The sequence below is a fragment of the Prunus persica genome, chromosome G1, assembly GCF_000346465.2.
Source record: "Prunus persica cultivar Lovell chromosome G1, Prunus_persica_NCBIv2, whole genome shotgun sequence".
Classification (NCBI taxonomy): domain Eukaryota; kingdom Viridiplantae; phylum Streptophyta; class Magnoliopsida; order Rosales; family Rosaceae; genus Prunus; species Prunus persica.
Genome location: NC_034009.1, coordinates 21,903,922 through 21,972,466, shown reverse-complemented (window position 1 = coordinate 21,972,466; position 68,545 = coordinate 21,903,922). Strand labels below are relative to the sequence as shown.

At 39.5% G+C, this 68,545-nt stretch overlaps 1 protein-coding gene and 1 pseudogene across 1 annotated transcript; one reads left to right on the top strand and one right to left on the bottom strand.

Moving 5' to 3' along the window:
* Positions 23,822-24,339, top strand: LOC109946802 (annotated as a pseudogene).
* On the bottom strand, positions 26,432-28,195 carry LOC109946614 (zinc finger MYM-type protein 1-like). Its single transcript, XM_020554980.1, has 2 exons — positions 26,580-28,195; positions 26,432-26,502 (listed from the first exon to the last, which is right to left on the bottom strand). Exons 1-2 carry the CDS (start codon positions 28,127-28,129, stop codon positions 26,499-26,501), a joined length of 1,554 nt encoding a protein of 517 aa, XP_020410569.1. The 5' UTR covers positions 28,130-28,195; the 3' UTR covers positions 26,432-26,498.

Here is a 68,545-nt window from a genome sequence, read left to right as displayed (position 1 = left end):
CTTCGTACGAACCTGAATTGTCTAATTTCATGGACCGATTGAAATCGGATTGAGTCCAAAGATTGGGGAACATCATAATGTTGTGGGCGAAGTCATTTAGTTGAGAGTTAAGTGAAATCCACTTGCTATAACTATGCAATACACCAACCACCCCGTTTGAGAACGCACTTCGAACGAACATGAATAGTCCAATTTTATGGAACAATCGATATCGGATTGAGTCCAAAGGTTGGGGAGCATCATAATCTTGTGGGTGAAGTCATTTGGTTGAGTTTTGTATGAAATCCCCTCACTGTAACAACGCAATACACCAACCACTCCATTAGAGAACGAACTTCGTACGAACATGAATAGTCCAATTTCATGGACCAATTGATATCGGATTGAGTCCAAAACTTGGGGGAACTTCATAATATTGTGGGAGGAGTCATTTGGTGAGTTTTGAGTGAAATCTGACGGCCAAAACTATGTAATACACCAAACACTCCATTTCAAAACGGACTTCGTATGAACCTGAATTGTCCAACTTCATGGACCAATCGATATCGGATTGAGTCCAAAGCTTGGAGAACACCATAATGTTGTGGGAGGAGTTATTTGGTTGAGTTTTGTGTGAAATCCACTCGCTATAACTCTGCAACACACCAACCACTCCATTAGAGAATGAACTTCGTATGAACATGTACAGACCAATTTAATAGACCAATCGATATCGGATTGACTCCAAAATCTAGGGAACATAATAATGTTGTGGGTGGAGTCATTTGGTGAGTTTTGATTGAAATCCAATGGCTAAAACTATGCAACCCACCAACCATTCCATTAGACAACAAACTTCGTACGAACATGAATCGTCCAATTTCATGGACCAATCAATATCGGATTAAGTCCAAAACTTAGGGGACAACATAATGTTGTGGGATGAGTCATTTGGTGAGTTTTGAGTGAAATCCAACGGCTAAAACTATGCAACATGCCAACCACTCCATTTCAGAATAAACTTCGTACGAACCTGAATTGTCCAATTTCATGGACCAATTGATATCCGATTGAGTCCAAAACTTCGGGAACATGATAATGTTGTGGGAGGAGTCATTTGGTGAGTTTTGAGTGAAATCCAATCGCTTTAATTATGCAATACATTAACCACTCCATTAGAGAACGAACTTCGTACGAACATGAATAGTCCAATTTCATGGACCAATCGATATCGGATTGGGTCCAAAACTTGGGGAACATCACAATGTTGTGGGACGAGACATTTGGTGAGTTTTGAGTGAAATTCAATGGTTAAAACTATTCAATACACCAACTACTCCATTTCAGAATGAACTTCGTACGAACCTAAATTGTCCAATTTCATGGACCAATCGAAATCGGATTGCGTCCAAAGCTTGAGGAACATCATAATGTTGTGGGACGTGTCATTTGGAGAGTTTTCAGTTAAGTCCAATCACTATAACTATGCAATACACCAACCACTCCATTAGAGAACAAACTTCGTACAAACATGAATCGTCCAATTTCATAGAACAATCAAATATCGGATTGAGTCCAAAACTTGGGGAACATGTTGTGGGAGGAGTCATTTGGTGAGTTTTGAGAGAAATACACTTGCTAAAACTATGCAATACATCAACCACTCCATTAGAGAACGAACTTCGTACGAACATGAATAGTCCAATTTCACGGAAGAATCGATATCGGATTGAGTCCAAAACTTGGGGAATATCATAATGTTGTGGGAGGAGTCATTTGGTGAGTTTTGAGTGAAATCCAATGGCCATAACTATGCAATACACCAACCACTCCATTTCAGAACGGACTTCGTACGAACCTGAGTTGTCCAATTTCATGGACGAATCGATATCGGATTGAGTCCAAAGCTTGGGGAACATCATAATGTTGTGGGAGGAGTCATTTGGTGAGTTTTTAGTGAAATGTAATGGCTAAAACTATGCAATAAACCAACCACTCCATTTCAAAACGGACTTTGTACGAACCTGAATTGTCCATTTTCATTGGCAATCGATATCAGATTGAGTGCAAAACGTGGCGAACATCATAATGTTGTAGGAGGAGTCATTTGTTGAGTTTTGAGTGAAATGCAACGGGTAAAACTATGTAATACACCAACCACTCCATTTCATAACTTACTTCGTACGAACCTGAATTGTCCAATTTCAGGGACCAATCGATATCGTATTGAGTCCAAAGCTTGGGAACATCATAATTTTGTGGGAGGAGTTATTTGGCTGAGTTTTGAGTGCAATCCACTCGCTATAACTCTGCAATACACCAACCACTCCATTAGAGAATGAAATTCATATGAACATGAATAGTCCAGCTTTATGGACCAATCGATATCGGATTGTGTCCAAAACTTGGGGAACAACATAATGTTGTGGGAGGACTCATTTGGTGAGTTTTGAGTGAAATCCAATGGCTAAAACTATGCAATACACTAACCACTCCATTTTAGAACGAACTTCGTACGAACTTGAATTGTCCAATTTCATGAACCAATCGATATCAGATTGAGTCCCAAACTTGGGGAACATCATAATGCTGTGGGAGGAGTCATTTGGTGAGTTTTGAGTGAAATCCAATCACTAAAACTATGCAATAAACCAACAACTCCATTTCAAAACGGACTTCGTACGAACATGAATAGTCCAATTTCATGGACCAATCGATATCGGATTCTGTCCAAAAGTTGGGGAACATCATAATGTGGGAGAGGTCATTTGGTGTGTTTTGAGTGAAATATTATGGCTAAAACTATGCAATATAGTAACTACTCCATTTCAGAACGAACTTTGTACGAAATTGAATTGTCCAATTTCATGGACCAATCAATATTAGATTTCACTCAAAACTCACCAAACGGTTCCTCCCACCATAGTATGATGTTGCCTAAGTTTTAGACTCAACCCGATATCGATTGATACATGAAATCGAACAATTTAGGTTCGTACGGAGTTCATTCTGAAATGGGGTGGTTGGTGTATTTCATAGTTTTGGCAATTGGATTTCACTCAAAACTCACCAAATGACTCCTCCCAAAATATTATGATGTTCCCCAAGTTTTGGACTCAATCCGATATTGATTGGTCCAAGAAATTGGACAATTCAGGTTCGTACGAAGTTTGTTATGAAATGGGGTGGTTGGTGTATCGTATAGCTGTAGAGATTGTGTTGCACTCAAAATCCACCAAATGACTCCATCCATAATATTATGGGGTTTCCAAGTTTTGGACTCAATCGTATATCGATTTGTCCATGAAATTGGACAATTCAGGTCCGTACGAAGTTTATTCTGCAATGGACTGGTTGGTGTATTGTATAGTTCTAGAGATTGGATTAAACTCAAAACCCACCAAATGACTCCTCCCACAATATTATATGATGTTCCCCAAGTTTTGGACTCAATCCGATATCGATTGATTGATGAAATCGGACAATTCAGGTTCGTACGAAGTTTAATCTAAGATGGAGTGGTTGTTGTACTGTATAGTTCTAGAGATTGGATTTCACCCAAAACCCACCAAATGACTCCTCCCACAATATTATGATTTTACCCAAGTTTTGGACCCAATCGTATATTGATTGGTCTATGAAATCAGACAATTCAGGTTCGAACGAAGTTCGCTATGAAATGGAGTGGTTGGTGTACTGCAAAGTTTTGGCAATCGAATTTCACTCAAAACTTACCAAATGACTCCTCCCACAACATTAAAATGTTCCCAAAGTTTTGGACTCAATCCGATATTGATTGGTCATTGAAATTGGACAATTCAGGTTCGTGCGAAGTTCGTTATGAAATGGAGTGGTTACTGTATTGTATAGTTCTAGAGATTGGATTTCACTCATAACCTACCAAATGACACCTCCCACAATATTATGATGTTCCCCAAGTTTTGCACTCAATCCAATATTGATTGGTCCATGAAATCGAACAATTCAGTTTCGAACGAAGTTCGTTTCGAAATGGAGTGGTTGGTGTATTGCATATTTTTGGCAGTTAGATTTTGCTCAAAACTCACCAAATGACTCCTCCCACCATATTATGATCTTCCCCAAGTTTTGGACCCACTCCGATATCGATTGGTCCATGAAATTGCACAATTCAGGTTTGAACGAAGTTCGTTATGAAATGTAGTGGTTGGTGTGTGGTATGGTTCTAGAGATTGGATTTCACTCAAAAATCACCAAATGACTTCTCCCACCATATTATGTTGTTCCCCAAGTTTCGGACTCAATCCGATATCGATTGGTCCATGAAATTGAACAATTCAGGTTCGTAAGAAGTTCGTTATAAAATGGAGTGGTTGTTGTATTGCATAGTTTTAGCCGTTGGATTTCACTCAAAACTCACCAAATAAGTCCTCCCACCATATTATGATGTTCCTCAAGGTTTGGACTCAATCCGATATCAATTGGTCCATGAAACTGGACAATTCAGGTTCGTACGAAGTCCGTTTTGAAACGGAGTGGTTTGTGTATTGCATAGTTTTGGCAATTCAATTTTACTTAAAACCGACCAAATGACTCCTCCCACAATATTATGATGTTCCCCAAGTTTTGGACTCAATCCGATATCGATTGGTCTATGAAATTGGACTATACATGTTCATAAGAAGCTTGTTCTCTAATGGAGTGGTTGGTGTGTTTCATAGTTTTTTCTATTATCTTTCACTCAAAACCCATCAAATGAATCCTCCCACCATTTAATGTTGTTACCCAAGTTTTGGACTTAATCCGATCTCAATTGGTCCATGAAATTAGACAATTCAGGATCGTATGAAGTTCGTTATGAAATCGAGTGGTTGGTGTATTGCATAGTTCTAGAGATTGGACTTCCCTCAAACGTCTCCTCCCACTGTATTATGATGTTCCCCAAGTTTTGGACTCAATCCGATATTGATTGGTTCGTGAAATTGGACAATTCAGGTTCGTACGAAGTTCGTTCTGAAATGGAGTTGTTGGTGTATTGCATAGTTTTAGCCATTGGATTTCACTCAAAACTCACCAAATGACTCATCCCACCATGTTAAGATGTTCCTTAAGCATTGGACACAATCCGATATTGATTGGTCCATGAAATCAGGCAATTCAAGTTCTGACGAAGTTACTTATGAATATGAGTGGTTAGTGGATTGCATAGTTCTGAAAATTGGATTTCACTGAAAACCTACAAAATGACTCCTCCCACTATATTATGTTGTTCCCCAAGTTTTGGACAGAATCTGTTATCGATTGGTCCATGAAATTAGACAATTCAGGTTCGTGCGAAGTTCGTTTTAAAATGGAGTGGTTGGTGTATTGCATAGTTTTAGCCATTGGATTTCACTCAAAACTCACCAAATGACTCGTCCCACCATATTATGATGTTCCTCAAGTTTTGGACTCAATCCGATGTCAATTGGTCTATGAAACCAGACAATACAGTTTCGTACGAAGTCCGTTCTGAAACGGAGTGGTTGGTGTATTGCATAGTTTCGATTTTACTTGATGTTCCCCAAGTTTTGGACTCAATTCAATATCGATTGGTCTATGAAATTGGACTATTCATGTTTGTACGAAGTTTGTTCTCTAATGGAGTGGTTGGTGTGTTTCATAGTTTTTGCTATTAGCTTTCACTCAAAACCCACCAAATGAATCCTCCCACTATATTATGATGTTCCCCAAGTCTTGGACTCAATCCGATATCGATTGGTCCATGAAGTTGGACAATTCAGGTTCATACGAAGTTCGTTACAAAATGGAGTTTTTGGTGTATTGCATAGTTTTAGCCGTTGGATTTCACTCAAAAGTCACCAAATGACTCCTCCCACCATATTACGATGTTCCCCAAGTTTTGGACTCAATTTGACATCGATCGGTCTATGAAATTAGACAATTCCGGTTCCTACGAAGTTCGTTATGAAATGGAGTGGTTCGTGTATTGCATAGTTTTAGCCTTTGGATTTCACTCAAAACTCACCAAATGACTCTTCCCACCATGTTATAATGTTCCTCAAGGATTGGACACAATCTGATATCGATTGGTCCATGAAATCAGACAATTCAGGTTCTGACGAAGTCACTTCTAAAATGGAGTGGATGGTGTATTGCATAGTTCTAGAGTTTCGATTTCACTCAAAACCCACCAAATGACTCCTCCCACCATATTATGATGTTCCCCAAGTTTTGGACAAAATCCGATATCGATTGGTATATGAAATTGGACTATTCATGTTCGTACGAAGTTTGTTCTCTAATGGAGTGGGTGGTGTATTGCATCGTTTTCACCATTGGATTTCACTCAAAAGTCACCAAATGACTCCTCCCACCACATTAAGTTGTTCTCCAAGTTTTGGACTCAATCCGATATCGATTGGTCCATAAAATTGGACAATTCAGGATCAGGGTAAGTTCGTAACGAAATGGAGTGGTCGGTGTATAGCGTAGTTTTGGCCATTGGATTTCATCCAAAAGTCACCAAATGACTCCTCCCACTATATTATGCTGTTGCCCAAGTTTTGGACTCAATTCGATATCGATTGGTCTATGAAATTGGACATTTCAGGTTCATACAAAGTTCATTACGCATTGGAGTGGTTGGTGTATTGCATAGTTTTAGCCACTGGATTTCATTCAAAAGTCACCAATTGGCTCCTTCCACCATATTATGATGTTCCCCAAGTTTTGGATTCAATCCGATATTGATTGGTCCATCAAAATTGGACAATTTAGGTTCGCACGAAGTTCATTCTGAAATAGAGTGGTTGGTGTATTGCATAGTTTTAGCCAAAGGATTTCACTCAAAAGTCACCAAATTACTCCTCCTACCGTATTATGATGTTCTCTAAGTTTTGGACTCAATCCGATATCGATTGGTCCATGAAATTGGACAATTCACGTTCGTACGAAGTTCATTATGAAATGGAGTGGTTGGTGTACTGCAAAGTTGCAGAGATTGGATTTCACTCAAAACTCACGAAATGACTCCTCCAACCATATTATGTTGTTCCCCAAGTTTTGGACTCAATCGAATGTCGACTGGTCCACGAAATTGGACAACTCAGGTTCGTACGAAGTTTGTTATGAAATTGAGTGGTTGGTGTATTGCATAGTTGTAGAGATTGGATTTCATTGAAAACTCACCAAACGACTCCTCCCACCATATTATGATGTTCCCCAAGTTTTGGACTCAATCCGATATCGATTGGTCCATTAAATTTGACAATTTAGGTTCATACGAAATTCGTTCTGAAATGGAGTGGTTGGTGTATTGCATAGTTCTAGAGATTAGATTTCATTCAAAACCCACCAAATGACTCCTCCCACCATATAATGATGTTCCCCAAGCTTTGGACTCAATCCGGTATCGATTGGTCCACGAAATTGGACAATTCACGTTCGTACAAAGTTCGTTATGAAATGGAGTGGTTGGTGTACTGCAAAGTTACAGAGATTGGATTTCACTCAAAACCCACCAAATGACTCCTCCCACCATATTATGTTGTTCCCAAGTTTTGGACTCAATCAAATAACGGTTGGTCCATGAAATTGGACAATTCAGGGTCGTACGAAGTTTGTTCTGAAATGGAGTGGTTGGTGTATTGCATAGTTTTAACCATTGAATTTCACTCAAAAGTCACCAAATGACTCCTCCCACCATATTATGATGTTCCCCAAGTTTTGGACTCAATCCGATATAGATTGGTCCATGAAATTGGTCCATTCAGGTTCGTACGAAGTTCGTTATGAAATGGAGTGGTTGGTGTATTGCATAGTTCTAGAGATTGGATTTCACTCAAAATCCAACAAATGACTCCTCCCACCATCTTATGTTTTCCCCAAGTTTTGTTCTCAATCCGATATCGACAGGTCCATGAAATTGGATAGTTCAGGTTCGTACAAAGTTCGTTATGAAATGGAGTTGTTGGTGTATTGTATTGTTATAGAGATTAGATTTCACTCAAAACCCACCAAGTGAATCCTCCCACCATGAAATTGGACAATTCAGGTTTGTACGAAGTTCGTTATGAAATGGAGTGGTCGATTTATTGCATAGTTTTAGCCAGTGGATTTCACTCAAAAGTCACCAAATGACTCCTCCCACCTTATCATGATGTTCCTCAAGTTCTGGACTTAATCCGATATCGATTGGTCCCTGACATTGGACAATTCAGGTTCGTATGAAGTTCGTTCTGAAATGGGGTGGTTGGTGTATTGCATAGTTTTAGCCATTGGATTTCACTCAAAAGTCACCAAATGACTCCTCCCACCATATTACGACGTTCCCCAAGTTTTGGACTCAATCCGATATCGATTGGTCCATGAATTGGACAATTCAAGTTCGTACGAAGTTCGTTATGAAATGGAGTGGTAGGAGTATTGCATAGTTGTAGCCATTGGATTTCACTTCCACTAACTGACTCCTCCCACGATATTATGATGTTCCCCAAGTTTTGGACTCAATCCGATGTCGATTGGTCCAGGAAATTGGACAATTCAGGTTCGTACGATGTTCATTTTGAAATGGAGTGGTTGGTGTATTGCAAAGTTTTAGCCATTGGATTTCACTCAAAAGTCACCAACTGACTCCTCCCGCCATATTATGATGTTCCCAAGTTTTGGACTCAATCCGATATCTGTTGGTCCATGAAATTGGACAATTTAGGTTCGTACGAAGTTCATTATGAAATGGAGTGGTTGGTGCATTGCATAGTTTTAGAGATCGGATTTCACTCAATACCCACCTAATGAATCTTCCCACCATATTATGATGTTCCCCAAGTTTTGGACTCAATCTGATATCGATTGGTCCATGAATTTGGGCAATTCAGGTTCGTACGAAGTACGTTATGAAATGGAGTGGTTGGTGTATTGCATAGTTGTAGAGATTGGATTTCACTCAAAACCCAACAAATGACTCCTCCCACCATATTGTGATGTTCCCCAAGTTTTGGACTCAATTCGATATCGATTGGTCCATGAAATTGGACAATTTAGGTTCGTACGAAGTTCGTTCTCTAATGGAGTGGTTGGTGTATTGTATAGTTCTAGAGATTTTATTTCACTCAAAACCCACCAAATGACTCCTCCAACCATGTTATGATGTTCCCCAGGTTTTGGACTCAATCCGGTATCGATTGGCCCATGAAATTGGATAATTCAGGTTCGTACAATGTTCGTTCTGAAATGGAGTGGTTGGTGTATTGCACAGTTGTAGGGATTCGATTTCACTCAAAACCCGCCAACGGACTTCTCCCACCATATTATGTTGTTCCCCAAGTTTTGGACTCAATCCGATGTCGATTGGTCCACGAAATTGGACAATTCAGGTTCCTACGGAGTTCGTTTTGAAATAGAGTGGTTGGTGTATTGCATAGTTTTAGTGGTTGGATTTCATTCAAAACTCACTAAATGACTCCACCCATCAATTTTGATGTTCCCCGAGTTTTGTACTCAATCCCAAATCAATTGGTCCATGCAATTGGAAAATTCAGGTTCGTACGAAGTTCGTTATGAAATGCAGTGGTTGTTGTATTGCATAGTTCTAGAGATTGGATTTCACTCAAAACCCCCCAAATGACTCCTCCGACCATATTGTGGTGTTCCCCAAGTTTTGGACTCAATCCGATATCGATTGGTCCATGAAATTGGACAATTCAGGTTCGTACGAAGTGCGTTATGAAATGGAGTGGTTGGTGTATTGCATAGTTTTAGCCATTGGATTTCATTCAAAACTCACCAAATGACATCACCCATCATAATATGATGTTCCCCATGTTTTGGCTTCAATTTGATATCGATTGGTCCATCAAATTGGACAATTCAGGTTCGTACGAAATGCGTTATGAAATGGAGTGGTTGGTGTATTGCATAGTTCTAGAGATTGGATTTCACTCAAAACCCACCAAATGACTCCTCCCACCATATTGTGATGTTCCCCAAGTTTTGGACTCAATCCTATATCGATTGGTCCATGAAATTGGACAATTTAGGTTCATACGAAGTTCGTTCTGAAATGGAGTGGTTTGTGTATTGCGTAGTTCTAAAGATTGGATTTCGCTCAAAACCCACCAATGACTCCTCCCATCATATTATGATGTTCCCCAAGTTTTGGACTCAATCCGATATCGATTGGTGCATCAAATTGGACAATTCAGGTTCGTATAAAGTTCGTTTTGAAATGGAGTGGTTTGTGTATTTCAAAGTTTTAGCCATTGGATTTCAATCAAAAGTCACCAAATGACTTCATCCACCATATTATGATGTTCCCCAAGTTTTGGACTCAATCCGATATCCATTGGTCCATGAAATTGGACAATTCAGGTTCATACGAAGTTCGTTATGAAATGGAGTGGGTGGTGTATTGCATAGTTTTATCTATTGGATTTCTCTCAACATTCACCAAATGACTCCACCTATCATATTGTGATGTTCCCCAAGTTTTGTACTCAATCCGATATCGATTGGTCCATGAAATTGAACAATTCACATTCGTACGAAGTTCGTTATGAAATGGAGTGGCAGTTGTATTGCGTTGTTGTAGCCATTGGATTTCACTCAAAACCCACCAAATGATAGCTATCATCATATTATGGTGTTCCTCAAGTTTTTGACTCAATCCGATATCGATTGGTCCATGAAATTTGACAATTCAGGTTCGTACAAAGTTAGTTATGAAATGGGGTGGTTGGTGTATTGCATAGTTTAGCCATTGGATTTCGCTCAAAAGTCTCCAAAATGACTCCTCCCACCATATTATGATGTTCCCCAAGTTTTGGACTCAATATGATATCGATTGGTCCATGAAATAGGATAATTCAGGTTCGTAGGAAGTTCGTTCTGAAATGAAGTGGTTAGTGTATTGAATAGTTCTAGAGATTGGACTTCACTCATAACCATCAAATTGGACAATTCAGGTTCGTACGAAGTTCGTTACGAAATGGAGTGGGTGGTGTATTGCATAGTTTTAGCCATTGGATTTCATTCAAAATTCACTAAATGAGTCCACCCGTCAAATTATGATCTTCCCCAAGTTTTGTACTCAATCCGAAATCGATTGGTCCCTAAAATTTGACAATTCAGGTTCGTACAAAATTCGTTCTGAAATGGAGTGGTCGGTGTATTGCATAGTTGTAGAGATTGGATTTCACTCCAAACCCACCAAATGACTCCTCGCACCATATTATGATATTCCCCAAGTTCTGGACTCAATCCGATATCGATTGGTCCATGAAATTGGACAATTTAGGTTCGTACGAAGTTCGTTCTGAAATAGAGTGGTTGGTGTATTGCATAGTTCTAGTGATTAGATTTCACTCAAAACCCACCAAATGACTCCCCCTTCCATATGATGATATTCCCCAAGTTTTGGACTCAAACCGATATCGATTGGTCCATGAAATTGGACAGTTCAGGTTCGTACGAAGTTCGTTATGAAATGGAGTGGCTGGTGTATTGCATAGTTCTAGAGACTGGATTTCACTCAAAACCCACTAAATGACACCTCCCACCATATTTTGATGTTCCCCAGGTTTTGGCCTCAATCCGATATCGATTGGTCCATGAAATTGGGCAATTTAAGTTCGTATGGAGTTCGTTCTGAAATGGAGTGGTTGGTGTGTTGCATAGTTCTAGAGATTAGATTTCACCCAAAGCCCACCAAATGACTCCTCCCACCATATTATGATTTTCCCCAAGTTTTGGACTTAATCCGATGGTCTATGAAATTGGACAATTCACGTTCGTACGAAGTTCGTTATGAAATGCAGTGGGTGGTGTATTGCATAGTTTTAGCCATTGGACTTCATTTAAAACTCACCAAATGACTCCAACCCATCGTATTTTGATGTTAACCAGTTTTGGACTCAATCCGATATCGATTGGTCATGAAATTGGACAATTCACGTTCGTACGAAGTTCGTTCAGAAATGGAGTGGTTGGTGTATTGCATAGTTCTAGAGATTGGATTTCACTCCAAATCTACCAAATGACTCCTCCCACCATATTATGGTGTTCCCCAAGTTTTAGACTCAATCCGAGATGGATTGGTCCATGAAATTGGACAACTCATGTTCGTACGAAGTTCGTTATGAAATGGAGTGGTTGGTGTATTGCATAGTTGTAGCCATTGGATTTCACTCAGAACCCACCGAATGACTCCTCCCATCATATTATGATGTTCCCTAAGTTTTGGACTCAATCCGATAACGAGTGGTCCATGAAATTGGACAATTCAAGGTTTTACGAAGTTCGTTATGAAATGGAGTGGTTGGTGTGTTGCATAGTTTTAGCCATTGGATTTCACTCAAAAGTCAACAAATGACTCCTCTCACCATGTTATGATGTTCCCAAAGTTTTGGACTAAGTCCGATAACGATTGGTCCATGAAATTTTACAATTCAGGTTAGTACGAAGTTCGTTATGGAATGGAGTGGGTGGTGTATTGAATAGTTTTAGCCATTGTTCGTACGAAGTTCGTTATTCAAAACTCACCAAACGACTGCAACCCATCATATTATGATGTTCCACAAGTTTTGGACTCAATCCGATATCGATTGGTCCATGAAATTGGACAATTTGGGTTCGCACGTAGTTCGTTCTAAAATGGAGTGGTTGGTGTATTGCATAGTTCTAGAGATTAGATTTCACTCAAAACCCACCAAATGACTCCTCTTAACACATTATGATGTTCCCCAAGATTTGGACTCCATCCGATATCGATTGGTCCATGAAATTGGACAACTCAGGTTCGTACGAATTTCGTTATGAAATGGAGTTCGTGGTGTATTGCATAGTTTTTGCCATTGAATTTCATTTAAAACTCACCAAACGACTCCAACCCATCATATTATGATGTTCACCAAGTTTTGGACGCAATCCGAGATCGATATGTCCTTGAAATTGGACAATTCAGTTCGTACGAAGTTCATTATGAAATGGATTGGTTGGTGTATTGCATAGTTGTGGAGATTGGATTTCACTCAAAACCCACCAAATGACTCCTCCCTTCATATTATAATGTTCCCCAAGTTTTGGACTCAATCCAATATCGATTGGTCCATGAAATTGGACAATTTAGGTTCGTACGAAGTTCGTTCTGAAGTGGAGCAGTTGGTGTATTGCATAGTTCTAGAGATTGGATTTCACCCAAAACCCACCAAATGACTCCTCCCACCATATTATGATGTTCCCCATGTTTTGGCCTCAATCCGATATGGATTGGTCCATGAACTTGGACAATATAGGTTCGTACGAAGTTCGTTCTGAAATAGAGTGGTTGGTGTATTGCATAGTTCTAGAAATTGGATTTCACTGAAAACCCACCAAATGACTTCTCCCATAATATTATGGTGTTCCCTAAGTTTTGGACTCAATCTGATATCGATTGGTCCATGAAATTAGACAATTCAGGTTCGTACGAAGTTCGTTATGAAATGGAGTGGTTGGTGTATTGCATAGTTATAGCCATCGGATTTCACTCAGAACCCACCAAATGACTCATCCCGTCATATTATGATGTTCCCCAAGTGTTGGACTCAATCCGATAAACGATTGGTCCATGAAATTGGACAATTCAGGGTTTTACGAAGTTCGTTATGAAATGGAGTGGTTGGTGTATTGCATAGTTGTAGCCATTGAATTTCACTCAAAACCCACCGAATGACTCCTCCCATCATATTATGATGTTCCCCAAGTTTTGGACTCAATCCGATAACGATTGGCCCATGAAATTGGACAATTCAGGGTTTTACGAAGTTCCTTATGAAATGTAGTGGTTGGTGTATTGCATAGTTTTAGCTATTGGATTTCACTCAAAACCCACCAAATGACTCCTCCCCTAATATTATAATGTTCCCCAAGTTTTGGACTCAATCTGATATCAATTGGTCCATGAAATTGGACAATTTAGGTTCGTACGAAGTTCGTTCTGAAGTGGAGAGGTTGGTGTATTGCCTAGTTCTAGAGATTGCATTTCACCCAAAACCCACAAAATGACTCCTCCCACCATATTATGATGTTCCCCATGTTTTGGCCTCAATCCGATATGGATTGGTCCATGAAATTGGACAATATAGGTTCATACGAAGTTCGTTCTGAAATAGAGTGGTTGGTGTATTGCATAGTTCTAGAAATTGGATTTCACTCAAAACCCACCAAATGACTTCTCCTATCATATTATGGTGTTCCCTAAGTTTTGGACTGAATCCGATATCGATTGGTCCATGAAATTGGACAATTTAGGTTCGTACGAAGTTCGTTATGAAATAGAGTGGTTGTTGTATTGCATAGTTGTAGAGATTGGATTTCACTCAAAAAGCACCAAATGATTCCTCCCACCATATTATGATGTTCCCCAAGTTTTGGACTCAATCAGATATCGATTGGTCCATGAAATTGGACGATTTAGGTTCGTAAGAAGTTCGTTATGAAATGGCGTGCTTGGTGTATTGCATAGTTCTAGCGATTGGATTTCACTCAAAACCCACCAAATGACTCCTCCCACCATATTATGATGTTCCCAAGTTTTGGACTCAATCTGATATCGGTTGGTCCATGAAATTGGACAATTTAGGTTCGTACGAAGTTCATTATGAAATGGAGTGGTTGGTGCATTGCATAGTTCTAGGGATTGGATTTCACTCAAAACCCACCTAATGACTCCTCCCACCATATTATGATGTTCCCCAAGTTTTGGACTCAATCCGATATCGATTGCCCCATGAAATTGGACAATTCAGGATCGTACGAAGTTCGTTATGAAATGGAGTGGTTGATGTCTTGCATAGTTCTAGAGATTGGATTTCACTCAAAGCCCACCAAATGACTCCTCCCACCACATTATGATGTTCCCAAGTTTTGGACTCAATCTGATATCGGTTGGTCCAATTTCTGATATCGGTTGGTCCATGAAATTGGAGAATTTAGGTTCATACGAAGTTCATTATGAAATGGAGTGGTTGGTGAATTGCATAGTTCTAGAGATTTGATTTCACTCAATACCCACCTAATGACTCCTTCCACCATATTATGATGTGCCCAAGTTTTGGACTCAATCTGATATCAGTTGGTCCAATTTCTGATATCGGTTGGTCCATGAAATTGGAGAATTTAGGTTCATACGAAGTTCATTATGAAATGGAGTGGTTGGTGAATTGCATAGTTCTAGAGATTCGATTTCACTCAATACCCACCTAATGACTCCTCCCACCATATTATGATGGTCCCCAAGTTTTGGACTCAATCCTATATCGATTGGTCCATGAAATTGGACAATTCAGGTTCGTTCGAAGTTCGTTATGAAATGGAGTAGTTGGTGTATTGCATAGTTTCAGCCATTGCATTTCACTCAAAAGTCACCAAATGACTCCTCCAAGCATATTATGATGTTCCCAAAGTTTTGGACTCAATCCGATATCGATTGGTCCATGAAATTGGACAATTCAAGTTCGTACGAAGTTCGTTATGAAATGGAGTGGTTGGTGTATTTTATAGTTTTAGCCATTGGATATAACAACCCAAACCTTAATTAATATTTAACTATTAAACTATTAAGAGGAAAGGACACTTTTGTCCTTAGAATATTCTAGTAAAGTAAAAGTTGACTTTTTGACAGAGAAGGAATTTGACTATTCCGCTTGCATCGTTGCGTAGAGCCCGACGAAATGAGTCCGTAGACACGGAGTGGACTCAAATCGGAGTTGCAACGAAAAAGTTACGATCAAAAGAAGTTCTGTGGCACAATCGTAAATTTTTCGAAGTTCAGAAGTTTTAAACCCAGATTTCTTCTTCCTCTTATGAATGTTTCGAACAGCCATTTTCAGACAACCATTTCTCCTCCGTCTGGCCACCAAATCGAGCGCCACAACTTGCAAACTCTTTGCCTCTCTCTCCTCTTCCCATACATACTCATATCCAGCCTTGATTCCAAGTGAATCAACAGAAAATCGAGCCAAAATTGAGCCCGAAAACGGGCAGCTTCGAGCCTAGAAATTTCGAGGTATTTTCCGGCGGATTCTAGCTGCCCTAGCTCAGGTAATTGCACCCAAACTACTCTCCTACCTTCCCTTTGTGTTATTCCTTGAAAACACAACGTGAATCCATTCCAATTTCTTTGATTTTAAAACTAAATTTTTTTAGATTTTTCAAGAGACAGGAAGCATCTTTCGAGGGCTTTAAAGTTTGAATTGATCGTCGAGCCAAGGTATAAAGTTACTCCCCTTGATGTGCTTAATCCGTAGGTGTGATTATTGGCCAGCTGTTTGGAGTTTTCCGATCGCCGAAAAATTGCTCAATGCACCCGCCGGCGGTGGCGAAGTGTACCAGCGCGTCACCGGGGTATCAATGTTAGGTTTTTGTCCTAGAATGATTCTCGTGTTGTCACAAGCGCGTAGGAATTCTCGGATCTTAATTTGGATAACGTTTGAACCTCGAACGGATCTCGCATCTTGTATGATTTCCGGGTTCAATGGTTTTGAACCATTGATCGTGCGATTGTGACCAAACCAACCGTCTGTTTGAGACCAGACTCATGGGACTTGTGTCCTAGGTTTAAAGGAACGTTAATGCGGGCATAGGAGTAACTTTAATTGGATGCACGCACTTTTAGGAGCCAGGGATCAGGGTTTTATTTACATATTTATATCGAGCAGTTTTATTAATATATATATTATTATGGTAATTGAATCAGGCACCCGGGCACCAGTTGACCCGCATGAGGGACCTCCAAAAGGTCCAGCGAGCTCGGACCAACTATGAGTGGACTCTTTGTTTTCATAAAATGAATTTATGCTATTCAGTTACAGTATTTGATCTTGAATAAGTTTTATTCAAAGATTAGTGTTTTATTAGTTGATATATGCTTTTAAATGTTTCGAATTCACATGCTACCGAGTGAGATATCCGTTACGTATATAGGAAAAGGAAATTTTAGCTAAATAACAGGTAAATGGCAGCAAAGTTCTAGATTTAACAGAAATTCAGTTATTTATCATATTTTTCAGAGATTTTAGATTTTCTTAAGCCACCTTAGGTACCCAGTTATAGAAACAGGTTGCCTTCGGATATGACGATGTCCACGGACATCCAGGTTGCCTTTAGTTTTGTCAGCGCGCTTGACATTTGCCTCACGAGCTTCGGGGACGCCGGGACCGTGGGAGCCAGGAATGCTGATTAGGCTGACTACGGTCCCCTGAACCCTACCAGTTTACGGCTTGGGTTGACTTTGTGTCACCGAGACCTGCCAGGGGAATTGACGGATTATCAGGAATTGACAGAATTTAAGGGGTACACCTAGGTGGTAGTTTTAAACTGATTTCAGTGCTTGTAAGAGTTTAAAGATGATATGAGTACGCTTGACATATATTTATATATATGAGTGCATGGATTTCAGTATGTATATGATTTAAAGAATGAATTAGTTTTGTATAACTGTTTTTACAGTAGGGTTCGTGTATTCTTATGCTATTTTTCTTAAAACCTTGTTTTTGGGTCCACTCACCTTTTAAATGTTTTGCGCCCCCAGGCTGTAGACGTGCATCTGAAAGCCACCACAGGGCAGTTTCCACTTCCTGCATCTCTTCAGCTTAGTGTAGGGTCCTTGACCCTCCAAATGTTCTTCTTGTAAATTAACCTGTATAGATGCTCTGATATTGCCCCTGGGCTCGAACTTTACTGTTGATTGTATATATATACGCATGCTGGAAGTTGGGTTGTGTATATATGCTTGTTTTGACAGGTGTAATTTTGGGGATTGAACAAATTACAGGGGAGACTCTGCCGAATTTTCGGTAGAAGTCAAGGCTAAAATGAAATTAAGTTTGTAACCAGAAGGGCAACCAGGTCATTTGTGCTCGGCACCCGCCAGGTGTCGATCACGAACAGGGTTCGGCTCGAATTCCAAAGGAGAATTTAGGTCGGGTCCTATCAACTTGGTATCAGAGCATTAGGTTTAACTTCCTGTAGACTCCGCACTTTGTGCTTTCCAATTTTACTGAACAATTGTTTCTTGTGACAGTGAGCATGGGCCCTAAACGTGGTGGCTTCCGTAGAGGGACCAAACAGTCGTCCCGAGTTAGGGGACAGAACATCCTTCCTGAGCAAGAGGAATTTCCTATTCCTGCACTGGTACCAGAATCGGTAGAGCAGTCTTTTGTTGGAGGCCCATCAGGGGCCTTACCTGCCATGCCCACTATGCCAGGAGATCCTAATTTTCAGCAGACTTTGGAGTTGTTGACTTAGGCTCTATCCAGGACTGGGCAGTCCAGAGATCCCTCTCTGGGCTATGCTGACCAAGCTCAGAGGATTGGGGCCACATATTTTGATGGTGATGGCGACCCAGCATTGGTTGAAGAGTGGATGGAGAGGATGGAGCGGATCATGAAGGTGATGACCGTTCCACAGAACCGTAGGGTAACTCTGGCCACTTTCTTTTTGATCAGGAATACTAGACATTGGTGGGAGTTTGTTAAAAGGAGATATCGGGATTCGTCAGCCATCACATGGAAAGTATTTCGAGCTGCATTTGACTGTCAGTACTACCCATAGGCCTACCAGAATTTGAAAATGAAGCAATTTTTGCAGCTGGAACAGGGGACAATGACCGTACTTGAGTATGAGAAAAAGTTCAATGAACTGTCTAAGTACTGTGTTCCACTAGTCGACGATGAGAATAAGAAATGTCAGTTGTTTACTAGAGGGTTGAAGGCCTCCATTAGAGATATTGTGATTAGCCAGCGGTTGAATAATTTTGGGGTTTTGGTGATGTCTGCTTCGCTGATAGAGAGCAGCCAGATGATGGTCAGAGCGCGGGGTGGACCTCGGAGGAGACAGTTTGATATGGGTGGTCCTAGTCAGGGGTCATCCAAGAAAGGCAGTTACAGCTCTGGGTCATCTAGTGGCCGCAGTTATGGAGGTTTTCGACCTAGAGTCAGTTCTAGTGGAGGTTCCAACCAGAGTGGCAGTTCTGGGAAACGCTTCGGGGGTAGTACAGCTAGAGGTTCTGGGAGACAGCTACAGTCAGCTTCTGGTAAGAGGAGGAATCCTCAGTGTGCTGAGTTTGGTAGGTATCATACTGGGACTTGCCGACAGGGCACTACTGGATGTTTCTATTGTGGTCATCATAAGTCCATAAATATACTCATTTATATACTCTTTTTACTTAGGTTTTGTAAGAGAATTAAATTTAAAAAGGCTTATTACTTTACTTTTCTGATTTTCAGCTTTTCTGCGCTCTTAGAAGATTTTTAAGGGAAAATAAACTTTTCGGAGGAATTTTAGCATAAGACCAATTGGAGATGAAAGCTAACATCTTGAAGTTCAATCTAGGATTTTTCTAGAATTTTCTACCAAGCCAATTGGTACAGTATTACAAGTAAAGTTAGCCCACGTGCAGACAGGACAGTTTTGTACATGTTACGTGAATGTGAAGAAACGGAAGCCTTCCCGAATTTTCCAAGTTACGTACTATATATGGTTGGAAAGATAAGACATTTATCTTTCTAAAATATATTTTTAATGCTTTTTCTACAAGGCTGAAGATCCCCAAATCGTGTGAATATTAGGCTGAGCTATATTTCCCAGTGGAGTTAGGAATTGTGATTTTTACTTTCCTATTTGGATTCCTTGTTTACCAAGACTTCTTGGACGACTTTTCAGTTAATTTTTGGGTTTAGAACTCTGATATAAGTGATATAAAAGACGAGCCAAGGCCTGATACAAAGGATTCACGTCCTAAAGAGATCAACCGCGCAAGAGGAGAAAGCTGCCAACGAGTTCTTTTTTTTCCTTCTTTCTTTTAATTTTCAGTTCTTGTATATTTATTTTTGAGTTCATCCAAGACCATGAGTAACTAATTTCTTGTTAGTTAGGGCTTAATCTTGAAGCCCTAAACATGATTTCAATTTTATAAACAAGTTTAATGGATTTTTAGTTTCTACAAGCGTGATGATTTCGGTTTCTCTATGTTATGTGAATTTTGATATTTTGTTTCTTTGAGTAGCTAACTTAGAAGCATGTATTGGAATTAAATTGTTGTAGAACATAGGTCAATTGCCATATTGAATGTGTTCTTATTTGCAACGAATAATTGGGTTAAGAACTAGTTATGAAAAATCGATTCTTGAATTCCTAATAACAAATGCCATGTTTTAGGGTTTTTGTGACACTCATATTCTCTTTTATTCTAATGGATTCTTGATTGTTAATTTGAGTAAATGCCATCTAGATTTCAATTAAGAAATACACGTATTGATGTAAATGCCATACACTTTACATACACTTAAGAGAGAATCATACAACTCGAGTCAAATGCCATGATCTTGTTGTGAGTGTCGTCATCATATGCTTGCTAGAAATTGATTATCTATTGTTGTTTATGGATTGATTGATTGTTTGGAGGTGGATAGTAAGTCCTAGCTATTGTTCTTGATTGATTTTAAACCAATTTCTCTTAAACTCTAATTTAAATTCTGTTTTGTTTTCTTTTCCTTATTTTGTTTTATTCACAAAATCAAATCAAAACCCCCTTGGTATTGGTGTGTGTTTGGAAGTCCTTTGTTTTGATTTTCATTGCGTGACATTGATAAACATCTCTTTAGATCACAATCTCCGTGGGATCGACCTTTGCTTGCTTACTATACTATCATTTGATTTGTGCACTTGCAAGGTTTTAATATTGTTGTTAAAAATTACCAACAGGTCAGTCTGGACATTTTCTGAGGCAGTGCCCGATATTGCTTTAGGGTGGAGAGGCTATAGTCGCATCGCCTCAGGAGATAGGCACTCAGGGCAGATCACAGGGGACATCACAGTTCCTAGGGGCCTCTTCCAGCGGTGGGGCCCAAACCAGTGTAGCCAGCCTAGGTGGTAGTCAGCAGAAGGGACGGGGTGGACATTTCAGACCCACAGGCAGAGTGTACAATATGTCCCAGCAGGAAGCACAGGCATCACTAGACGTGTTCACAGGTATTTTACCAGTTTTTGGAATCCCTGCTAGAGTTTTGATTGACCCTGGGGCTACGCACTCATTTGTCACACCTAATTTTGCCCACAATGCTAATGTAAGACTTTCAGCCCTACGGAACGAACTGGCGATCTCTGTACCTACAGGAGAGATTTTTCAAGTAGGTACGGTGTATCGAGATAGTACAGTGCTAGTGGGAGATGTATTTCTGGAAGCAGATTTGATTCCTTTGGGACTGGTTGACTTGGATGTCATTTTAAGCATGGATTGGTTGGCCAAGCATCATGCCTCAGTAGATTGTTTCAGGAAAAAGGTTGTATTCTGTAGTCTCAGATGACCTGAAGTGACTTTTTATGGCAAGCGCAGAGTGCTTCCATCTTGCCTCATTTCAGCTATGATGGCAAAATGGTTGCTCAGAAAAGGGTGCTCAGGATATTTAGCACATGTGATTGATACCAGAGATCATGGGCAGAGATTGGAAGATATTCTAGTGGTACAGGAATTTCCGGATGTATTCCCCGAGGATCTTCCTGGGTTACCTCCTCACAGGGAGATCGAGTTCACCATTGAGCTCGTTCTAGGAACGAATCCTATATCTCAAGCACCATGCAGAATGGCACTAGCGGAGTTGAAGGAATTAAAGATTCAGTTGCAGGAGCTAGTAGATAAGGGCTTCATCCGACCTAGTTTTTCCCCTTGGGGTGCTCCAGTGCTGTTTGTTAAGAAGAAGGATGGCACCATGAGGTTATGCATTGACTACAGGCAGCTGAACAAGGTCACGGTGTGGAATAAGTATCCTTTGCCCCGTATTGATGATTTATTTGACCAGCTGAAGGGTGCCAAGGTATTCTCTAAGATCAATTTGAGATCTAGGTATCATCAATTACATATTAGAGAAGAGGATGTGCCTAAGACAACTTTTCGAACGAGGTATAGGCAGTATGAGTTCCTAGTGATGCCATTTGGGTTGACCAATGCGCCAGCTGCGTTTATGGATCTCATGAACAGGTTGTTCCGACGTTACTTGGATCGCTTTATGATTGTATTCATAGACGACATTCTGGTGTATTCTAAGAGTCAGAAGGCACACATGAAGCATATTGTGCTAAAGACTTTGAGGAGGAGGCAGTTGTATGCCAAATTCAGCAAGTGTCAGTTCTGGTTAGACAGAGTTAGTTTCTTGGGACATGTGATCTCTGCAGAGGGTATATATGTAGATCCCCAGAAGATTAAGGTAGTAGTGAACTGGTCACGACCTACCAGTGTTACTGAGGTACGGAGTTTCCTTGGGTTAGCCGGGTATAATCGTCGCTTTGTAGAAGGTTTTTCTGCCATAGCGGCGCCTCTCACTCATTTGATAAGAAAAGGAGTTAAGTTTGAATGGTTAGATGAGTGTGAGAAGAGCTTTAATGAACTCAAGACTAGGTTAACCACCGCTCCGGTTTTGGCACTTCCAGATGATAGTGGGAATTTCGTTATCTACAGTGATGCATTCCAACACGGACTTGGTTGTGTGCTAATGCAGCATGGTCGGGTGATTGCTTATGCTTCTAGGCAACTAAATAAGCATGAGTTGAATTATCCTGTTTATGATTTGGAATTAGCTGCAGTGGTTTTTGCCTTGAAGATTTGGAGACATTATCTCTATGGAGAAACATGTCAGATTTTTACGGATCACAAGAGTTTAAAGTATTTATTCACCCAGAAGGAACTGAATTTGAGGCAAAGAGATGGCTAGAGTTGATTAAAGATTATGATTGTACCATCGAGCATCACCCGGGAAGAGCTAATGTTGTGGCTGATGCACTCAGCAGGAAATCCTCCGGATCTGTAGCTTATCTTCGAGGTAGGTATGTGCCATTAATAGTAGAAATGAGGAAGCTCAGAGTTGAACTAGGTGTGGATAAGCAGGGAGCACTCTTAGCTACTCTCCATGTGAGACCAGTGCTAGTGGAACGAATACTCACCGCTCAATCACAGGATCCTTTGATTTGCACGCTACGAGCAGAGGTGGAGAATGGTGACAGAACTGACTGTTCAGTAAGAAATGATGGAGCTTTAATGGTGGGTACCAGGTTATATGTCCCTAATGATGAAGCTTTAAAGAGGGAAATTCTTGAGGAGGCCCATGGTTCAGCTTTTGCAATGCACCCTGGAAGTACTAAGATGTATCATACTTTGAGAGAGCACTACTGGTGGCCTTTTATGAAGAAAAAAATAGCAGAATATGTTAAGAAGTGCTTAATTTGTCAGCAAGTGAAAGCTGAACGGCATAAACCATCAGGGTTGTTACAACCACTTCCGATTCCGGAATGGAAGTGGGAACATCTTACTATGGATTTCGTATTCAAGCTTCCCCGAATACAGAATAAGCATGATGGAGTTTGGGTAATCGTGGATCGACTCACCAAATCCGCCCACTTTTTACCGGTGAGAGCAAACTATACACTAAATAAGTTGGCCAAGATCTTCATAGATGAGATAGTGAGACTTCATGGGGTGCCAGTATCTATTATTTCAGATAGAGATCCACGGTTTACCTCCCATTTTTGGACGAAGTTAAATGAAGCTTTTGGAACCTAGTTGTGGTTTAGTACTGCATTTCACCCCTAGACAGATGGTCAGTCTGAGAGGATAATTCAGACTTTAGAAGATATGTTGAGAGCTTGTGCACTACAGTTTCAGGGTGACTAGGATGAGAAGTTGCCACTTATGGAGTTTGCCTATAATAACAGTTATCAGGCGAGTATCAAGATGTCTCCATTTGATGCCTTATATGGGAAACAGTGTAGAACTCCATTTTATTGAGATGAAGTAGGTGAGCACAGATTGGAAGTGTCAGATGATGTTGAACGGATGAAGGAACAAGTGAAAATAATTAGAGAACGACTCAAGGCAGCGCAGGACCAACAAAAGAGCTATGCAGACAATAGAAGGAAAAACCTCCAGTTTGAGGTTGGTGATTGGGTATTTCTGAAGTTATTGCCTTGGAAGGGCGTAATGAGATTTGGGAGGCGAGGAAAACTAAGTCCTCGCTATATTGAGCCATATGAGATCGTGGAGCGTGTGGGCCCAGTAGCTTACAGGCTTGCTTTGCCTTCAGATCTTTCCCGGTTGCACGATGTATTCCATGTCTTGATGCTCCGGAAGTACATTTCTGATCCTTCCTATGTTTTGGAAGAACAACCAATAGAATTACAAGAAGATTTGACTTATATAGAGCAACCGGTCCAGATTTTGGATTGAAGACGCAAGTATTGCGTTCGAGTGAGATCCCACTTGTGAAGGTCTTGTGGAGAAGTCATAATGTTGAAGAGGCCACATAGGAACCCAAGGACCAAATGCGGGAACAGTACCCTTACCTCTTCGAGTGACAGGTACGTAAATTTCGAGGACGAAATTTTTATAAGGGGGGTAGATTGTAATAACCCAAACCTTCATTAATATTTAACTATTAAACTCTTAAGAGGAAATGACACTTTTGCCCTTAGAATATTCTAGTAAAGGAAAAGTTGACTTTTTGACCAAGAAAGAATTTGACTATTCCACTTGCATCGTTGCGTAGAGTGCGACGAAACGAGTCCGTAGACACGGAGTGGACTCAAATCGGAGTTGTAACGAAGAAGTTACGATCAAAAGAAGTTCAGTGGCACAATCGTAAATGTTTTGAAGTTCAGAATTTTTAAACCCAGATTTCTTCTTCCTCTCATGAATGTTTCGAATAGCCATTTTCAGACAACTATTTCTCCTCCGTCTGGCCACCAAATCGAGTGCCACAACTTGTAAATTCTTCGCCTCTCTCTCCTCTTCCCATACATGCTCATATCCAGCCTTGATTCCAAGCGAATCAACCAGAAAATCAAGCCAAAATTGAGCCCAAAAACGGGCAGCTTCGAACCCAGAAATTTCAAGGTATTTTCCGGCGGATTCCAGCCGCCATAGCTCAGGTAATTGCACCCAAACTACTCTCCTACCTTTCCTTTGTGTTATTCCTTGAAAACACAACGTGAATCCATTCCAATTTCTTTGATTTTGAAACTAAATTTTTTTAGGTTTTTCAAGAGACAGAAAGCTTCATTCGAGGGCTTTAAAGTTTGAATTGATCGTCGAGCCAAGGTATAAAGTTACTCCCCTTGATGTGCTTAATCCGTAGGTGTGATTATTGGCCGGCGGTTTGGAGTTTTCCGATCGCGGGAAAATTGCTCAATGCACCCGCCGGCGGTGGCAGCGCGTCACCAGGGTGTCAATGTTAGGTTTTTGTCCTAGAATGATCCTCATGTTGTCACGAGCGCGTAGGAATTCGCGGATCTTAATTTGGATAACGTTTGGACCTCGAACGGATCTCGCATCTTGTGTGATTTCCGGGTTCAATGGTTTTAAACCATTGATCTTGCGATTGTGACCAAACCAACCGTCCGTTTGAGACCAGACTCATGGGACTTGTTTCCTAGGTTTAAAGGAACGTTAAAGTGGGCACATGAGTAACTTTAATTGGATGCACGCACTTCTAGGAGCCGGGGGTTAAGGTTTTATTTACATATTTATATCGAGCAGTTTTATTAATATATATATCTATATATATATATATTATTATGGTAATTGAATCAGGCACCCGGGCACCAGTTAACCCGCAGGAGGGACCTCCAAAAGGTCCAGCGAGCTCGGACTAGCTGTGAGTGGACTTTTTGTTTTCATAATAAATGAATTTATGCTATTCAGTTACAGTATTTGATATTGAATAAGTTTTATTCAAAGATTAGTGTTTTATTAGTTGATATATGCTTTTAAATGTTTCGAATTCACATGCTACCAGTGGCGGATCCAGGATTATGTAGCCAAGGGGGCTTAGTGTAAAAAGTCTGAAATTTTTCTACAAAGAAAATAATGCTAAAAAGATAGAAAGATAGTACTTCCATTCATAATTCATAACAAAACCAATAATACAAGTTACAATTGTCCACGACGAGTTTTCATATTCTGAAAACGTTGCATTATAATTTCGTTATCAATACAAGCAAAAACATCTCTCTCAATGTAAACAATCAAGCTATCATTCAACCATTGATCTCCCATTCTATTGCGAAGTGGATTTTTAATAATATTCATAGCGGAAAATGCCCTCTCCACTGATGCAGTTGCAACCGGTAAAACCAAAGCCAACGTAAGAAGCAAATACACAAAAGGAAATATTTCATGCATTCCTTTCTCCACCATTTTTTCCGCAAGACTATTTATCCCTTCCAATTGAGAAAAATCACTACTTGAACGCATATGATGAACATAAACACCAAGTTGATCTTCAAGCATCAATAAGTCTCTATCCGAAAAATCATAAGGATAAAATTGAGCAAGACGAACTAGCTTTCATTTGTCAAAAGCCACAAAGTTATTTTTTGGACTCAAGCATGCCAAACAAGTAAGTAACTCAGTACTTACCTCGTTGAAGCGATCATTTAACTCCGCCAGTTGCCCATCAATTACATGAATAAAGATCTCCACACGATAACGATGATAATTTGTCTTCATTGGAGCATTACGTCGTGATCTCCCTGGAATTACATATTCCTCATCCATGGTAGGAACTATAATATCATGTTTGTAAAAAAATGAGGATGCTTGCTCAACCAATTCTTCAAACTCATTATCCCTCATCAACTGCAGGTTTTCCTTGCATGTTTTCACTAAATTCATTGCACTCACAATGTCTTGATCTTTCTTTTGCAATGCTAGAGACAAAGTGTTTGTTATTCCCAATATAGCTTTCATTACAAATAAGTGAAACACAAACTCAAAAGATTGTATTTCTCTCCATAACTTATAGGCTTCACCCGAACTATCATTAGGATTATCATCAACAATCATTTGAAGCACATTCACCACAGATGGGAACATAGAAATGATACTAATCAACGTACCATAATGTGAGTTCCATCGTGTATCGCCGGCACGTTTGAGAGTCCTTTCTTGATTTAAGCCCCGCCCCGTTATAAGACAATCATCTTCAAAAGCTCTCACAAGCTCTTCTTGGTATTGTGCTCTAAGTGCATCGCGACGCTTACAAGATGCTCCAACAACATTAACCAAACTATTAGCCGTTGTGAAAAAAGAGTTGACATCAATGTTTTTCTTTGCTACCGCAACAAGAGCTAGTTGAAGTTGATGAGCAAAGCAATGAACATAAAATGCACAAGGTTGTTCTCTCAAAATCTTTGTCTTAAGGCCATTGAACTCACCTCTCATATTGCTAGCTCCATCATAACCTTGTCCTCGTAGCTTGGAAAAGCTCAAATTCGCGGAAGAAAAGAATTCATCAATTGCTTCCTTTAGTGCACTTGAAGTAGTGTCGGTTACATGTTGAACCCCCACAAACCTTTCAATTATTTGTCCTTTGTCATTCACATAACGCAACACCATCGCCATTTGCTCCTTTATTGAAACATCACGTGCTTCATCCACCATTATTGAAAAATATCTATCTTTTACATCACTCAAGATAAGATCAATGGTTTCTTTGGCACAAGAATTGACAAGATCTTTTTGAATTGAAGGAGCTATTAACTTTAAATTTCCCGGAGCATTTTCCAACACAACGGCCTTAACTTTTTCATCATGATCCGCAAGAAATTGCAAGAGCTCTAAATAATTCCCTTTATTACTTGATTGTGCACTTTCATCATGACCACGAAAAGAAAGCCCTTGCCGCAACAAATACCTAGTGCACTTAAGTGATGCATTCAAGCAAGTGCGATAAGCCGTGCGAGCTTGGCTTGTTTGCTTGATCACAATTGTTTCAATGTGTGTAGTTTGATGCATCAAATTGTAAGCAACTTCTCTAGCTTGGTTGTGAACACTACCAACCGGTCCAATATGAAGGTTAAATCTTTCTTTCGCCTTCTTCCAATTATTGAAGCCTACCCCAGTGAATGCATCACCACCCACTTGATCAAAATTAGATTTGAAGAGATAACAATGAAGACAAAACGCAGCATCTTTAGCAATACTATATTCCAACCAATCATGATCATCAAACCAATGAGCAATGAAGCGTCTATTAATTCCTGATTGATTAGTTTGTGGGAATTTATAACTTCTAGGTTGACAAGGTCCCTTTTGTAGATATGCTCTTCGGATCTCATCCCGAATATTAGGACTATAATCCGCCATTCGAGTTCTTAGTCCAGGGTCTGCTTGAAGATTAGCTAAGATCTCATCTACTTCAATTGGTCTTGCATTTGAACTACCTGGATTACACAGAGAAGAACTATCCGTAGATAATTTTCTTTTAAAGAATCGTTCCATAAATCTACAAATCAATTAATTCAATCAATCATTAATTTTTATCCAAATTATCATATGAATATTAAAATTTCAATAACCCACTCTCAATATTCAATATACTCCCTAAACCCATATAAATCAATATTCAATATACCAAATTATCATATCAAATAGCAATCAATATTTAATATACCCAATCAATTCATATTATCAACCAAACATAAACTCAATCAATCTACATTAATATGATTATCACTATGATTCATATCCATAAATTTAATTACATAAAAAAAAATATATCAATATGAATCATATCCACAAATTTCAAGCATAAACTCAATCAATCAATATGATTCATATCCATAAATTTCATTACATATAAAAAAAAATCAATATCAACAATATATATTATCACTATAATTATTAATTTCAGATTTTCCATGCTTACTTACTTGTAGTTTAAAAAATGCGCGGCGGACGGCGGTAGAAGGTGGTGGTGATCGGCACTGGGCCACCGGTGAAGAGTTGATGGAGGAGGTTGTCCAAGGTTGGGAGGTTAGGGTTTGAGAGGATGGGAAGAGAGGGGCTGCTGTGGAATTGGGAATGAAGGAGAAAATGAATCTGTGCAGAGTGCTATGCGTGTGTGTGCTGTTCTGTTTTTTTTTTTTTTTTTTTTTTAAACCTGGCCCAAAACGACGTCGTTTTGAGGCCAGGTCAATTAAAAAAAATTTTGACTGAGCCTTGACCAAACGACGTCGTTTGGCAAGGCAGGTTTTAAAAAAAATTACGCGCAGCGCAGCTGCACAGGGCATTTCACTGGGGCATTTCGTCGAGCACATTGTGTGCATACAAAGGGGCTTCCAGGTGCTGTCCAAGGGGGCTTCCATGGACTCCCTTGCCAAATTGCCAGCCTTCCAAGGGGTCGTCCGACCCCTCTTGTCCTAACGTAGATCCGCCCCTGCATGCTACCGAGTGAGATATCCGTTACGGATATAGGAAAAGGAAATTTTAGCTAAATAACAGGTAAATGGCAGCAAAGTTCTAGATTTAACAGAAATTCAGTTATTTATCATATTTTTCAGAGATTTTAGATTTTCTTAAGCCACCTTAGGTACCCAGTTATTGAAACAGGTTGCCTTTGGATATGACGATGTCCACGGACATCCAGGTTGCCTTCAGTTTTGTCAGCGCGCTTGACATTTGCCTCACGAGTTTCAGGGACGCCGGGACCGTGGGAGCCAGGAATGCTGATCAGGCTGACTACGGTCCCCTGAATCCTACCAGTTTGCGGCTTGGTTTGACTTTGTGTCACCGAGACCTGCCAGGGGAATTGACGGATTATCAGGAATTGACAGAATTTAAGGGGTACACCTAGGTGATAGTTTTAAACTGATTTCAGTGCTTTTAAGAGTTTAAAGATGATATAAGTATGCTTGACATATATTTATATATATAAGTGCATGGATTTCAGTATGTATACGATTAAAAGAATGAATTAGTTTTGTATAACTGTTTTTACAGTGGGGCTCTGATGCTATTTTTCTTAAAATTTTGTTTTTGGGTCCACTCAACTTTTAAATGTTTTGCGCCCCCAGGCCGTAGACGTGCATCTGAAAGCCACCACAGGGCAGTTTCCACTTCTTGCATCTCTTCAGCTTAGTGTAGGGTCCTTGACCCTCCAAATGTTCATCTTGAAAATTAACTTGTATAGATGCTCTGATATTGCCCCTAGGCTCGTACTTTATTGTTGATTGTATATATATATATATATATACGCATGCTGGAAGTTGGGTTGTGTATATATGCTTGTTTTGAAAAGTGTAATTTTGGGGATTGAACAAATTACAGGGGAGACTCGACCAAATTTTAGGTACAAGTCAAGGCTAAAATGAAATTAAGTTTGTAACCAGAAGGGCAACCAGGTCATTTGTGCTCGGCACATACCAGGTGTCGATCACAAACAAGGTTCCGCTCAGATTCCAAAGGGGAATTTGGGTAGGGTTCTGCCATTGGATTTCACTCAGAACCCACCAAATGACTCCTCCCATCATATTATGATATTCCCCAAGTTTTGGACTCAATTTGATATCGATTCGTCCATGAAATTGGACAATTCAGGTCCGTACGAAGTTCGTTATGAAATGGAGTGGTTGGTGTATTGCATAGTTGTAGGGATTGGATTTCACTTAAAACCCACCAAATGACTCTTCCCACCATATTATGATGTTCCCCAAGTTTTGGACTCAATTCGATATCGATTGGTCCATGACAATGGACAATTTAGGTTCGTACGAAGTTCGTTCTGAAATGCAGCGGTTGGTGTATTGCATAGTTCTAGAGATTGGATTTCACTCAAAACCCACCAAATGACTCCTGCCATCATATTATGATGTTCCCCAAGTTTTGGACTCAATCCGATATCGATTGGTCCATGAAATTGGACAAGTCAGGTTCGTACGAAGTTCGTTATGAAATGGAGTGGTTGCTGTATTGCAAAGTTGTAGGGATTGGATTTCACTTAAAACCCACCAAATGACTCCTCCCACCATATTATGATGTTCCCCAAGTTTTGGACTCAATTCGATATGGATTGGTCCATGACAATGGACAATTTAGGTTCGTACGAAGTTCGTTCTGAAATGCAGCGGTTGGTGTATTGCATAGTTCTAGAGATTGGATTTCACTCAAAACCCACCAAATGACTCCTCCCATCATATTATGATGTTCCCCAAGTTTTGGACTCAATCCGATATCGATTGGTCCATGAAATTGGAGAAGTCAGGTTCGTACGAAGTGCGTTATGAAATAGAGTGGTTTGTGTATTTAAAAGTTTTAGCCATTGGATTTCACTCAAAAGTCACCAAATGACTCCTCCCACCATATTATGTTGTTCCCCAAGTGTTGGACTCAATCCGATATGGATTGGTCCATGAAATTGGACAATTCAAGTTCGTACGAAGTTCGTTATGAAATGGAGTGGGTGGTGTATTGCATAGTTTTAGCCATTGAATTTCATTCAAAATTCACCAAATGACTCCACCCATCATATTATGATGTCCCCCAAGTTTTGTACTAAATCCCATATCGATTGGTCCATGAAATTGGACAATTCAGGCTCGTACGAAGTTCGTTCTGAAATGGAGTGGTTTGTGTATTTCAAAGTTTGAGCCACTGGATTTCACTCAAAAGTCACCAAATGACTCCTCCCACCATATTATGATGTTCCCCAAGTTTTGGACTCAATTCGATATGATTTGTCCATGACAATGGACAATTTAGGTTCGTACGAAGTTCGTTCTGAAATGCAGCGGTTGGTGTATTGCATAGTTCTAGAGATTGGATTTCACTCAAAACCCACCAAATGACTCCTCCCACAATATTATGATGTTCCCCAAGTTTTGGACTTAATCCGATATCGATTGGTCCATGAAATTGGACAATTTAGGTCTGTACGAAGTTCGTTATGAAATGGAGTGGGTGGTGTATTGCATAGTTTTAGCCATTGGATTTCATTCAAAATTCAGCAAATGACTCCACCCAACATATTATGATGTCCCCCAAGTTTTGTACTAAATCCCATATCGATTGGTCCATGAAATTGGACAATTCAGGTTCGTACGAAGTTCATTATGAAATGGAGTGGTTGCTGTATTGCATAGTTGTAGGGATTGGATATCACTCAAAACCCACCAAATGACTTCTCCCACCATATTATGATGTTCCCCAAGTTTTGGAATCAATTCGATATCGATTGCTCCATGACATTGGACAATTTAGGTTCGCACGAAGTTCGTTCTGAAATGCAGCGGTTGGTGTATTGCATAATTCTAGAGATTGGATTTCACTCAAAACCCACCAAATGACTCCTCCCATCATATTATGATGTTCCCCAAGTTTTGGACTAAATCCGATATCGAGTGGTCCATGAAATTGGACAATTCAGGTTCGTACGAAGTTCGTTATGAAATAGAGTGGTTTGTGTATTTAAAAGTTTTAGCCATTGGATTTCACTCAAAAGTCATCAAATGACTCCTCCCACCATATTATGATGTTCCCCAAGTTTTGGACTCAATCAGATATGGATTGGTCCATGAAATTGGACAATTCAAGTTCGTACGAAGTTCGTTATGAAATGGAGTGGGTGGTGTATTGCATAGTTTTAGCCATTAGATTTCATTCAAAATTCACCAAATGACTTCACCCATCATATTATGATGTCCCCCAAGTTTTGTACTAAATCCCATATCGATTGGTCCAGGAAATTGGACAATTCAGGCTCGTACGAAGTTCGTTCTGAAATGGAGTGGTTTGTGTATTTCAAAGTTTTAGCCACTGGATTTCACTCAAAAGTCACCAAATGACTCCTCCCACCATATTATGATGTTCCCCAAGTTTTGGACTCAATCCGATATTGATTGGTCCATGACAATGGACAATTTAGGTTCGTACGAAGTTCGTTCTGAAATGCAGCGGTTGGTGTATTGCATAGTTCTAGAGACTGGATTTCACGCAGAACCCACCAAATGACTCCTCCCACCATATTATGCTGTTCCCCAAGTTTTGGACTCAATCCGATATCGATTGGTCCATGAAATTGGGCAATTTAGGTCCGTACGAAGTTCGTTATGAAATGGAGTGGGTGGTGTGTTACATAGTTTTAGCCATTGGATTTCATTCAAAATTCGCCAAATGACTCCACCCATCATATTATGATGTCCCCCAAGTTTTGTACTATATCCCATATCGATTAGTCCATAAAATTGGACAATTCAGGTTCGTACGAAGTTCATTATGAAATGGAGTGGTTGCTGTATTGCATAGTTGTAGGGATTGGATTTCACTTAAAACCCACCAAATGACTCCTCCCACCATATTATGTTGTTCCCCAAGTTTTGGACTCAATCCGATATCGATTGGTCCATGAAATTGGGCAATCTAGGTTCGTACGAAGTTCGTTCTAAAATGGAGTGGTTTGTGTATTTCAAAGTTTTGGCCCCTGGATCTCACTCAAAAGTCAGCAAATGACTCCTCCCACCATATTATGATGTTCCCGAAGTTTTAGACTCAATCCGATATGGATTGGTCCATGAAATCGGACAATTCAAGTTCGTACGAAGTTCGTTATGAATTGGAGTGGGTGGTGTATTGCATAGTTTTAGCCATTGGATGTCATTCAAAATTCACCAAATGACTCCACCCATCATATTATGATGTTCTCCAAGTTCTGGACTCAATCCAATATCGATTGGTCCTTGAAATTGGACAATTCAGGTTCGTACGAAGCTTGTTATGAAATGCAGTGGTTTGTGTAATGCATAGTTTTAGCCATTGGATTTCACTCAAAAGTAACCAAATGACTCCTCCCACCATATTATGTTGTTCCCCAAGTTTTGGACTCAATTCGATATCGATTAGTCCATGAAATTGGACAATTTAGGTTCGTACGATGTTCGGTCTGAAATGGAGTGGTTGCCGTAGTGCAGAGTTCTAGAGATTGGATTTCACTCAAAACCCACGACATGACTACTCCCACCATATTAGGTTGTTCCCCAAATTTTGGACTCAATCCGATATCGAATGGTCCATGAAATTGGACAATTCAGGTTCGTACGAAGTTCGTTATGACATGGAGTGGTTTGTGTATTTCAAAGTTTTAGCCATTGGATTTCACTCAGAAGTCTCGAAATGACTCCTCCCACCATATTACGTTGTTCCCCAAGTTTTGGATTCAATCGAATCTTGATTGTTCCATGAAATTGGACAATTCAGGTTCGTATGAAGTTCGTTATGAGATGGAGTAGGTGATGTATTGCATTGTTTTAGCCATTGGATTTCATTCAAAAATCACCAAATGACTCCACCCATCTTATTATGATGTTCCCCAAGTTTTGTACTCAATCCCATATCGATTGGTCCATGAAATTGGACAATTCAGGTTCGTATGAAGTTCGTTCCGAAGTGAAGTGGTTTGTGTATTTCAAAGTTTTAGCCGTTTGATTTCACTCAAAACCCACCAAATGGCTCCTCTCACCATATTATGACGTTCCCCAAGTTCTGGACTCAATCCAATATCGATTGGTCCATGAAATTGGACAATTCAAATTCGTACGAAGTTCGTTATGAAATGGAGTGGTTGGTGCAATGAATAGTTTTAGCCATTGGATTTCACTCAAAAGTGACCAAATGACTCCTCCCACCATATTATGATGTTCCCCAAGTTTTGGACTCAATCCGACATCGATTGGTCCATGAAATGAGATAATTCAGGTTCGTACGAAGTTCGTTATGAAAGGGAGTTGTTGGTGTATTGCATAGTTGTAGACATTGGATTTCACTCAAAACCCACCAAATGACTCCCCCCACAATATTATGATGTTCCCCAAGTTTTGGACACTCCAATATCGATTGGTCCATGAAATTGCACAGTTGTAGAGATTGGACTTCACTCAAAACCCACCAACTGACTCCTCCCATCGTATTATGATGTTCCCCAAGTTCTGGACTCAATCCAATATCGATTGGTCGATGAAATTGGACAATTTAGGTTCGTACGAAGTTCGTTATGAAATGGAGTGGTTGGTATATTTCATAGGTCTAGAGATTGGATTTCACTCAAAACCCACCGAATGACTCCTCCCACCATATTATGATGTTCCCCAATTTTTGGACTCAATCTGGTATCGATTGGTCCATGAAATTGGACAATGGTTCGCACGAAGTTCGCTCGAAAATGGAGTGGTTGGTGTATTGCATAGTTTTAGCCATTGGATTTCACTCAAAAGTCACCACATGACTCCTACCACCTTATCACGATTTTCCCCAAGTTTTGGACTCAATCCGATATCGATTGGTCCATGAAATTGGTCAATTCAGGTTCATGCGAAGTTCGTAAAGAAATGGAGTGGTTGGTGTATTGCGCAGTTTTAGCCATTGGATTTCACTCAAAAGTCACTAAATGACCCCTCCCACCATATTATGTTGTTCCCCAAGTTTGCGACTCAATCCGATATCGATCGATCCATGAAATTGGACAATTCAGCTTCGTACGAAGTTCGTTATGAAATCAAATGGTTGGTGTAATGCGTAGTTCTAGAGATTCGATTTCACTCAAAACCCACCAAATGACTCCTCCAACCATGTTATGATGTTCCCCAAGTTTTGGACCCGATCCGATATCGATTGGTGCATGAAATTGGACAATTTAGGTTCGTACGAAGTTCGTTATGAAATGGAGTGATTGGTATATTGCATAGTTCTAGAGATTGGATTTCACTCAAAACCCACCAAATGACTCCTCCCACCATATTGTGATGTTCCCCAAGTTTTGCATTCAATCCGACATCGATTGGTCCATGAAATCGGACAATTCAGGTTCGTACGAAGTTCGTTATGAAATGGAGTGGTTGGTATATTTCATAGGTCTAGAGATTGGATTTCACTCAAAACCCACCGAATGACTCCTCCCACCATATTATGATGTTCCCCAATTTTTGGACTCAATCTGGTATCGATTGGTCCATGAAATTGGACAATGGTTCGCACGAAGTTCGCTCGAAAATGGAGTGGTTGGTGTATTGCATAGTTTTAGCCATTGGATTTCACTCAAAAGTCACCACATGACTCCTACCACCTTATCACGATTTTCCCCAAGTTTTGGACTCAATCCGATATCGATTGGTCCATGAAATTGGTCAATTCAGGTTCATGCAAAGTTCGTAAAGAAATGGAGTGGTTGGTGTATTGCGCAGTTTTAGCCATTGGATTTCACTCAAAAGTCACCAAATGACCCCTCCCACCATATTATGTTGTTCCCCAAGTTTGCGACTCAATCCGATATCGATCGATCCATGAAATTGGACAATTCAGCTTCGTACGAAGTTCGTTATGAAATCGAATGGTTGGTGTAATGCGTAGTTCTAGAGATTCGATTTCACTCAAAACCCACCAAATGACTCCTCCAACCATGTTAGGATGTTCCCCAAGTTTTGGACCCGATCCGATATCGATTGGTGCATGAAATTGGACAATTTAGGTTCGTACGAAGTTCGTTATGAAATGGAGTGATTGGTATATTGCATAGTTCTAGAGATTGGATTTCACTCAAAACCCACCAAATGACTCCTCCCACCATATTATGATGTTCCCCAATTTTTGGAGTCAATCCGATATCGATTGGTCCATGGTTCGTAAGAAGTTCGTTATGAAATGGAGTGGTTGGTTTATTGCATAGTTGTAGAGATTGGATTTCACTCAAAACCCACCAAATGACCCCTCCCACCATAATATGATGTTCCCCATGTTTTGGACTCAATCCTGTATTGGTTAGTCCATGAAATCGGACAATTCAGGTTCGTACGAAGTTCGTTATGAAATGAAGTGGTTGGTGTATTGCATAGTTGTAGCCATTGGATTTCACACAAAACCCACCAAATGACTCCTGCCACCATATTATAATGTTCCCCAAGTTTTGGACTCAATCCGATATCGATTGGTCCATGAAATTGGACAATTTAGGTTCGTACGAAATTCGTTACGAAATGGAGTGGTTGGTGTATTGCATAGTTCTAGATATTGGATTTTATACAAAACCCACCAAATGACTACTCCCACCATATTATGACGTTCCCCAAGTTTTGGATTCAATCCGATATCGATTGGTCCATGGTTCGTAAGAAGTTTGTTATGAAATGGAGTGGTTGGTGTATTGCATAGTTCTAGAGATTGGATTTCACACAAAACCCACCAAATGACTCCTCCTACCATATCACGATCTTCCCCAAGTTTTGGACTCAATCCGATAACAATTGGTCCAAGAAATTGGACAATTCAGGTTCATCCGAAGTTCGTAATGAAAAGGAGTGGTTGGTGTATTGCGCAGTTTTAGCCATTGGATTTCACTCAAAAGTCACCAAATGACTCCTCCCACCATATTATGTTGTTCGCCAAGTTTGCGACTCAATCCGATGTCGATTGGTCCATGAAATTGGACAATTTAGGTTCGTACGAAGTTTGTTATGAAATGGAGCGGTTGGTGTATTGCATAGTTGTAGAGATTGAATTTCACTCAAAACCCACCAAAGGACTCCTCCTATCATATTATGATGTTCACCAAGTTTTGGACTCAATCCGATATCGATTGGTCCATGGTTCGTACGAAGTTCGTTATGAAATGGAGTGGTTGGTGTATTGAATAGTTGTAGAGATCGGATTTCACTCAAAAACCCACCAAATGACTCCTCCCACCGTATTATGATGTTCCCCAAGTTTTGGACTGAATCCGATTTCGATTGGTCCATGACATTGGACAGTTTAGGTTCGTACGAAGTTCGTTATGAAATGGACTAGTTGGTGTATTGCATAGTTGTAGAGATTGAATTTCACTCAAAACCCACCAAATGACTCCTCCCACCATATTATGATGGTCCCCAAGTTTTGCACTCAATCCGATTTCGATTGGTCCATGAAATAGGACAATTCAAGTTCGTACGACGTTCGTTATGAAATGGAGTGGTTGGTGTATTGTATAGTTGTAGACACTGGATTTAACTCAAAACCCACGAAATGGCTCCTCCTGTCATATTATGTTGTTCCCTAAGTTTTGGACTCAATCCGATATCGGTTGGTCCATGAAATCAAACAATTCAGGTTCGTACAAAGTTCGTTATGAAATGGAGTGGTTGGTGTATTGTATAGTTGTAGACACTGGATTTCACTCAGAAAACTCGAAATGACTCCTCCCACCATATTATGATGGTCCCCAAGTTTTGCACTCAATCCAATTTCGATTGGTCCATGAAATAGGACAATTCAAGTTCGTACGACGTTCGTTATGAAATGGAGTGGTTAGTGTATTGTGTAGTTGTAGACACTGAATTTAACTCAAAACCCATGAAATGGCCCCTCCTGTCATATTATGTTGTTCCCTAAGTTTTGGACTTAATCCGATATCGGTTGGTCCATGAAATCGAACAATTCAGGTTCGTACAAAGTTCGTAATGAAATGGAGTGGTTGGTATATTGCATAGTTCTAGAGATTGAATTTCACTCAAAACCCACCAAATGACTCCTCCCACCATATTGTGATGTTCCCCAAGTTTTGCATTCAATCCGACATCGATTGGTCCATGAAATCGGACAATTCAGGTTCGTACGAAGTTCGTTATGAAATGGAGTGGTTGGTATATTTCATAGGTCTAGAGATTGGATTTCACTCAAAACCCACCAAATGACTCCTCCCACCATATTATGATGTTCCCCAATTTTGGGACTCAATCCGATATCGATTGGTCCATGGTTCATAAGAAGTTCGTTATGAAATGGAGTGGTTGGTTTATTGTATAGTTGTAGAGATTGGATTTCACTCAAAACCCACCAATTGACTCCTCCCACCGTAATATGATGTTCCCCATGTTTTGGACTCAATCCGGTATCGATTGGTCCACGAAATCGGACAATTCAGGTTCGTACCAAGTTCGTTCTGAAATGTAGTGGTTGGTTTATTTCATAGTTGTAGCCATTGGATTTCACACAAAACCCACCAAATGACTCCTCCCACCATATTATAATGTTCCCCAAGTTTTGGACTCAATCCGATATCGATTGGTCCATGGTTCGAACAAAGTTCGTTATGAAATGGAGTGGTTGGTTTATTGCATAGTTGTAGATATTGAATTTCACTCAAAACCCACCAAATGACTCCTCCCACCATAATATGATGTACCCCAAGTTTTGGACTCAATCCGATATCGATTGGTCCATGAAATTGAACAACTTAGGTTCGTACGAAGTTCGTTCTGAAATGGGGTGCTTGGTGTATTGCATAGTTCTAGAAATTGGATTTCAATCAAAACCCACCAAATGATTCCTCGCATCATATTATGATGTTCCCCAAGTTTTGGACTCAATCTGATATCGATTGGTCCATGAAATTGGACAATTCAGGTTCCTACGAAGTTTGTTATAAAATGGAGTTGTTGGTGTATTGCATAGTTGTAGAGATTAGATTTCACTCAAAATCCACCAAATGAGTACTCCCACCATACTATGATGTTCCCCAGGGTTTGGACTCAATCCGATATCGATTGGTCCAAAAAATTGGACAATTCAGCTTCGTACGAAGTTTGTTATGAAATGGAGTGGTTGGTGTAATGCGTACTTCTAGAGATTGGATTTCATTCAAAACCCACCAAATGACTCCTCCCACCATATTATGATGTTCCCCAAGTTTTGGACTCAATTCGATATCGATTGGTGCACGAAATTGGACAATTCAGGTTCGTACGAAGTTCGTTCTGAAATGGAGTGGTTGGTATATTGCATGGTTCTAGAGATATGATTTCACTCAAAACCCACCAAACGACTCCTCCCACCATATTATGATGTTCCCCAAGTTTTGCACTAAAACCGATATCGATTGGTCCATGAAATCAGACAATTCAGGTTCGTACGAAGTTCGTTACGAAATGGAGTGGTTGGTGTATTGTATAGTTGTAGACATTGGAATTCACTCAGAAACTACAAAATGACTCCTCCCGTCATATTATGATGTTCCCCAAGTTTTGGACACAATCTGATATCCGTTGGTCCATGAAATTGGACAATTCAGGTTCGTACAAAGTTCGTTATGAAATGGAGTTGTTTGTGTATTGCAAAGTTTTAGCCATTGGATTAAACTCAAAAGTCACCAAATGACTCCTCCTACCGTATTATGTTGTTCCCCAAGTTTTGGGGTCAATCCGATATCGATTGGTCCCTGAAATTGGACAATTTAGGTTCGTACGAAGTTCGTTATGAAATGGAGTGGTTGGTGTATTGCAAAGTTTTAGCCATTGGATTAAACTCAAAAGTCACCAAATGACTCCTCCTACCGTATTATGATGTTCCCCAAGTTTTGGGGTCAATCCGATATCGATTGTTTATGAAATTGGACAATTCAGGTTCGTACGAAGTTCGTTCTGAAATGGAGTGGTTGGTGTATTGCATAGTTTTATCAATTGGATTTCATTCCAAATTCACCAAATGACTCCACCCATCATATTATGATGTTCCCTAAGTTTTGTACTCAATCCGATATCGATTGGTCCATGAAATTGGACAATTTAGATTCGTACGAAGTTCGTTATGAAATGGATTGGCTGGTGTATTGCACAGCTGTAGAGATTGGATTTCACTCAAAACCCCCCAAATCACTCCTCCCACCGTATTATGATGCTCCCCAAGTTTCGGACTCAATCTGATATCAATTGGTCCATGAAATTGCACAATTCACGTTCTTACGAAGTTTGTTATGAAATAGAGTGGTTGGTGTAATCCATAGTTTTAGCCATTCGATTTCACTTAAAAGTCACCAAATGACTCCTCCCATCATATTCTGATGGTCCCCAAGTTTTGGACTCAATCCGATATCGATTGGTCCATGAAATTTGACAATTCATGTTCATACGAAGTTCGTTATGAAATGGAGTGGTTGGTGTATTGTATAGTTCTGGAGATTGGAGTTCACTCAAAACCCACCAAATGACTCTTCCCGCCATATTATGTTGTTCCCCAAGTTTTGGACTCAATCCGATGTCGATTGGTCCATGAAATTGGACAATTCATGTTCGTACGAAGTTCGATATGAAATGGAGTGGTTGGCGTGTTGCATAGTTCTACAGATTTGACTTCACTCAAAACCCACCAAATGACTCCTCCGACCATATTTTGTTGTTCCCCAAGTTTTGGACTCAGTCTGGTATCGATTGGTCTATGAAATTGAACAATTCAGATTCGTATAAACTTCGTCATGAAATGGAGTGGTTGGTGTATTGCATAGCTCTAGAGATTGGATTTTACTCAAAACCTGTCAAATGACTTCTCCCACCAGATTATGGTGTTATGAAAGTTTTGGACTCCATCCAATATCGATTGGTCCATGAAATTGGGCAATTCATGTTCGGACGAAGTTCGTTATGAAATGGAGTTGTTGTTGTATTGCATAGTTGTTGAGATTGGATTTCACTCAACACCTACCAAATGATTCCTCCCACCATATTATGATGTTCCCCAAGTTTTGGACTCAATCCGATATCGATAGGTCCATGAAATTGGACAATTTAGGTTCGCACGAAGTTCTTTATGAAATGGAGTGGTTGGTGTAATGCATAGTTCTAGAGATTGCATTTCACTCAAAACGCACCAAATGACTCCTCCCACAATGTTATGATCACTACTACAAAAAAGCAAAAAGACGACGGTAAATCACCGTCGTGTATTCGATTTTTCAATGGTCGTGGAATCCACCGTCATCTTTTCCCTCATATACCACGACGCTAAATCACCGTCGTTGTTAAAATATACAACGTCATCAACAAATACAAAACGACGTCTTTGTACTGCAAAAAGATCTAAAAAAGCAGTCGAGGATGAGAATAGACGACCAACTCTCTAAAAAAACCGTCGTGAAAAAGGAAAAATATGACACATATTAAGAGAACAAGGCCGCAAGATAGACATACAACGACGGAAATAAAAAAACGACGCCGTTAAATATCATTTTCAAGACAATAAAAAATTTGACGTCTTTAAATACATTAGAAGACGACGTTATTGATACCTACTACGTCGCATATATAAAAACAGCCGTCGTAAAATTAATTTTCCACTTCGATTTTTCGATAAAAGATGACGTGGAAATAGTTGTCAGTGTCATTATTTACGACGTATGTATTTATTGAGTAGACGTTGAAAAACGAAACAACGTCGGTTACAAATATATGAGAGTCGTATTACAAAATTTATACGTCATATTTTCAGAAACAAACAACGACGATAAATATTAGACGTTGTTAAATAAAACAACGTCGGAAAACAATAAAAACAGACGTGTTTAGTCTGCTAAAGTTCTAGAAAATAGTCGAGGATGAGAATAGACGACCAACTCAAACAAATCACCGTCGTTAAAAAGGAAAAATATGACACATGTTAAAAGAACAAGGCCGCAAGATATACATACAACGACGACAACTAACATTTTACGCCGTTAAATATAATTTACACGACAAGAAAAAATATGACATCTTTAAATACATGAGAAGACGACGTTATTGAAATATACTACGTCTCTTATTTACAAACAACCGTCGTGAAATAAATTTTCCACTTCGATTTTTCTAAAAAAGATGACGTGGAAATAGTTGTCAGTGTCATTATTTACGACGTATGTATTTATACAGTTGACGTTGAAATACGAAACAACGTCGGTGGCATTTATATAGTCGACGTTGTATTTATATCTATCATCATTACTCACGACGCACTTAATAATATAGACGATGTTGAACTTCTAAACAACGTCGGTTCCAAATAAATGAGAGCCGTATTACAGAACATATAGACGGCGTTGATTATGATGAGAGCCGTATTACAAATAACGTCGTTTAATTGTTATTAGACGGCGGTTATAATGAATTTCCGTCGGAATTCATTTCGTTCCTCTTCGTTTATAAAAGAACTTGCGACGTGGAAAATGTATGATGACGTCGTATTTTTTAACGTTCAGATTATATATCTCGTTTTTTAGACGTCGGTATTATGGGATTGGAGTCGTGTTATTTTGAATTACATGGCGGTTCTTAATCCTTCCCCAACGTGATATCCTGAATAATTGCTTCACAATTGCGTCGTGGTTCTTCATTGTTACGTTGCTTTAAGACGTCGGTAAATATGCTGAATAACTGGTTCACAATAACGTCGTGTTTTATTTGAACGTAGAAAGTGAAGAAATCACATTACAATATATTACAAAATTAATGTCATACACTGCCAATTACATAAGCATCATTCAATCCATATATCTTCACACCCATCTCGAATATTTTGACCGCCTAACTCACCCACCAGTTCATCAAATGTGTCAACATTTGGCATCCCTCTAGTAAATGGCTCACACTCAATTATCACATCACCTAAGACTTCATCACCAATAACATCATTATATTCTCTATTAGGCATTGATAACACTACCGACCAACCACGATGCATCGGGTCGTCAACAAAAAATATTTGTTTGACTTGAGAAGCCAAAACAAATTGGTCATTCCTATGTCCAATTTTACTCAAATCTACAAGGGTAAATCCAAGTTCGTCGACTACAAGACCAGAACTATCTATCCAATCACACCTAAAGACTGGGATTGTAAACTTTTGGTAGTCAAGGTCCCAAATTTCTTGAATGACACCATAGAAACCCATATTTGAGAGAATTGGGTTTTTATCCTTGGCACTAGCAACTTGCATGGTATGTGCAAGTAAATAAACTCCACTATTTTGAGTTGTCCGCACATCATCTTGTGCCTTGATATTGAATTTAATACCTTTAATAAGATAACTCCTATATAATGGCACTGACATGTTTGGACCAGCTGCTAGCCACCTTAAATTTTCTGATACGCCATGATTGTCTTCCTCAAGTTCACTTTGAACCTGCAAATTAATCATATCTTAATTCAATCTAACATATAAATAAGAAGAAAATTAAAAGAGAAATATGTTATTCAACAATATATACCTTGAAGCGTAGCCATTGAATGAAAGTGCTATTGTGCTTATCCTGCAGCCACTTTGTTCTCTTTCTAAATTTTGGATAAGCAGTCTTGATGTGAATCATATGTTGCCTACATGACACGAAAAATTCAAGCATTACGGTCCTAAATATAGAAGATAAACATAAGAAATAATTTAAAATGGAAACTTAAAGAATAAAGCTCATACGTACTCGATATAAGGTAGGACTTCCTCCGTATTCTCCAAGACATATAGATGTGCTTGATTCAACAGGTCCTGATCAACTACGCTCACTGTGCAACCTGATAATGGCTTTGAAAGTCCCATCTTTTGGCTTGAAGGCACTCCAACTGTACTAACATCAGATAAATGCTGAGTACAACACTCTACCGCTTCTTCAGCTATATACCGCTCAGCAATGCAACCTTCGGGACGAGTACGATTCTGAACATACCCCTTCAGCACTTTCATATATCTTTCAAACGGATACATCCACCTAAAATATACTGGCCCACATAGACGAACTTCTCTGACAAGATGTACTACTAGATGAACCATGATATCAAAGAATGAAGGGGGAAAGTACTTCTCAAGCAAACACAGAGTAACTACTACATCTTCTTCCAACTTATCTAGCTTGGAAACATCAACAGTCTTTGCACATATAGCATTGAAGAAGAAGCACAAACGAGTTATTGCATACCTTGCAGGCTTCTCCAAAACAGAACGAATTGCCATAGGGAGCAATTGTTGCATTAAGGTATGACAATCATGTGATTTAAGGCCAAGAAGTCTTGAATCTTGTAAAGATACAAGATTTTTAATATTTGAAGAATAACCTTCAGGGACCTTCATACCATAGAAAGAATTGCAAACCTCTCTCTTCTTTGCTCTTGACAAATTCCAAGGCCCAGGAGGCAAACGAGTACGTCTTTCTCCATACTCGGGTTGCAAATCAGTTTTGACCCCCATGTTCAATAAATCTAATCGAGCAGCAATCCCATCTTTATTTTTTCCAGGGATCTCCAGCAATGTACCAATGATACTATCGCAAACATTCTTCTCAATGTGCATAACATCTAGGGCATGCCTTACAGGAAGGTATTTCCAATACTCGAGATCAAAGAATATTGATTTCTTCTTCCAACAAACTCTGTCACCATTTTCAACCATATGCAGCACTTCTTCTCCGGTTAATGGCTCGGGAGGTATGCCATATTCAGGTTTCCCATTAAAAGCTGCACGTTGCCTCCTATATGGATGATTGATTGGTAACCATTTTCTATGCCCAATGTAACAAATTTTGTGGCCATTTTTCAACCTGTGACTAGGTGTATCATCGCCGCATATTGGACAAGCTTTATATCCTTTAACAACACAACCAGATAAGTTTCCATAGGCGGGGAAATCATTAATTGTCCACATTAATGCAGCTCTGAGTGTAAAGTATTCTCCATTATGTGCATCATACACTCCTCTAATCCCAACCCACAAGGATTTTAAATCATCAATCAAAGGCTCCAAGTAGACGTCTATATCATTTCCGGGTTGTTTAGAACCGGAAATCAATAAGGTTAACATCATGAACTTTCGTTTCATGCACAGCCATGGAGGGAGATTATATGTAACTAAGATAACCGGCCAACAACTATATCTGCTACTTAGAGAACTGTGGGGATTGAATCCATCAGATGAAAGAGCCAATCTCAAGTTTCTCGGCTCATTACCAAACTCAGGCCATTTATCATCAAGAAGTTTCCAAGACGGGGAATCCGCCGGATGAGACATCTGACCGTCAATTGATTTTCTAGCAGCATGCCACCAAGTCAAACTCTTAGCTGTCTCATGTGATTGAAACATCCTTTTAAACCTTGGAATTGGGGGAAAATACCACACCACCTTCGCTGGCACACCCTCTTTCAAGATTGAATCTTTGCCTTCCTTCCACCTTGAGATACCACAAGTAGGACAATTAGTTGAATCCTCATACTCCTTCCTATACAAGATGCAATCATTGGGGCATGCGTGCATTTTCTCATAACTCAGCCCCAATGCACACAAAGTCTTTTTAGCCTCATACATGGAGGTTGGTATTGTATTTCCTTCTGGAAGCAAATCGCCTTGAAGTATCAATAATTCTGTAAAACAGACATCACTCATCCCATGTTTTGCCTTCAAATTATACAACTTCACTAATGCCGATAACTTCGTGTACTTTCTACAACCAGGGTACACTGGTTGATCTCCATCCCCAATCACATTGGCAAACTCATACGGATTCGAACCAAAATCACCAAAATCATTATCATCCATATCAATTTCTTCAGACACAAAACTGTACCTACTATGGCCATCATCTTCTTCAACATTTCTACTAGCATTAGTAGTTGCTTCCCAAGGTTCTCCGTGAAATGTCCAATTCTTATAGCTTTGGTCAATTCCATTAAAGTATAAGTGATCCCTTATAATTCCAACCCCAAACAACTTCAAATTAACACATTTAACACATGGACAACGGATATGTGTTGTAGTTAGAAGATTTTCTACAGCAAAGTTCAAAAATGCTTCCACCCCAAATTCATATGCCTTCGATCTTCTATCCGAGTGCATCCATGACTTATCCATCTCCGACACTATAACCTATTATCTATAATAAAGTGAAAATACAGGCAATGACCATCACTATAGCAGATTATACAATGATCTAATCGCAAGTAATACACAACAGAGACGACGGGTTTTAAACAAAAGCAGACATATTTGGCATATATAGACGACGGATTTTCAACAGACGTCGTCTATTATAAGTAATACAAACGACGGTTTATGAAAAAACCGTCGTGTATAAGTAATACAACGACGGTAGTTTAAAAACACCGTCGTGTAATCGTCGTCGTATGCCTTAAAATTCGTCGTGTCTCAGTTTATTTTCAAGAACACAAAACCCATTAAGAACACAACATATATATGAAACCAAGCAAGAAACCAACATATACATGAAACCAAGCATGAAAACAATAAATCCATTCCCAATTCAACATAACATAGGGTGATTAAAAGATACGACAAAATTAAATCCATTCCCAATTCAACATAACAGATAATGTAATCCATGAACCCATTAAACAGAAAATCCATGAACCCATACCTATAAGCACATTATTAACAGATCGCAAAGCATACACATAAAACCCTTTAACAAAACAACCTAATATAACTCGAATCGTTACTAGAATCATCACTCGAATCCCCATCTTCATTATCAGTTTCTTCCTTCGTAGGTACTATTTGCTCCCCATCATTTTCTCCATAGCGGAAAATGACAAGATCAAATAAAGGTGTACTTTTGCTGGAAATCATTTGGAAGTTGGTGATCTGTGTCTTTTTGTGTTGATTTCCAGCAAAAGTACACCTTTATTTGATCTTGTCATGAACCCATTAAACAGAAAATCCATGAACCCATACCTATAAGCACATTATTAACAGATCGCAAAGCATACACATAAAACCCTTTAACAAAACAACCTAATATCATTCAATGAATTTACAAGGGGAAGATAGGGTTTGTACTTACAGGTTGGACGAGCTCACAGATTCGACGGAGCCTGGAGAGTGCAACTTTTAATTAGAGCAGAAGTGAGAGAGCGAAATGTTATGTCGCGCGAAATCTGAAAATTTTAGGTTTCAGGGTTCGAAGTATAAGAATAAGAGCCAAATCTAAAAAAATTTAGGTCGCGCGAAAATTTTTAGAGTTCGCGCGTTTTAAAACGTCGAAAGAAAAACCAAGGCGAAAGTTCTACACGTACCGACGTAAATTTAATATTCCACGACGGAAACTTCATTTTTCGGATTAAGAACGTAAGGCCGTTCATTTTGAAGCTTCATTTTTCGGATTAATTTTAAATTTATTTTGAATTTTTTATATAACGACGACTGAAAAACCACGTCGGTGTTAAGAAATTAAAGACGTTGTAAATTATATAAACCGACTTACATATTAAAATGACGTCGTTTAAAGCGTAAACCATGTCGTATGTTTTTCTGTACGACGTAAAATATGTATTCCACGACGCAACCACCGTCGTTAAAAATTAATACCCTAAACCCATAAAACTAAATTATACAATTTAAAAAATTAAGTTTATAAAAGGTTTTATGGTTTTAAAGCCTAACATATACCCTAGACTACCCAAAAATTATACTTTAAAAATAAACCCCAATAAATAACAACCCTAATCTCTAAACCCTAGACTCTAAACCCTAAACCATAAAACTAGAAGTGATTTTATGACTCATCAAAACAATTTTGTTTTGGATGGTCATTTTAAATTTTTGTTATTCAAAATGAATTTTTTCAAGGTTTATGTGGAAGAAAATATATCAATGACTTCATAGGAGTTGACTTTTCAATTTTCTGATTTAATTTAAATTTATTTTGAATATTTTGATATAAAAATAATAAAATATTCTTACCACAACAACAAACCACGTCGGTGTTAATAAATTGTAGACGTTGTAAATTGTAATAGACTACTAAGTCGTTAAAATGACGTCGTTAAAATGAGAAACCATGGCGGCTATTTAACTATACGACGTAAAATATATATATCAACGACTTAACCGCTGTCGTTACATAAACGTTGTCGATGATACCCTGAACCCTTAAGAAATTGAAGATGTTGTAAACCATAAACGACTCAATTGTTCAAAGAACGTCGTCTAACTATATTTTTACGTCGTATTTGTTTAAAACACGAAACAACAAAATACGACGGTTTTTGACTTTATTAGGTCGTTGGAAAAGTATTACACGTCGGTTAAGCAATTTGTATGTTTGTTTTTTTTTTAAATTTAAGAAAACCTCAACAAATTTTTACATTACATATTATAGAGAAAATTTGTACATTATACATAAATATCAAGTGTTCAATAATTGCCCTGTTTAATAATTTGGAAAACAAACTCTGCCCATTCATTCCGGACTTCATCAATGGCTTCTTGGGGGTATGAAGCTTCCTGGTTTCCCTTGGCATACTGCATAAACAATGACTATTAGGGTTTATAAATAAAAAGAAATTCAATCACAGACGACGATATTTTTCATAACCGACGTAGTATATCCATTCAACGACGTTAATTTTACATGACCGTCGTTAATAATACAAAAAACGACGTGAAATGTATGAAGGTAATTTCTTCTTACCTTATTCTCAAACCCCAAGGAAGGATCCATGATGATGTCCCTCATGAAGCGCATCACATAATACCCGCATTCGACATTGCTGGGTTGCTTTGGTGTGCCTGAGAGAGTTTTCCAAATTACATTTTTACGTCCTGCTCGGCCTATGTGGGTATTATATATTTTTAAAGCACTGTTCACGATGTTTTTCGCCTCTTCGTCGACCACACGATGACCTGGCAGAGGATCCACAAAATAGACGGTCTCCTTCTTTGCTCTTACAATCAGCAAGATCCAATGACGGCTGCACAAAATTAATATAAAAACGACGGTTATTTACAAAAACGACGTATTATAGTATTTCACACGACGAAATAAAGTAGATAACGACGACATTATATATTTATCACGACGACAAATAAATATCGACGTGGTTAGTAGTTTCAAACGACTAAATAAAATAAAACACCGACGTGGTTAGTTTATAAGCTGTCATTTATTGAAAATCATAAAAACAAAATCCTAAGGAGACTAACCCTGGATTGTAAGGCATCATGAAAAGCTGTTCACCGTCTGTCTTCTGAAGTCGAGCTGCTACCAGTTGTGATCTTTCAGTTATTGTGCCAGAGTTGGCACTAACTGTAGCAGGGTCAATAAAGCCAACCATGCTGCACATATTGGCTTGTTTCAAAACATCGTGTAAGTACCTAAATACATAAAATAATATAAACAAGTCAGCAAAAACAAACACGACGGTTATGTATAAAAAAACGACGTATTATAATATTTCACACGACGTACTGAAATAGATAAGGACGTTATAATATATTTATCACGACGGTAGTTAGTTAAGACGACGTGGTTAGTTAGTTAAGACGACGCAATATATAAACCAACGAGTTATTATCTTAGAAGTACAAACCTCATATATACAGCCAATACAGTAGCTCCAATTTCTTCCATGCCTGCAAATTATGTAATATCTTCAGGCAGGAGGAAGGTATCGCGCTCACCACCAAACACCTCCTTATCAATTGTAAATTGGAGTGTCTTATCCTCAGGCAGGAGTGTCGTTTCCACAAAACGACAAAGGGTTTTTAAAGAAGATGGCGCCTCCATATTTGAATAAGCACCAACTTCAATAACCTGTTTAAAGAAATAAAAAAAATGACGTGGTAATTCAATAAAGACGACGGTTTAAGGAATAAAACGTCGTCTTAAAAGGATTTAAACGACGGTGAAAAAACTGTCGTGGTAATTCAATAAAGACGACGGTTTTATTAATAAAGCGTCGTCTGAAACCATTTAAACGACGGTGCAAAAACCGTCGTTTAAATATTTTATTACGTCTTAAAAAAAGTCCGCCGTCTAAGTTTTAAACAAACGACGGATTAAATAAAAATATCGACGTCTGAAATTTTGAAAAACAAATAAAAAAGGCAAAGTTATGTGAACATACCTTGTCGTCATGCTTTTCTTCATCTTCTTTCTCCTTTTCTTCTTCCTTCTCTTCATCTCTTTTTTCTTCTTCCTTCTCTTCATCTGGCTGATGTTTCCCCATTTTGGCAGTATCATCCTCCAAATGTAGGGATCTCACATCACCTCCAGAGCAGCTAGCTTTGTCAGACATTGGATTTTTGGGGCTTTGGCTAATTCTTGGTTTAAGCATGCTTGGATCAAAATTGGGAATTAATTGGGAAAGCTGACTCAGGAAATGCTCCCTCTCAGCCTCTACCAATTGTTTTGTCCTAGCCTCCATCCTTAAGGCCTCTTCCCTTGCCTTAGCCTCCATCTTTTTAGTCTCTTCTTGAAGGAGAACTCTTAAACTGTCCTTCAAACGGTCGTCAAAGCTCACCCTCTGTGGTTTGGGCAAATTGAAATATTGCCTTGGGGAAACACCAGCACCAACTCCCCTCAGTCTGCCTGGACGCTCGGGGCCCAAAGCCATGGTCAGCACATCATTGCTGCCATCTACTCTGACTTTGCCTTCCGAGACTTGTTTCTGCAATTCATCCTAAAAAAAGATAAACAAAAAAACACACGACGGTTATTTATGTACAAACGACGTATTATATAATTTCACACGACGCAATAACGTATAAACCGACGTTATTATAAATTATCACGACGGTAGTTATACCGACGTGGTTATTTATTTAAAACGACGAAATGAATAAACAACCGACGTCTTATGCTATAATTAAAGATAACAGAGTAGTGATTCCTATTTAGACCGTTAACGACGTTTTTAAAAAAGTTTCGACGTGGTAATATCATTCACACGACGCGAAAATGAACCACCGACGTCTTATGCTATAATTACAGAAAACATAGTAGTGATTCCTATTTAGACCTTTAACGACGTTTTTAAAAACTTTTCGACGTGGTAATATCATTCACACGACGAAAAATATAACATACGACGTAATAAGAATAATTCACAGTTTAATAAAAATTTAAAACAGAGTGATAGTAGGCTTACAATTAATTTTGCTTTCTCTGCCACCTTTGGATCAGGGATGTTACCATGTTTGTCCTGTCTAGCTCTCTTCCATAAGGTAGATCGATCAATTTCTACCCCAGGCATGGTTTCCTCCAATTGATCCTCCAATCCAGCATATCCTTTTCGAGACAATCGATGATTGTACTCGAGTTTCTCCCTAATCTGTGCATGTTGAGAATGCACAGACTCAAAATCTTTGGATAGCCTTGAAGCTACAAAGGCATCCCATTGTGCTTTCTCTATGAATTTATATGTTTCAGGGGGTTGGCTTAATTTCTCCCTGTCATTGGTGTATGGAAGGATATAATGCCTCGTTAGTGTAGACTTGAAATCCTTCCATTTCTTGGAAGCAGAAGCTAAAACAGAGGTCTTGCCCCCTTGGCCTACGACAAAAGCCATGTCAACTGCTTCCCAAATCTGCTCCTTTATATCCTTGGGGATTTGGGACCATTTCTTGTCCACAAGTGGGATCCTGGAGCGTGCCAACACACCAATATACGACTGCATCTCAATATGTGCTTGGCCAACACCTTTCCCCCTTTTATTGTACTCAACAATTGGCCTCAGTTTCTGAAGCTTTCTCTTCACAACACGAGGCATTGTGCTCATACCTCGACCAGTCTTTGAATCATCAGAGATTGTTGTCTGGCTGGTTTGTTCTGTCTCAGCAGATGATGAAGCAAACTTCATCTTCTTCGAAGACTTCATCTCCTTCGAAGACTTGTCTTGAGGAGCTACCATTCCAAGCTTCTTGGAGCCAGAATCCTTAGTTTGTTGTTGAGAAACCATTTTAACAGACAAAACTGCAAGTGAAAATATTTCAGGAAAACATTAAGAACACAAACGACGGTATTAAAAAAATACGACGTATGATATGATTTTAGACGACGCAATGAAATAATCTCAGACGTAATAAATGTTTAAAACCATTATTTATATAACGTCGTGGTATATATGTTCACACGACGTCAATAGTAATACACCGTCGTGGTAAACTATTATTTATATAACGTCGTGGTATTTATGTTCATACGACGTCAATAGTAATACACCGTCGTGGTATTAACATTCACACGACGTAAAACAATAAGATATTTTGTCGTCTATATTAGATACCAACCCTAGTTTTTTTTTCTTTATATTTTATCAAATAAGGGAAAAACAAAAACCATTGTTCAGAGAAATCAAACCTGCAATTAAACAAGCATATAAAAAAAGACTATTATTTTAAAAACAACTTTGTCAATTTTCAGACGACGCTAGAACAACTGACGAACCGTCGTGGTCTACCGTCGTCTTGTTTAGTTGATGTAGTTGTCTTCAAAGTTGGAAACTTTCCCTCTTTGTCTGTATATTTTATCAAACTTGGAAATAAGTAAAATGATTTTGGCCAGAAAAAAGGTCAAAAGATTTTTCAAACAAAAAACGTATGAGCATGCAAAACAGTAACCAAAATAGTGAAAATGAAAGCTTACCTTTTGCGTGCAATGAAAGCAAGAGGAAGATGATCGATGTTTAAGTTCAGAGACGACGAAGAAGACGAGAGGAAGACGATGAGAAACTCTGACAATGCTCTGACAAGGAAAAAAGACGAAAAGGTTTCTCTGGGAGATTGAAATTTTTAATCGGGTTTGGAAACAGTGCATGTGTAAGTCGAAAAGTTGCTTACATATAAAACCATTTCAAAAAAATAATACGGCGGTTACATTTAACTACGTCGTTTTTAACTAACACGACGCAATATTTTTCGTTCGACGTGGAATCATTTCATTTAACGTCGTTAGGTTTAATATAACCGACGTGGATTTTAATTTTTAAATTATGAATAGAATTTTTTTTCCCGTGACCTTTCAGTTTATTTTTCAATTACAGTGCGTTATAAATAGAGTTTTTTTTCCGGAGGAAATTTAAAACGAAGGAAATTAATATTCTGCAATATGTAAAGTTTCTTTTTTGGATGACAGATTTAAATAAAATAAGAATATAAAAACAACAAATGTGTAAGTCAAGTAGACGAAAAGTTGCTTACATATAAAACCATTTCAAAAAAATAATACGGCGGTTACATATAACTATGACGTATAAATTACAAAATACGACGGTACATTTAACTTCGGACGTGGTAAATAAATACGACAGTAGTTTGTAGGTACCGTCGTAGTAAACTCAAAAATTAAAGTACATAAGTAATAACTCGCGTCATGGTAGATTATTTAACACGTCGTTTTTATTAATTTACCGACGTGGATTTTTGTAATATACGTCGATCATACCGACGTTGATTTTACAATTGAAACGGCGGTTGTTTTGTAAGGACCGCCGTTGGTTTTAAAAATTTATTCTATAAATTTGTCGCTTTCATTCATTTTCGGTTTACATTTAAGGTTCCAAGTTCTTCCTCTCTTACTCGCATCAAATATATGTCCACAAGAAGAAGCTTGTCAACTAGCCTTCTCACTTCCTTGATCAAGCCTGATAGGACACTTAGTGCTTCTGAATACTCCTTGCTTTCCATCAAAAGAGATGCAAGCCTGGCCTCCACTCGCTGTCGAAGGAAAGTTCGCTTCTCAGGGAAATCTGAAGATCAGATGTGCCTGATCCTCTGCTTGATTTTCTTGCCTAAGAAGATCCGTCGGATTTGTGATAGCCTCTTCCTTTATCCGTGGAGCTTCAGAAGAAGAAGATGGGTTTCAAGAATGCGATAAAGAATAGAAATGGCTTCAGATGGCCTCTAAAGCATGAGCAATTGAATCAGTAGTTTCTGGGAGATATGATGAAGACATTGTCAATGCTTTGAACTACACAAGTCCTGCAGAAAGATATGTTAAAGAAACTGAAACAATGGCGGTTTTCTGTTCTACCGTCGTCTTTTCTTGTCGTCTATATTAAGTTAAGATGGCGGTAGATTTATAATTACCGACGTAGATTATTTTGTTAAACGTCGTTAAGTGTACTACAACCGACGTGGATTTTAATTTTAAATTATAAATAGAGTTTTTTTTCCCGTATTCTTTCAGTTTTAGTTTTCAATTCCAAAGCGTGATAAATAGATTTTTCTTTCCCGAGGAAATTTAAAATGAGGGAAATTAATGTTCTAGAATTTGTAAACTAACACGACGCAATATTTACAAATCTGTGTCATCTGTTAAGATTATGATGTGGAACAGAGTTCCATCTGGTAAGATTTCGTAACCCTTGGGATCTCAGACAAATCTGATTATGTCGGCGGTGTTCTATATAAACCGTCGTGGTTATTTCAATTCTTGTCATTAAGTAGATCTACCGACGTAGGATAAGAAAATCAAAGAAAAAAATTGTTAACAAAAATTCTTATTAAGACGACCGTTAAAATTAAAGGTACGACGTATAAAATGAATAAATACGACGATAAATTTTATTGTACGATTTAAAGATAACGTCGTAGAACTATACGAGAATGACGTCGTTATATTTATATTTTCCGTCGTTGTAAATTAATTTAATACGGCGATATTTTGTATTTTAAAGCCGTGGATTTGTTTGTAATTATACGGCGTCTTATACGAAAACCTCGTCGTGTTATTTTATGAGTAAAAACGGCAGTTTTTATTGAAATCGTCGTCTTTACTTTCTACGTCGGTCGATTCATAACTTCTGCCGTTCTTTGTTGGCATTGATTTTACACTGCGGAAATCTGTTTCAAATAGACGTCGGTTGTTTAATTATGTACGTCGTTGTTTTTGAACAGCCATTTGAAACTCCATTTTTTAGTTGTCTAAGGTTGTATTACACGACGGTGTTTTTAGAACCGTCGTCTTTTTATAAACCACGACGGTTTTCACTTAGACCGTCGTTGTTTTCTGGTCGTCTTTTTCACTTTTTGTAGTAGTGAGAGGTTGGTGTATTGCATAGTTGTAGAGATTGGATTTCACTCAAAACCGATCAAATGACTCCTCCCACCATATTATGATCTTCCCCAAGTTTTGGACTCAATCCAATATCGATTGATCCATGAAATTGGAAAATTTAGGTTCCTACGAAGTTCGGTCTGAAATGGAGTGGTTGGTGTATTAGATAGTTCTAGACATTGGATTTCACTCAAAACCCACGAAATGACTACTCCGACCATATTATGTTGTTCCCCAAGTTTTGGACTCAATCCGATATCGATTGGTCCATGAACTTGGACAATTTAGGTTTGCACGAACTTCGTTCGGAAATGGAGTGGTTGGTGTATTGTACAGTTCTAGAGTTTGGATTTCACTCAAAACCCCCCAATGACTCCTCCTACAAAATTATGATGTTCCCCATGTTTTGGACTCAATCCGATATCGATTGGTCGACGAAATCGGACAATTCAGGTTAATACGAAGTTCATTCTGAAATGGAGTGGTTGGTGTCTTGTATAGTTCTAGAGATTGGATTTCACTCAAAACCCACCAAATGTCTCCTCCCACAATATTATGTTGTTCCCCATGTTTCGGACTCAATCCGGTATTGATTGGTCGATGAAATCGGACAACTCAGGTTCGTACGAAGTTCGTTCTGAAATGGAGTGGTTGATGTATTGTATAGTTCTAGAGGTTGGATTTCACTCAAAACCCACCAAATGACTCCTCCCACAATATTATGATTTTCCCCAGGTTTTGGACCCAATCATATATTGATTGATCCCTGAAATTGGACAATTCAAGTTGGAACGAAGTTCGTTATGAAATGGAGTGGTTGGTGTATTGCATAATTGTAGAGATTGGATTTCACTCAAAACCCACCAAATGACTCCTCCCACCATGTGATGTTCCCCAAGTTTTGGACTCAATCCGATATCCATGAAATTGGACAATTTTGGTTCGTACGAAGTTCATTCTGAAATAGAGTGGTTGGTGTATTACATTGTTCTAGAGATTGGATTTCTCTCAAAACCCACGAAATGACTACGCCCACCATATTATGTTGTTCCCCAAGTTTTGGACTCAATCCGATATCAATTGGTCCATGAAATTGGACATTTCAGGTTCGTACGAAGTTCGTTATGTAATGGAGTGGGTGCTGTATTGCATAGTTTTAGCCATTGGATTTCATTCAAAACTCTCCAAATGACTCCAAAAATCATATTATGATGTTCCCCAAGTTTTGGACTCAATCCGATATCTATTGGTCCATGAAATTGGACAATTCCGGTTGGTTCGAAGTTCGTTATGAAATGGAGTGGTTGGTATATTGCATAGTTCTAGAGATTGGATTTCACTCAAAACTCACCAAAAGACTCCACCCATCATATTATGATTTTCCCCAAGTTTTGGACTCAATCCGAAATCAATTGGTACATGAAATTAGGCAATTTAGGTTCGTACGAAGTTCGTTCTCAAATGGAGTGGTTGGTGTATCGCATAGTTCTAGAGTTTTGATTTCACTCAAAACCCACCAAATGACTCCTCCCACCATATTATCATGTTCCCCAAGTTTTGGACTCAATCCGATATCAATTGGTCCATGAAATTGGTCAATTTAGGTTCGCACGAAGTTCGTTATGAAATGGAGTGGGTGGTGCACTGCATCGTTTTAGCCATTGGATTTCACAAAAAAGTGTCTAAATGATTCCTCCCACCATATTATCATGTTCCCCAAGTTTTGGGCTCAATCCGATATCGATTGGTCCATGAAATTGGACAATTCAGGTTCGTATGAAGTTCGTTCTGAAATGGAGTGGTTAGTGTATTGCGTAGTTTTAGCCATTGGATTTCATTCAAAACATACAAAATGACTCCACCACTCATATTATGATGTTCCCCAAGTTTTGGACTCAATTCGATATTGATTGATCCATGAAATTGGACAATTCAGGTTCGTACGAAGTTCATTATATAATGGAGTGGTTGGTGTATTGCGTAGTTTTAGCCATTGGATTTCATTCAAAACACATCAAATGACTCCACCACTCATATTATGATGTTCCCCAAGTTTTGGACTCAATCCGATATCGATTGGTCCATGAAATTGGACAATTCCAGTTTGTACGAAGTTCGTTCCGAAATGGAGTAGTTGGTGTATTGCATAGTTTTAGCCATTGAATTTCACTCCAAAGTCTCCAAATGACTCCTCCCGTCGTATTATGATGTTCCCCAAGTTTTGGACTCAATCCGATGTGGATTGGTCTATGAAATTGGACAATTCAGGTTCATACGAAGTTCGTTCTAAAATGGAGTGGTTTGTGTCTTTCAAAGTTTTAGCCATTGGATTTCACTCAAAAGTCACCAAATGACTCCTCCCACCATGTTATGATGTTCCCCAAGTTTTGGACTCAATCCGATATCGATTGGTCCATGAAATTGGAAAAATCAGGTTCGTACGTAGTTCGTTATGTAATGGAGTGGGTGGTGTATTGCATAGTTTTAGCCATTGGATTTCATTGAAAATTCACCAAATGACTCCACCCATCGTATTATGATGTTCCCCAAGTTTTGGACTCAATCCAATATCGATTGGTCCTTGAAATTGGACAATTCAGTTTAGTACGAAGTTCGTTATGAAATGGGGTGGTAGGTGTATTGCATAGTTGTAGCCATTGGATTTCACTCAGAACCCCCCAAATGACTCCTCCCATCATATTATGATGTTCCTCAAGTTTTGGACTCAATCCGATATCAATTGGCCCAAGAAATTAGACAATTCAGGTTCATACGAAGTTCATTATGAAATGGATTGGTTGGTGTGTTGCATAGTTTTTGCCATTGGATTTCACGCAAAAGTCTCCAAATGACTCCTCCTACCGTGTTATGATGTTCCCCAAGTTTTGGACTCAAATCCGATATCGATTGGTCCATGAAATTGGACAATTCAGGTTCATACGAAGTTCGTTACGAAATGGAGCAGTTGGTGTATTGCATAGTTTTAGCCATTGGATTTCACTCAAAATTCGCCAAATGACTCCTCCCACCATATTATGTTGTTCCTTAAGTTTTGGACGCAATCCGATATTGATTGTCCATGAAATTGGACAATTCAGGTTCGTACGAAGTTCGTTATGAAATGGTGTTGTTGGTGTGATAAGTGCACATGTCTTCTTTACTTAGTGACTTTGCTTAGTTTCTCTTTATTTTGAGTCACTTACCTCTTTTTGTTTGTTTTGTAGGTTAAGACAGCAAGAGATCCCAATTCATGCAATCCATGCTTGTTAAGGGCTGATTGGGATAACAGGAATATGAGCTTAAAGACAAAACCAAGTTGAGCCACCCTCTTTGTCATACCAATTTCGTAGGTCGTTTTGCAGGCCTCATTTCAGCAACTTACACAGGTGGGATGAGGAGATATCCTTGATAGAAGTTATTCCAATGGGTGTCTATTATAACATATCCAAATTGTAGCCCAATTGGATGAATCTGGAGCCCTCAGCACGTCAATGACTGAACCAAGTTCACAAAAATGTCATGTTGGCTGCCATCACATTTAATGTGGCTACATCCCTAGAGCCATGTGCTACACATGGGCAGCCACACATTGGAGTCAAATCAGCTCCGGAACTCAGAAGGATGAACAAAAGTCAAGCTTTCCATAAAGAAACCATACCAAAGCATGTATTTGGCAGCTGGAGCAGTTGGGAGCAGCTAAGAGAGGTGTGCTTCACCAGCCAAAGGGGAGGACGAAATTGCACTCTATAAATAGAGAGCTGCACACTCATTGAAGGGAGGGTCAGACACACACATTCACTTCATCCATCACTCTCATACACACATTCAGATTCACCACAAAGAGAGAAGGGAGCTTAGAGCTGTCCTGGGAACTTCCTTGCTACCATCATGTAGTTCTTCTCCTCTCTTTATCCTATCTATGTATTTCTTATTTTCTGTATTCATAGTTATGTCTAACTAATCCACTTAGTTAGGGCTTAGGATGAAGCCCTAGTCATGAATATTCAATGTTATGGATGATTTTATAGTTAATTGATTTCCTTGCTTTTATTATCAAGTTGTTAATCTCCTGTTTATTATGTGCTTGATGTATGTTTTCTTGGAGTAGCTAACTAGGATTTTATGCATCTAGCATAGGTTGGGAAGGGGTTTAGATTCACCAATTCTACTCTTCTTTCACAAGCAACAAATGAATGGCCTAAGAATCATTCAAGGGGTTAATAACCATAGGTTGACTAGGGCAGATACCATGTTCTAGGACTTGTGTGATTATCATATTCTCAAGGAGATTAATGACTCTTATATGCTTCATTCTAAGTAGATACCACGCTTAGGTTGCATATTAGAGATCACGTGTTGTGTAGTTACCATGCATAATCACATGCCTTAGGAGAATCATGCATCCTGCACCAAGATACCATAGGCTTGTATGCGATAATCTATTGTTGATGAAGCTTGAGTCAATTTCTATGCATTCATAACTTAGATAGGAAAACTAGTGGTGGATTCCAAGGCTCTAACACCTCTCAATCATTGTTTCACAACTTGTTGATTGCTGCCAGTGTTTACTTTCGAGCACTTTCATTTCACTTTCTTCTTTTCATTTCAACAACAAAACTCCCTATTTCGAGTGCGTGTGTGGTGCTAGAATTTTGTCCCAGACCTTTAGTAATTAGCAAGAGGCATTGTCGAATTTGACCTTGCCTTTAGCTAGTTAGTCAGTTTCTTTGTTCTATGTTTTTTTATTATTCAAAGTAATTTAACTTGGAAACAAGTTACCATTCTACTGGGATCGACCTCGTATTTACACAAGCTATACCATAAATGGTTCGTGCACTTGCGAGAATTAAAGTTCCTGTTTTTAATAACTCATTTTAGTTGTTATGACTAGGCTCAACATGGTGTATTGCATAGTTGCAGAGATTGGATTTCACTCAAAACCCACCAAATGACTCCTCCCACCATATTATGATGTTCCTCATATTTTCGACTCAATCCGATATCGATTGGTCCATGAAATTGGACAATTCAAGTTCGTTCAAAGTTCACTATGAAATGGAGTGGTTTGTGTATTGCATAGTTCTAGAGATTGGATTTCACTCAAAACCCACGAAATGACTACTCCCACCATATTATGATGTTCCCCAAGTTTTGGACTCAATCTGATATCGATTGGTCCATGAAATTGGACAATTCAGTTATGTACGAAGTTCGTTAAGAAATCGAGTGTTTGGTGTATTGCATAGTTCTAGAGATTGGATTTCACTCAAAACCCACCAATTGACTCCTCCCACCATATTATGATGTTTCCCAAGTTTTGGACTCAATCCGATATCGATTGGTCCATGAAATTGGACAATTTAGGTTCGTACGAAGTTCGTTATGAATTGGAGTGGTTGGTGTATTGCATAGTTGTAGAGACTGGATTTCACTCAAAACCCACCAAATGACTCCTCCCACCATATTATGATGTTCCCCATATTTTGGACTCAATCCGATATCGATTGGTCCATGAAATTGGACAATTCAAGTTCGTACGAAGTTCATTATGAAATGGAGTTGTTGGTGTATTGCATAGTTGTAGAGACTGGATTTCACTCCAAACCCACCAAATGACTCCTCCCACCATATTATGGTGTTCCCCATATTTTGGACTCAATCCGATATCGATTGGTCTATGAAATTGGACAATTCAGGTTCGTACGAAGTTCGTTATGAAATGCAGTGGTTGGTGTATTGCATAGTTTTAGCCATTGGATTTCACTCAAAAGTCACCAAATGACTCCTCCCACCATATTAGGATGTTCCCCAAGTTTTGGACTCAATTCGATATCTATTGGTCCATGAAATTGGACAATTCCGGTTCGCACGAAGTTTGATACGAAATGGAGTGGTCGGTGTATTCCATAGTTCAAGAGATTGAATTTCAATCAAAACCCACCAAATGACTCCTCCGACCATATTCTGATGTTCCCCAAGTTTTGGACTCAATCTGATATCGATTGGTCCATGAAATTGGACAGTTCAGGGTCGTACGAAGTTCGTTATGAAATGGAGTGATTGGTGTATTGCATAGTTCTAGAGATTGGATTTCACTCAAAACCCACCAAATGACTCCTCCGACTATATTATTATGTTCCCCAAGTTTTCGACTCAATCCGATATCGATTGGTCCATGAAATTTGACAATTCATGTTCGTACGAAGTTCGTTATGAAATGGAGTAGGTGGCTTATTTCATAGTTCTAGAGATTGGACTTCACTCCAAACCCACCAAATGACTCCTCCCACCGTATTAAGATGTTCTCCAAGTTTTGGACTCAATCCGATATCGATTGGTCCATGAAATTGGACAATTCAGGGTCGTACGAAGTTCGTTATGAAATGCAGTGGTTGGTGTATTGTATAGTTCTAGAGATTGGATTTCACTCAAAACCCACTGAATGACTCCTCCCACAATATTAAGATGTTCCCCAAGTTCTGGACAAAATCAGATATAGATTGGTCCATGAAATTGGATAATTCAGGTTTGTACGAAGTTCGTTCTGAAATGTAGTGGTTGGTGTGTGGTATAGTTCTAGATATTGGATTTCACTCAAATCATACCAAATGACTCCTCCCACAATACTATGATTTTTCCCAAGTTTTGGACCCAATCCGATATTGTTTGGTCTATGAAATCGGACAGTTCAGGTTGGAATGAAGTTCGTTATCAAATGCAGTGGTTGGTGTATTTCAAAGTCTTAGCCATTGGATTTCACTCGAAACCCACCAAATGAATCCTCCCACCATATTATGATGTTCCTCAAGTTTTGGGCTCAATACAATATCGATTGGTCCATGAAATTGGACAATTTCGGTTTGTACGAAGTTCGTTCCGAAATGGAGTGGTTGGTGTGTTGCATTGTTTTAGCCATTGGATTTCACTCAAAACCCACCAAATGACTCATCCGACCATATTATTATGTTCCCCAAGTTTTGGACTCAATCCGATATCGATTGGTCCATGAAATTTGACAATTCAGGTTCGTACGAAGTTCGCTATGAAATGGAGAGGTTGGGGTGTTGCATAGCTGTAGAGATTGGATTACACTCAAAACCCACTAAATGACTCCTCCCACCGTATTATGATGTTCCTCAAGTTTTTGACTCAATCCGATATCGATTGGTCCATGAAAAGGGACAATTCAGGTCCGTACGAAGTTCATTATGAAATGGAGTGGGTGGCGTATTTCATAGTTCTAGAGATTGGATTTCACTCTAAACCCACCAATTGACTCCTACCACCGTATTACGATGTTCCCCAAGTTTTGGACTCAATCCGATATCGATTAGTCCATCAAAATTGGACAATTCAGGTTCGCACGAAGTTCGTTCTGAAATGGAGTGGTTGGTGTATTGCATAGTTTTAGCCATTGAATTTCACTCAAAAGTCACCAAATGACTCCTCCCACCATATTAGGATGTTCCCCAAGTTTTGGACTCAATTCTATATCTATTGGTCCATGAAATTGAACAATTCAGGTTCGTATGAAGTTCGATACGAAATGGAGTGGTCGGTGTATTGCATAGTTCAAGAGATTGGATTTCACTCAAAACCCACCAAATGACTCCTACGACCATATTATGATGTTCCCTAAGTTTTGGACTCAATCCGGTATCGATTGGTCCATGAAATTGGACAATTCAGGTTCGTATGAAATTCGTTACGAAATGGAGCGGTTGATGTATTGCATAGTTCTAGAGATTGGATTTCACTCAAAACCCCCCAAATGACTCCTCCGACCATATTATTATGTTCCCCAAGTCTTGGACTCAATCCGATATCGATTGGTCCATGAAATTTGACAATTCAGGTTCGTACGAAGTTCGCTATGAAATGGAGAGGTTGGGGTGTTGCATAGCTGTAGAGATTGGATTTCACTCAAAACCCACCAAATGACTCCTCCCACTGTATTATAATGTTCCCCAAGTTTTGGACTCAATTCGATATCGATTGGTCCATGAAATTGGACAATTCAAGTTTGTACTAAGTTCGTTATGAAATGGTGTGGGTGGCGAATTTCATACTTCTAGAAATTTGATTTCACTCCAAACCCACCAATTGACTCCTACCACCATATTATGATGTTCCCCAAGTTTTGGACTCAATCCGAAATCGATTGGTCCATGAAATTGGACAATTCAGGTTCGCACGAAGTTCATTCTGAAATGGAGTGGTTGGTGTATTGCATAGTTTTAGCCATTGGATTTCACTCAAAAGTCACCAAACTATACCTCCCACCATACTAGGATGTTCCCCAAGTTTTGTACTCAGTTCGATATCTATTGGTCTATGAAATTGGACAATTCAGGTTCGTACGATGTTCGATACGAAATTGAGTGGCCGGTGTATTGCATAGTTCAAGAGATTTGTTCACTGCACACCGGGCATCCTTGTGCACCTCCAGATCATCTGCATCCCTCCAAGAGGAGGCCCGGTTGCAACCCCGATATGATTTCAGCGGAATGAGCTGGGGACAGCCAAGCTGCCTTACACAGAAGTTGGGATGGTAGACTTCTGCCCCCAGATGATAATTTGGAGGTTTGCCCCCACCATGGGGTAGATCTCTGGGCAGAGTAATGCTCAGAAATTTCCTCCTGAAGTTTGTTCTGGCAGCCTCGTCTTCTGGCTCCTTCTCGAACAACCGAAATCCGGTCTGGAACCAAGGATAGGTCCTTCTGATCACCACTTGCCACTGAGCTGCCGACCTTTTTGTACAATGCCTAAAGAGCATCAAGTACTCCTCAATAGAACGCTTGGGCACTTCTGCCAATATCAGAGGAAGGGCCAGGACTTGGTCTTCAGGCAGAACTATGTCTGGGAACCTTAGCTCTGGAAAATAGACCTGCAGCTAGATCTAGATCATCCAGAATGCGCCAGGGGCCGACAGGTTCAATGGATTCTCCAGGGTGGCAGTGTGCAGGTTCTTGAAAAGGTGAGCCAGAACCGTAGGCCCAAGCCCCACATCAGTGTGATTGTGAAGTGCTTCTGCCAAATGTCTGTACTCAAGCAGAACTGCAGAAGACCGATTGGGGAAAACGAACCGGTTCAGCCAATACAGAAGGAACAACATGTGTTGCTGATCCTTGTCCTTCTCAGCACTAAATTTCTTCAGATAATTGGAGAAGGAGCAGTTCTGGTTGATCGTGGCCGGAGAGATAGTAAAGGGAGTGGCCACTTTTTCTTGATTCTTCCGCCTGTGATAATCTCCAACTGCATCAACAGGCCTACCATGGGGCCTGAACCCAAAGATCTGGGCCATATCCAGCAGGGTTGGCGCCATAGGACCCACATGGAAATCAAACGTGTTACTGGCAGAATTCCAGAAGCACAAAGAGCGGCAAGCAGGTTCTCATCTCTGTTAATCGACTGCTTGGACAGGAGAATGGCGTCATAAATCCCGGCTCTCCTCCAGTGACCCCCATACCTCGGAAGAAGTTTGTCAATCCAGCCTGCCTATTTGACCGGACTGTTCCTCACCTCGCTGGATGGGAAGGACCGGCTCAAATTCTTGCTAACCCAAGAATAAGAAGCCAGGGCAGAAGTACTCTCAAAGCACAAAGGAGCCTCGGCATCCTTTTTTAGCATTTCTGCCATCTCAGACGGAACAGGACCAAACCAGTGACGCTCTAACACCAGGGTGTTCTCGAACAAATGAAGGACATTCTCGTCCAGGTTTTTTTGGGCAAAAGGATGAAGCTTGCTCCTGACTTCTATCGCATGAGCATCAATCCCGGTCCCAGTGATGTAATCGGGAGGAATTGGAGCCGAAGAAGACTGAGCACGAGACTTTGGGGAAGACATTTCTGATTCGAGGGAAGAAGCGGAGAGAGAAAGAGTGAAAGAAAAGGGAGGTCCGAAGGAAACAATGGAAATCCCGAAGAAAAACGCGGAAGAATGGAGTCGGAAGGGCTAGGTTTTCAGAAGAGGTGGATTTGAATTTCTTTTAAAAGAGAAGCTCGAACATGTGGGAAGAAGAAGATGGGACGGCACCTGATGATTATTAGCTAGTAACTAGCTAATAAACTAGCCGTTTTCCCACGAACTCTAGTTCGCAGTAGGCGGACGTGGCAGACGTGGGCTAAAAAACGGAAAAGACTGGCGCGCAAATTAATGGCAAAAAACATTAAGTCTGAAACCGTTCCAGTTCCAAAATGATTCAGACTTAGGGGGCATTGTTTGGGCCTAAATTTGGCACGCCAAAATTCAAAAGACAAGCCCATGGTAAAATTACCTGCGCAGCCCAAAAAGCTTGAGGATAATAAAATTAGGATCCAGACAGATTGGGCTTCACGCCAGGAAAAACAAGGCCCCCAGCCCAAGAAAGACCAAACTGTCATTTGGGCTTCAGGGATCAGCCCATAATTTTTGTTGGGTTCAAACCCAAGGGACAAAAAACACACCCACATGGCTACCTCAGCTTTGAAAAGTCAGCAATTCCAACTAAGTTAAAATATGAGAGGGACATCTCTGAAACACTGCCAACAGAAGATCAAAACCCATATGTATTCGGAGATTTTGCTCCAAGACAATACACCATCTTCCAAGGAATTCACGGGTCACGCTTTCCAAGTTAGAACGGGAAACAGGGAGTTGTTCAGAAAATACAAAAGAAAACCAACCGCCATAAAATTTAGCCCACACAGACGATGGCGGTGGTCGAAATAGAAAACTACAACCCAGGAAACCAGGGAAGGGACTGCTTTAGGAGGTGACTACTGAGAGCCTATCTGCCATGATTGATAAAAATCCCTTCTACTTTACATTATAGGAGATCTTTTTACCGCCCATTATTAAAATCTAAACAAAAGCCACCTCCCTAAGAGGGTCTCTTATAAAAACGAAGGTAGGCAAGGAAGCAACGGACACTCAATTCATCAATCAATCAAAAAAACAAACAACCAAAAAAAAAAAACAACCAAAAGCTCACTTGGATTCCAAGAGAAACTAGCTTTAGATCAGAATTCCAAAGTTCAGACTTAGAAAATAAGTCTTCTAAAACGAGATCTCCCTCGTTACAAATTTAGTTCAGCAAAAGCCAAGGCAAGCAGAGTTTGAGTTTTCACAAACGTGGAGACCTTAGCAAACTTATAACGAGTCCTGCTCAAGCAGAACAACGCTCGTAGTGCAATCCCTAGCCTACCAGACCTTCGAAAATAGCCACTTCTGCCCCTTCAGACTGAAGAAGCTGTAGTTATGCCCGCTCAAAAGCCTCCCAGGGCTTGAAGTAGATTAAAGCTCCGCCAAAATTGAACTTTGGTATCGATTTACAGCTGAAGCTAAGCAGTTGAAGTTGTTGACAGCTCAATCCAGCACAGATATACTCAGTCCAGCCTGGATCAGAAGTTTCTACCCAGGCAGCAATGGGATTCCAACCATCTTTTTGTCTTTCTAGAGTTGATTTCTCCCTTCTTAATTTTGTAAAAGGCAGTTCTGCCTAAAACAGTCCACTTTAATATTATCTGTTCTGGCCAGAACAACCATATGATACTGAGATAAATTATGAAAGTCCTCACCAGTCTGAGGCAAGAAAAGAACTTACTTGGGAGATATTCCTCACCCAAATTCACAATCGTTTGTTTTAGAAGTCAGTAACTTGGGGCGAAAGTTATCCACTCTAAAAAGAAGTCTGCTAGGATTTACATTGCTAGCAGTGGCACGCTCACACACCAAAGAAAGCTGACTTGTCGACCAACAAATGGTCTCCAAGCCAGTGGGGAACTTCGCCCTTCCACCTCAGGAGTAAACACGAAAACGGGTGAACAGTCACCAAATGTCTCCTCCCACCATGTTATGATGTTCCCCAAGTTTTGGAGTCAATCCGATATCGATTGGCCTATGACATTGGACAATTCAGGTTCGTAAGAAGTTCGTTATGAAACAGAGTGGTTGGTGTATTGCATAGTTCTAGAGATTGGATTTCACTCAAAACCCGCCAAATGACCCCTCCCATCATATTATGATGTTCCTTAAGTTTTGGACTCAATCCGATATCGATTGGTCCCTGAAATTGGACAATTCTGGTTCATATGAGGTTCGTTCTGAAATGGAGTGGTTGGTGTATTGCATAGTTTTAGCCATTGGATTTCACTCAAAAGTCACCGAATGACTCCTCCCACCATATTATGTTGTTCCCCAAGTTTTGGACTCAATCCGATATCCATTGGTCCATGACATTGGATAATTAAGGTTCGTACGAAGTTTGTTATGAAATGGAGTTTTGGTGTATTGCATAGTTGTTGAGATTGGATTTCACCCAAAACCCCCCAGATGACTCCATCCACCATATTATGAGGTTCCCCAAGTTTTGGACTCAATCCAATATCGATTGGCCCATGAAATTGGACAATTCAGGTTCGTACGAAGTTCGTTCTAAAATGGAGTGGTTTGTGTATTTCAAAGTTTTAGCCATTTGATTTCAGTCGAAAGTCACCAAATGAATCCTCCCAACATATTATGATGTTCCCTATGTTTTAGACCCAATCCGATATCGATTAGTCCATGAAATTGGACAATTCAGGTTCGTACGAAGTTCATTATGAAATGGAGTAGTTGGTTTCTTGCATAGTTTTAGCCATTGGATTTGACTCAAAAGTCACCCAATGACTCCTCCCGCCATATTATGACCAAGTTTTGTACTCAATCCGATGTCGATTGGTCCATGAAATTGGACAATTATGGTTCGTACGAAGTTCGTTATGAAGTTTAGTCGTTGGTGTATTGCATAGTTGTAGCCATTGGATTTCACTCAGAACAAACCAAATGACTCCCCCCATCATATTACGATGCTCTCCAACTTTTGGACACAATCCGATATCTATTGGTCCATAAAATTGGACAATTCAGGTTCGTACGAAGTTCATTATGAAATGGAGTGGGTGGTGTATTGCGTAGTTTTAGCCATTGGATTTCACTCAAAAGTCACCAAATGTCTCCTCCCACTATATTATGATGTTCCCCAAGTTTTGGAGTCAATCCGTTATCGATTGGTCTATGACATTGGACAATTCAGGTTCGTACGAAGTTCGTTATGAAATGGAGTGGTTGTTTTATTGCATAGTTGTAGAGATTGGATTTCACTCAAAACCCACCAAATGACCCCACTCAAAACCCACCAAATGACCCCTCCCACAATATTATGATGTTCC

Coding starts and splice junctions, on each gene's coding strand:
- LOC109946614 (XM_020554980.1), bottom strand. CDS start 28,129: ATGGCGGATTATAGTCCTAATATTCGGGATGAGATCCGAAGAGCATAT.